The sequence below is a fragment of the Rhododendron vialii genome, chromosome 11a, assembly GCF_030253575.1.
Source record: "Rhododendron vialii isolate Sample 1 chromosome 11a, ASM3025357v1".
In the NCBI taxonomy this organism is placed as follows: domain Eukaryota; kingdom Viridiplantae; phylum Streptophyta; class Magnoliopsida; order Ericales; family Ericaceae; genus Rhododendron; species Rhododendron vialii.
This window is the reverse complement of record NC_080567.1, coordinates 25,327,928-25,391,535: the sequence shown is the minus strand read 5'-3', so window position 1 is coordinate 25,391,535 and position 63,608 is coordinate 25,327,928. Positions and strand designations below refer to the sequence as shown.

Sequence of the window (63,608 nt, the reverse complement as noted above, 5' to 3'; positions counted from 1 at the left end):
GTTTAACTTGAAGTAAAAGGTTAGTAGATTGCTTAAAGGGGAATTAATGACGGTTTACGAACATGTGAAGAACACAATGATATAAAAGATAGCTATTCGATGTAACGTGAAGCACGTATTGTGAATGTTGATATCTTTGAAACCTGAAGCTGAGAATAAAACATGAGAATCAGATGTACGGGGTCTTAAGAACCCGGAATGAGAATCGGATGTACGGGGTCCCGAGAACCCGGAATGAGAATTGGATGTACGGGGTCATGATCACCCGGAATGTAAATTGGGTATACGGGGTCCTAATGCCCGGAATGTCTTTTGATTGATATCATAAGGTGACGATGTGAAAGATTTCTTGCGTGCCCATCAAGGATCCATAGGGAACTTATGAGATACTAAGCGGTTGTAACGTAACCATATGAGGTGGATGCGTGAAGATCGAAAGATGAGTAAAAATGAATTCGAAGGACAAAGATAGGTTAACTGTCAAGAGTGAAGTGTTCGTTTACGTTCTAAATTTCTAATATAGTACTTGTGTCTCATCCATGCTCCCTTTGTTATTCGAAAGTCTATGTTTCATCGACATCTTTCATCTCATTTGCATATAGAGTTTGCGTAGACTTTTCTACTGGGCTAGTGTAGCTCAAGCCTTATATTATTTTCAGGTGCTAACCCGGAACCATAGCTTGCATTGCTTGGCGTGCTTGGAGTGTGGACATTATTTTTGAAAGTTAACCGAAGGAGTTGCCTATTCATCTTTGTAAATTTATTTTGAAAGATGTATTTGTAACTAAAATTGTAATTCTTTTGACTCGAAATATTGTAACCACTAATTCTTTTTCGAACTTCGCTACTTATGATAATCTGGGGCCGTCGAGCCAATGTTGTAATATGTTGGAACATTATGGACTTGGAAGCTTAATTGAGGGAATGGGAACACAGTGATCTTTTGGGTACAGTACGGATATTTGTGAGTATTTTAGTATGAAAATCATTTATAATTATGTTAAAATTCGAGGGCGTGACAACTTGGTATCAAAGCGTCTAGGTTTGAATACTTTGAGACCGTGGGGAGACTTTAGTCTCATGGGTTCAAAATCATAGCAAAATTTTTACATGATATGTGTGCTTGCATTAAGGAGTCAGTACATTGGCATCACATTGCATTTACGATAATGTAGATTGTCAAAGCATGGTTGGCTTGTGTTGGGAAAGTCGGACGTTTAGTCACACGGTGGAGTCGTGGTTGTTATTGTTGATAGTTGTTGTCGTTGATTGTGTTATGTTTTCAATCCTTGTAGCGCGATGCCTCCGAGACGTGAGAATAACCTTGCTAGGGAGATTATAGCGGCACTCGCAGAGTCGAATCTTCTGAACCCAGCACTTAGGGCTAACACGAATGACCGTGCCATGGAAGCAATGAGGGCATTCCATCGTATGAAACCACCAGAGTTTGATGGGGAGAGTAGCGATCCTCTTGTGGCTGACCATTGGCTTGCACAAGTTCGTAAAATCTTTAACGCTCTTAGGATTACTGAAGATGACCTACGAGTGAGCATTGTGGCCATTCAACTTACTGGCGAGGCGAATGAGTGGTGGGAATCGGTTTTAGGAGCAAGAAGAGACGCTAGGAGAATGGCAAGGGCGGTTAATCGAATAAATGAACCTGATGCAGAGAACTTGACTTGGGCTGAGTTTGAAGAACTCTTCGAGAATCAATATTTTCCAGAAACGTATCGCGAGCAACTTAGAGAACAATTTGAGAAACTAGAACAAGGTAATATGACCGTCTCCGAATATGCTACGAAATTTCAGTCTCTGTCCCGTTTTGCTCCGGAATTAGTGGCATCAGAAGAAAGAAAGTGTAGGCGTTTTGAGAAGGGATTACACCCATCCATTAAGTTGTTGGTTGTGAGCCAGCGCATTGGAAGGTTTTCCGAGATTGTTGAATGTGCAAGGAGTGTTGAGAATCCAGTGGGTGCGCAGGGAGAACCAAAAGTGTGGGAAACTAAGCAACCGACCTCTAGTGCAAGTTTACCTTCGAGAAGTTCTGAGAGCCAAGGGAGAAAGCGACAGCGAGAACCACATCAATCATTGCATGTTCAACAGAGTTTGGGGCCGCCTACTTCTTCGGGAAGTCATGGAGCTTTTGTCAAACCGCAAATAGTGTGCCATCGGTGTGGTCAGTTAGGTCACTTTCGTGCTCAGTGTTCACAACAACAGAAGACATGTTTCATTTGCGGTGCACCTGATCATCTTGCGAGAAGATGCCCTCAAAAAGTAGGAGAGCATAGTGGGCCTAGTTCAGTGAGACCAGGGCAGAGTCTAGTTCGACATCACTCCCAATTCCAGTCTACTTCGGGTCAAGGGTCACGCGCTGAGCGAGGAGCGAGTTTTACCATTTCTCAAACTCCAGAGACACCAGATGTGTGGGGTAATTTCTCCTCTCTCGTTTAATCCTTTGCTAGGATTCTTTTAATTTGGGAACATATCATCTTTCCGTGGTTTGCATCTTTTCTTTTACTTGAATTTGAACACCAAGGATTCCTAGACCATTCTTATTTGTTGAGTAACACCTCCAGATAGTATTAGCCGAGACAATGAGTTGGTTGTTTCAGGTTATCGTTTTGTCTGTGATCTCAGTGTCTTACGTGAGGTGAGGTTTGGTCTTGTCTTGAGAAAAGATTGGCTATGCCAGTGATTGCTTGCTATATGTCGAGCGTGTCTTCATCCGAGTTTTTCTTTTCCCGCTCTTCTCTCTATGGTTTAGTTGAACCTTGATTGAAAATTGTATCTGGGCTTGCTATCCATGAAGTCGTTTGTTCATTAGCTTGAATAGATTTTGACATCTGCATCTATTACCACACGATCCTTTCAAGTGCTACTCTGTGCTACACGAATCCTTGTCATGAAGTACCATGTGGTGTACCTACTATTGATTTTGAAGTAACTATTGTTGAAATCTATGAGTACTTCTCGTCTATTATTCTCATTCTACCCCTTATGTTACGATTCATGGTATAAAATCTCGTTAGTCGAATTGAAATTCTATTGCTATGGTTACAAGTTTCTTAGTTTGCAGTAGCTATTCACTTGATCTCTGTTGTTACAGCCCCTATCTATTAAAGCTAAGTTAGTAGTGATGTCTTCAACGACATCGCATCCTTTTGTGTTGTCAAATTCAAATCTTGTTGTGATTGTGGCCTCTCTCGGGCGTTTAAAAAAAAAAAAAAAAAATCTGATATAGTCCTCAGCCTTGGAGGTATATAGTTTGTTCTATACTATTTCGTTCTAGATTATCAAGAGTTATGCACCTTTCGGTATTAGTCTAAGTATGGTTGCGCATCATTCGTTAGTTTTGGCGCTATCTTTTATATTGTGCTTATCATTGGTATCAGGATACTCGTTTGCCAAGGCGTATGTACTAGTTTCCTAGACTCGTGGACTAGTGGGGCAGATGAAGTTTCTTTTCCTAGATTCTTGGGTTTATTATGAGTTGGTGCATTGAGTTTGTGGCCGCTTTAAAGATTTTCCATATTCCATATTATACAAATTCATTGGTGCCATTAGATGCGGACTTGCCATTTTTGCCTACTTTAGCATTACAGTTTGTTGTGACTCCTCAACGTTGAAGTTACGAGATTTGAACTTACTTTTGCTTCATATCGGCTTGCTCATTTAGACTTTATCGATTGGTCTAAATTCCGTCATTGCAGCCTCTGGTCTATTTATTGAAAACTGCTACTCTATTCAAGTTCTTGTGTCTTAACACTCACTTATTGGAGACAAATTTTTTTTTTGGTGACCTATTGGTTGATATTGATTTATAGTTATTGTTCGATTCAAATTCACTTGTTGTAGTTGGTCTCTGTGATGTTCAGATTTGTAGCCTTCGTGGTAGTCCCTCGACTCTGAAAGTATAAAACTCATTCTATATTGCTCAATTTCACTCTGTTAGAAGTTTTGCTTATCCTTGGTATTGGACACATTGTCGATCTTGCATCAGTTCGTTTACTTAGTGAGCTGTCCTGTTGCTATGTGTTTGTCCTCAGTATTGAAATCTATCATTTGCAAGAGATTGTTCACCAACTCATTTGGCTTGTAGAGTAATGAGAAGGTTACGATCGGTTATTTCTATGTTCCTCGGTACGTTGAGTTGGTTGTTTAGCGAATTTAAAGATTTCATGTGTTCCTTGGATTCCGGATGCCTCGTCTCCATTCTTTGAGTCCTTGATCAGTGTTGTCTGAGTCTTGAAGCTCATTGTTTCGTTTGAGATAACCGAAGGATGATGTTGACCGTTGTTGATACCCCTTTGTCATTCGAAGTGGGAGGACGTATTTCGTAAATTATTGCCGCGTTGAGGTTAGTTTCGTTGAGGCAGAAAAAGGAGGAGCTTTTATAGTTTGAAGAATACGTTATGTATCGGATACGGTGCGTGTCTTTCGGATACCCAGGCGACAACCGACGAAATCCAGTTGGAAGAGGCGATTGATCACCGCCCATTCCAGATGGAAGTCTCGGGAAGTCAATTGGACTATCGGGTATTCTTGATGCATTTTAATACATAGGTATTGAAGAAGTATGAAACGAATCCGTTGCATGTGTTAGAGAGGTCCGAAGTTGAGTTAAAAGCCGACGTGTCCTAAGGTGAGAATCCGACACGTATCCTAGATTTGTGTAGCCAAGTTTTGAGAGGCAATACGATACGATTAATATGAGTTTACATGGGGAAAGGGGGACGAAGTTCGAAGGAGATATCCACCTTCGTTTTAGTTGATTGATGTGAGTATGACATAGCACTTTCATGATTATTGAACCGTTGTATATGTAAGTTGTTGTGATTTTGCGTATCAATATGATACTTGGTAGCGTTGGACCTGGTTTGGCAAATTTCGGGACGAAATTTCTTTAAGGAGGGTAGAATGTAGAGACCCGTAAATTTCCTTATTTTAATTTTAATATTTTATAAAGGGATAAGTGATGGTTTAGTGTGGAATTTGTGGTTGCGGGTTAATGTGCAAGAGTATGAAAAATGTGGGTGTTAGTGTAATATAGTGCATGTGTGTATATGTGTGTGTGCCAGGAGAGAAAATTCATTTCTCTCCTCCCTCTCCATCTCTCGGTTCTCTCTCTCCTCTCCCGGCTCTCTTCATCTCTCTCACTCTCTCACCCAAAAACTCGCCTCTAAACTCAAAACCCAAAACTATCAACCTCAACTCCATTTTCTACTTGTGTAATCGGGCTCGTATCGCATTGGATAGAGCTCGGTTCGGTGTATTTAGCTCGGTTGGGATTCCGGAAGCTAGGGCTTGCAGAATCTCTTTGGTTTCGGCTTGGATACTCGAGGTAGGGAATTCTACCTCTCTTTATATGTTTTATGGGTGATTTGGTGCATGAATCGTGCTTGTAATGTCGTGTTTAAGTTTGGATTGAAAATTCGTAGTTGCTGTTAGAATTGTCTGTTTTTCCTAGATTCCTACCGGTAGGCCTGTCCTTTCTACCGGTAGAACGTTGTTACTTTACAAGAAAATCGATTCCCTACCGGTAGGAGCCTTTTCCCTACCGGTAGAACAATTGAGAAATTTCTTCGTAACCAGCTCAAACGTACAGCAGCAGCTCAAAAGCTGCTCAACGTATCGAACTTCTACCGGTAGGAATTCCATACCTACCGGTAGGTCAAGCACAAATTCGAATGTTGACCTTTCTGTTTCCAAGTTCTACCGGTAGGACTTGCTTGCCTACCGGTAGGTTGCGTGAATTGGAGTTTCTACCGGTAGGACTTGTTCACCTACCGGTAGGTCTAGGTTCTACCGAAATGTTGGCCTTTCTGTCTTCAAGTTCTACCGGTAGGACTTGCCTACCTACCGGTAGGAGACTAGGAGTTTGAGCTGCTTTCAGCTGCTTCCTTGAGCTGCTGCAGTATCTTTCAGCTGCTTTCCTATATCCTTCAACTCGCGTGTCGAAGCTTTTCATTGACTCTATTGGGTTCGTTTACGCATCATTTCTAGTGTTTGGAGAATAATACATATTTCATACCTAAAAACATGCCCGATGGACTTGAATGAACTTATTGAGTTAATTATCACGGAAACTAGGATCAACGGATTGACTTTAATGGATTACGAATATAATGTGATATGCTACCGCCTAATTTGAACTGAAAACCGCAGTGAGTAGTTGATGCGTGGGTCATGGGTTTAACTTGAAGTAAAAGGTTAGTAGATTGCTTAAAGGGGAATTAATGACGGTTTACGAACATGTGAAGAACACAATGATATAAAAGATAGCTATTCGATGTAACGTGAAGCACGTATTGTGAATGTTGATATCTTTGAAACCTGAAGCTGAGAATAAAACATGAGAATCAGATGTACGGGGTCTTAAGAACCCGGAATGAGAATCGGATGTACGGGGTCCCGAGAACCCGGAATGAGAATTGGATGTACGGGGTCATGATCACCCGGAATGTAAATTGGGTATACGGGGTCCTAATGCCCGGAATGTCTTTTGATTGATATCATAAGGTGACGATGTGAAAGATTTCTTGCGTGCCCATCAAGGATCCATAGGGAACTTATGAGATACTAAGCGGTTGTAACGTAACCATATGAGGTGGATGCGTGAAGATCGAAAGATGAGTAAAAATGAATTCGAAGGACAAAGATAGGTTAACTGTCAAGAGTGAAGTGTTCGTTTACGTTCTAAATTTCTAATATAGTACTTGTGTCTCATCCATGCTCCCTTTGTTATTCGAAAGTCTATGTTTCATCGACATCTTTCATCTCATTTGCATATAGAGTTTGCGTAGACTTTTCTACTGGGCTAGTGTAGCTCAAGCCTTATATTATTTTCAGGTGCTAACCCGGAACCATAGCTTGCATTGCTTGGCGTGCTTGGAGTGTGGACATTATTTTTGAAAGTTAACCGAAGGAGTTGCCTATTCATCTTTGTAAATTTATTTTGAAAGATGTATTTGTAACTAAAATTGTAATTCTTTTGACTCGAAATATTGTAACCACTAATTCTTTTTCGAACTTCGCTACTTATGATAATCTGGGGCCGTCGAGCCAATGTTGTAATATGTTGGAACATTATGGACTTGGAAGCTTAATTGAGGGAATGGGAACACAGTGATCTTTTGGGTACAGTACGGATATTTGTGAGTATTTTAGTATGAAAATCATTTATAATTATGTTAAAATTCGAGGGCGTGACAATCGTTGTCCAATATTATATGATCTGTATCGTTGAGAGAGTAGTTCAATATGACAGAATCCGGGTCAAGATCGGACCACCGGGCACATATTTTATTGATGACAGTGCTGAAATCATGCCCTGGATTCATCCGAATGGCTGCAAACTTGCCATCATGTTGACACATCATGATTAATTCACTTGCCATGTCAGTCCTACATGGAATACAAATTGTCAGTTAAACCACATTTGTACATAGTGTTAGAATGGAAAAACAGACAAACTCATTTTACGGTAATGTAACCATAAAATGAAATGATAATTTAACCATCTAATCACGATACGATTTGAGTAACTACTTTTTTCTTGTGGTAATTTAGCCATGAATTTTTCATTTCCGGTTGGCCAACCTGAACAATAACAAAAAAAATTGTAAATTTGTGGTCAATTGATCATGTGATATTCCTAAAATCATTATGGTAATTTAACCATGTAACAGATTGATTGTGTAATGTTATTTCTTGTTTTAATGGTAATTTAACCATGTATTTTGAAACAAGAACAATGGGAAATATGATTTTTTGTCGTTCAGTTGGCCAACTTCATCAATGAATAAGGCGTAAAAATGTAAAACCAAGTGAGTCTGCTAAGCCTACACCAAAGATACATGGTGACTTTTAAGCAATATATGGATTGAGCAACCAAACCCGTTTCATGGTAAATGATGCAAACAAGTAACCATGAAAAAACAAAAAACAATGGGGTTTGCTTAGACTACAAAACAAGGCAAATAATACAACAAATTGCCATGAAACTAACACCAAAAACACTACAATTTCATGAACAATGGTCAGGAGCGTACCTTGTTGCAGAAAAGATGATGAAGAAGGATGAGGATGAGTATGAATAAGGACGTGGGAGTTAAATATGGAGTAAAACCGTCATCTACCATTCGAAATTAAAGGAACTGAGAAATTAAAGGGATTTGTGGGAAGTTTGAAAGTTTGAAATTAGGGATCTCTTCCTTCCCCCTATTCAATCTCTAGTTTATTTGAAACAATATTTAGCTGTAACTGAAGGGATTGGAATTCATCCATCCCTCTCTCTCTCTCTCTCTCTCTCTCTCTCTCTCTCTCTTCATCCGTCCCCCCAGTCTCTCTCTCTCTCTCTCTCTCTCTCTCTCTCTCTCTCTCTCTCTCTCTCTCTCTCTCATATGTTTAATATCCTAATATCTATATATCAATATATAAAATAGAATCAATATAATAAAATAGAATAAAGGGTAATAGAGGTAATTGACATATTACAAGGATGAAATCATAAGCATGAAAAAAGGGAAGGATGGATTCTTACATAATATGAAAAAATAGGATGGATATTTAAATATTCCTTCTTTTTGACCCAACAAAAATTAAAAGGAAGCTAAATCTACTAGAGATTTAGGAAACTAATTACTCTAGAATACTTATTTTCCTAATTTGAAGATTTCTAACAAAATATTGAAATCAAATATACTACTTCCTAATCGATATGATATTTTCATTCTGCACCATTCTCCTTGGCTTGAAGAAACTTGTCCTCGAGTTTATATAGTTGGATTCGCCGAATCTTGTCTGCATCAATTTTGTATTTCAAATTGATTTTTCCCAACCGAAACTGTAAACAAGAGTGAGAAATGTGAAGAAATAATTTTCATAAATAAAACAAATCTACCTTCCTTCTGTATTGAAACATAAGGACTCTTGCATGTAGTGTTTTTCATAAACTCCCAAAACGGATCAACAAATCCATTACTCTGGTCAACTTCATCATCTGAGGCCAAAAGGGGGTGTTCCGGTTTCTCCGAAAAGGAAATTTTTGAAAAACAAGGCAATTTCAAGCTAAAAAATTATGTGTTTACGCAAATAATTTTTCTAGTAATATGGATCTTGTTTGATAAATCTCATTAAGATATTTTAAACGGTGCAAAAAAAATTGAAAAAATATTTTTTATTTTCATTATATTTGAGTTTGAAATTACCTTCGTTTGAAAAAAAATACTTTTTTTTAAAAGTGGAACACCACCTAACTCAAGCATGTATCAACATCAGATGCCAACTCTTTTGTCCAAAAACTGCATCACCTGAATAACCCAAACCACCCTGAAAGTACGAGTCTGACTGATGCCATTGCCAACAGTACCCTTAGGTCCATTCTGTCCCAAAAGTTGAACTTTCTAAAAGCACAGATGAAAACTATGCATCCCTCGCATGTGATCAAAATGAAATAATAACCCCCAGTTGTCACATTGAATTACAGACGGATAAAAACAACCCCAACTGTACCAAGACACCATAATTTCCTACTTCATTGTATCAAAAAGAATAAAATATATGTATCAATTTATAAGACAAGTAACTTTCTACTTCGTTTCTAGTCTATTACTCTTTCTTCCCCTTAAAGCTCACTTTCACAGTGATCATAGACAGAACCTTCAATCGCCATCTCAGAAATAAGTAATGTAAGCATCAAATAAATGTCTCTGTCTTCATAACGAGGTATATGGTTTTCTTTAAAAACGAACGTGTGGTTTCTTATCCCAATCCAACTGCATCCAATCACCTTCTTTTCAGTGCTCTCTTTCAAGGCCTTCCTCACTCGAACCATGCTCTCCCATTTCCCCCTCATCTCATAGGCCCGATCAAGTACAAGATAGGGTAGAGATGAATGTGGATCATACTCTATCAACCTCTCCGCTACTCTTTCGGTGAAATTTAAATCTCCATCAGCCCCAATACCTTGAAGAATGGATGCCCAAATTACAGGACTGGGCTCCCGAGGCATTGCCTCTACAATATCCATGGCTTCTTTGAGTTTACCTGCTCGAATCATCATATTCACTACACAATGATAATGCTCGATCATCCCTTGGTACTACTCCATATGCCTTCTCCATTGAGAAAAGGACTCTCATTCCTTCTTCTAAAAAGCCCCCATAGCTGCATGCCAATAGAACCCCAACAAGAGTAATTCGATCCGGCTTTGGACCTATTCTAAGTAGTTCCTGGAAGAGGTCAAGGGTTTCAGCTACTCTCCCATTCGGTGTCAAACCTAAAATAATTGTGTTCCAAGATATCAAATCTTTTTGGATCGATTTCAGCAAAAATATTTATGGAATTGTCAATAAATCCGTATTTGGCATACATTTCTACAAGTGAACTCCCAACCACCGCATCAGATTCCATACCTAATTTGAAAACCAAGGAATGGAGTTGACTCCCCTGCTCTGCTGGAAGAAGAGAAGAAGCAGAGCTCAGAACACTGCTGAGCATGAATTTAGTCGGGCTGAGGTGATCTCTCATTATAAGGACAAAAAGTTGAAAAGCATCCTCTCCAAAACCATGCCTTGCGTAGCTCGGAATCATAGAATTACAAACGGCAGAATCCAGTACAATGGTTTCTTCAAAGAGCTGGATTGAATCCTCCAATCTGTTGCATTTGGAAAATAGGTCAATGGCAGCACTTGATACAATGGTGTTAGAAAGAAAGTAAGAAACCCGAGCTTGATGCAGAAAGTGTTGGGATTATTTCCCCTAAATCAATCCCACCCGCAAACGGAAGCGTAATCAAAAATTAAATACGCAATAAACAAGGCACAACAAGAACAACCAATATACGTGGTTCCCCAAACTCGGGTACGTCCACGGGAGAGAGAAAACAATTTCCACTATCACCAAGGTTTACAAAGGGCTTACAAAGAGATCCAACAATCTCTCAAATACCATATTCAACAACCTACAATCAAAGTGGAAAGATCTTACCCAAAACTCTCCAACACAACTGAAACAGAGGGCACCAACCGGAACAAATCAGCCCACAAAAAGGAACACAAAGGCTGTTGCAAATTGCTTGAACAAAGAGAGGAAAGTCGCTGCCTTGATCTCTTCCTTGGCACCGTCACAACACAAACACACACAGTGCACTCCACGTTTTTCCCTGTTTCACAGTAGCACACACAGCACCAAACCCTTTTCTCTCTTTTTGATCTTTTTCTCTCACACATTCTGGAGCCATCCACCGAAAAAACAAAAAAAACCTTTTTGTTCCCAATAAAAACCTAGTAATATTGGGCTTCCAAAAACAAAACACTTGGGCCAAAATATTGGGCCTATTTTCATGGGCAAAAAATCCAACAATCATCCCCTTCCTCATGAAAAATATGCCCCTCACTCGGAACCTCGCACCCCCTCATCCGGGTGCCTTGCACCCCCTCACTCGGGTGCCTATCCGAAGACATCGGCAACCAAATTGGTTGTAAAAGTGACCCTTTTTCTTGCACTTTTTCCTTCATCAACTCTTTCAAAACTTATCACTTGAAACACTTCTTTTTCGGTGTTGCTTGCCACACATATCGACTCATTTTCTTGCACCTTTACACGCCACACTTGCGCAACTCGACGCTTCTCTTTTCCGCTAGCTTGGTGTCCGAAACTTGTATGCCTCCTCTCAACACGACCTTGAAGCTTGTACAAGTTTCTTACCCTCTTGCCTTGCAACCTTCTCATTCTTGAAAACCTCAAGATCCATTCCTTGACGTAAAGCTACAACCCTTTGCGTCCAACATTCGTAAGGAAATCAAATTTTTCTTCAAACGCGGATGTTACAAAAATTCTTGTTTTCTTTCCAATCGATGGAGTATCGACGGGAAATCGTTTCGTAAGCTTGCTGGAATGTGGGTGTGAAAAGTGGAATTTGGTTCCTTGCCGTATTTCAGGACTTCTTTGGAAATAAACAATGAAGTGGATGAAATATGAAAGAAGATTAACAAAATGGACTTTATTAACCCTCAAAGTAGAAGAACAATCAATCAAGATGATTGAGTGAACAATTACAAGTTAACTTTATTCCTAGAAAATAAAAGATAAAGGCCTGATTGGCGTTGTTTGTGTGTCCGTAAACCGTCTTGCACTTTGATTATAAATAGAGATCCCTTCACTTTTGAATTCAAATCTTCCCTCCAAAGTAGCAGTTGGAACTCCTTCAAATTCTGGCGAAGTAACTTCTTCAACTGCCGATCATGCCCACGTCTGGAAAACTGTTTCGTTAATTGTGGTTAACATCCTCTTTAATCGTGGAATCATGGGACTTAATTCCCTTTGACATCTATCACCTGATCGACGGACCAAAGGAACATAAAAATACGCCACGTGTTGGCCAATTGACAGACAAGACTTTTCATAGTTTCATCATCGATTCAATTCCATCCTAAATAATTAAGGTGAGTCCATCCTATTCTTTTATTTACCCATATTTACCCTTGCCACATGTCGCCCGATCGACGGGTAAAAGGAAATCTCAGTTACGGTACAAACAGTGGAATATGTCGAACTCCAATCAATGTCACAAACCTTCCATCGGCCATACAAAAACGTACCGAACCCATGCCAACAACCTTGTTCACCGTGTTGTTCGCCATCCTAACGGTACTTTTCTCACAAGCCTCATACAAACAAAAATAGTTCCGATTTGAACACATATGGAACGAACATCCGGAATCCATAACCCAACCAAAATGCTTTGTACCTTCGGAAGTCACCGCAAGCAAATCACCATCATTTTCGGTGGAGCTCTCAACCACCGCCGCTTCGGATTTTCCTTTCTCTTGCTCTATCTTGGCTTTGAGCTTTGGGCAAAATTTCATTATATGTCCTTCTTCATTACAAAAGTAGCACTTTCTTTTATCAACACCCCGCGACTCACCACCTCGCGAGGATGAGCACCCCCTTGGCTTAGACCCATTTCGCCTTTCGGTCGTCCGCCCTCTAGCTTGACTACCAGAAGATGCAACCATGGCACGATCCTCTGACATCCTCTCGCTCTCCTTCCTTCGCATCGACTCCTGGGATAGAAGTGTAGCAATAACCTCATCAAGTCCAAGAGTGTCTTTCCCAAACAACAATGTAGTCTGGAGATGCTCATACGATATCGGCAAGGAAACCAACAAAATGATCGCCTTATCTTACTCCTCAATCTTTGCGCCAATGGCTTCCAACTCTGTTATTAGCCGATTGAACTCATCCAAGTGCTCATTAATATTTCCTCCCTCGGACATACTTAACGCATACAATTGCTTCTTTAACGACAACCTATTCGTCAAAGATTTAGACTTGTACCTACTCTCCAACTTTGCCCAAAGTTCCGCCGGATCCGTTTCATTGATAACTTCTCGGAGAGTGCTATTTCCAAGATACAATTGAATGGTGCTATTTGCAAGCTCTCTCATCTCCTCCCATTTATCTTTCTTCATTTCTTCGGGCTTTTCGGATTTCGGCTTGAGTGCTTTCACTAAACCTTCTCTCACCAAAATATTCCTCACCTTTTGTTGCCAAAAAGTAAAATCATTGTGCCCATTGAAAAGCTCAACTGCGATACCCGGTGCTTTTTCCTGCCATAACTTGCGTATTAATTTTTCCCTTAGCCTTAGCTCTGATACCACTTTGTTGGGATTATTTCCCCTAAATCAATCCCACCAGCAAACGGAAGCGTAATCAAAAATTAAATACGCAATAAACAAGGCACAACGAGAACAACCAATACACGTGGTTCCCCAAACTTGGGTACGTCCATGGAAGAGAGAAAACAATTTCCACTATCACCAAGGTTTACAAAGAGATCCAACAATCTCTCAAATACCCTATTCAACAACCTACAATCAAAGTGGAAAGATCTTACCCAAAACTCTCCAACACAACTAAAACAGAGGGCACCAACCGGAACAAATCAGCCCACAAAAAGGAGCACAGAGGCTGTTGCAAATTGATTGAACAAAGAGAGGAAAGTCGCTGCCTTGATCTCTTCCTTAGCACCGTCACAACACAAACACACACAGTGCACTCCACGTTTTTCCCTGTTTCACAGTAGCACACACAGCACCAAACCCTTTTCTCTCTTTTTGATCTTTTTCTCTCACACGTTCTGGAGCCATCCACCGAAAAAACGAAAAAAAAACCTTTTTGTTCCCAATAAAAACCTAGTAATATTGGGCTTCCAAAAACAAAACACTTGGGCCAAAATATTGGGCCTATTTTCATGGGAAAAAAACCAACAGAAAGCAAGTATTTGCTTACCCTTTTTCAAATCTCGCAAGTTGGTACAAACACTAGTCACTATCGATACTGTAAACTTGTCAGGTGAATATCCAATAGATACCATCAAACAGAACTGATGCAACGCCATTTCCCCGTGCCCACATTTCCAACATCCCGAAATCAACAAATTCCAAGACACAACATACACCTCCTCCAATGTTAGAAACACTGCAAAGGCATAATCCACAAGCCCGAGCGTCCCGTACATGTTAATCAAGGAATTCCCAACTACCACATTTGACAACAAATCCACCCCACTTCACATCATGCTACCATGAATCTGCTTGCCATAACAAGCACTCGTCACGCACGATGTCATAATCGAGAATGTGAATTCATTAGGCCTCATACCCTCATTCTGCATCCCCCTAAAAAGTTCCAATGCACTATCAAAAAACCCATTTGAAGCATATCCTGAAATAACCGAGTTCCAACTCACAATATCTCTTTTGGGCAATTTCTCAAACACATTACGTGCACCTTCGAGGTTACCAGAGTCGACATAGACCCTCGAGCAAATGTTCCAAGAAATGGTGTTCTTGTTGGCTATGTCATCAAATGCTTGCAAAGCATCACTAAAGGTTTCGACTTTGGAGTACAGATCGATGCAGCGGTTACCCAGAAAAGTGTGGCGGTTGAAACCGACTTTAATCAACTGGGCATGGGTTGATTTGGAAAAAAATCAAAGATTTCAGTGAGAGGCTGTGGTCTATGAGGTTGGAGTAAAAGGAGAGTGACTTTGTGTGAAGCCCATGAGATTTAATAAGAAAAGGGTACATACAAATGCTATACTACCATCATCACAGATAAGAGCTTTTTGCTGCAAGCTCAAAGCTTTGCGTAAGGCAACTATATATAGCGTATCACCCAAAACGAAAATTCAAGAACTTCTACAATTGCATTGGAGGGGTTACGTGATGTCCAACACCCCTCAACGTCGCACATTATTGGAAAAAAAATTCAATGCCGGGTGGGTATCACGTGGTGTCCGCTCTGCACATTCGAGCAGGCCATTGCGGTTTTAGATGGCTCGAATTTGGAGAGATAAAAAAGAGAGAGAAAGTGTTTGGGTGAGAGGAGAGAGAATATTTCATTTCAAGCCGTCAAAAAGTGTATTAGACAACCCGAATGTACTGAGTAGATACGACGTGGGATATACCCACTTGGCACTGCAAATTTTGGACAACAAGAAACATATATTTCCTTCCTTCGTCCAATTTTAAATGTACCCTATAAGAATTCTTGCATTTACAAACTCTTCAAAAAAAAATTATTTGTTTACACCAAATTAAATGAATACTTTAATTTGGTGTAAAAAATAATATATAGAAATATATTTTTTGGGATTTGAAAAGGATGAATTCTCATTGGAAACATTTAAAGTGAGACGGGGGAGTACAATAGGAAAGGAACATAGTTTGCGGTCAAGAAGTACTAATTTTGCGGCTACTAGAGAGGGCATCATTGACGAACACGCTTTCCTCGTAAAATGGAACTAGGAGCAATTTCTTGCAGCTAAGAACAATTTATCGCGTGCATGAACAATTATTAGCGGCCAACAGAAATTTTCCGCGGCCAGGGAACAAAAGAGCAAACATGAGAAATTTTATCGTGTGCGTGAGAAATTGTTAGCTGCCAACAGCAATTTTTCGCGGCCAGGTTTTAGAATGCGGGGTTTCGTCATAAACTTAAAAAAGTACGCTTATAGTTCAGCATCCACTGTTGTCCTCCCATGGCATTGAGAGACTCGAAAGTCGAAACACAACCACACACTCTCTCTCTCTCTCTCACATGCACTCTCTCTCTCTAGACTCAAAACACAACCTCTCTCTCTCCAATACCATCAAAACCTGGACTTCAACCCCGCAGAATACTCCGAACAAATTTGTTAGTCACAATGCAGAATACTCCGAACAAATTCCGCACTCAACTCATGATGTTCTAAAGAAATGAAAGCCATTAACTCCTCTGTTTCTACGTAGTAGTATTTTTTAACTTTTCGTATCTCTACTGCATTTATAGATTGATTGATAGATTAGTCTCTTGTTCATAAGTCTTTTAAGCCAAACACCTCTTATGATGAGCCCACACAGTGGAGAAATAAAAAAAAAAAAAAAACACTCTAATATGGAAGGGGGGGGGAACACTACTCTGGATGTGGAAGATTTTTTTGCTACTTCAATGAATTATTGGAGTTCTTCATTTCATTTTGTTTAATTAAAGCAGTGAAGCTAGGCAGCTAGCTAGCAGTGGAATAACACTTAGGCCCCGTTTGATAACTTGATAACAGTGATAGATAGATGAGATTCGTAAGGAGATGAGATTAGAATTGAGATTGGTAATGAGAAGAGATTGATAATAAGTATGTTTGTTTGAGATGAGATAAGATGATAGGATTATTAATATCATGTTTGTTTGAGATGAGATTAGATGATGTGATTGATAGAAGAAATTGGTAATGAGAAGAGATTGGAATTGGATAACGAATACCAAGTCCCAAGGGGTATTGCTAATACCCCCTATGGAGCTCACTACTCATCACAACGAAGTAATAATCCTGTTATCAAACAGGAGGTTTGGGAAGCCCTTGGAATTGGTAGTACAATCCTAAGGCATAATCCGGCTATCAGACGGGGCCTTTTAGTGCTCAACTTACACCTCCCCACTATTGTCCCCTTTGCTTAACTATTGCACTTCCTTATGCCCACACTCGAAAGTCAAGTCATTGCATTAAACACAAGTGTTTGGGTAACAGTCATAGTAACCTATGTGGTATGGTACACAAACAGGTCCACCCCTGTGCATCTATAACCTGACAGATATTTTATCCTTGTCATTAAAACAATTTATCACACTTCATGTTTGTTTACACCCATTTTTAGCTAAAATTCAAAAAATCAATTCGTGGTTAGAAGAAGGCCTTGAATGACTGGGCCAATTTGAACGCCATTGATCGAGTTGAGTTTTCAAAGGCCTGGGCCAAATTATGCCTAAGATTTCGTTATCACAAGCCCAAGCCCAAGATTGGCCGAAGACTTGGGTTGACCCACTAGATCTGAGTGTTTTATCCAGGCCTAGGCCAGTTCTTAGAAATAATAAGGCCTTCTAAGTGGACCTAAATCAGTTAAAGCCCAAGTTTTCTTTCCAAACTTGGACTCGCATGGCTTACAAAGAGAAGAGGCCTATGATGCTTCTCAAGTTCAGGCCCAAGTAATAGATGGGCCTACTTCTTAAAGAAAACGTCACCTATGGCCTTCACTTGGTAGGGAAAAGGTCTCAAGCTGCTCACAAGCAGCTCAAATGCCTAGAATGTTCTTGTTGGGCAGATCTAGGTAAGCTGCTTATGGTCTGAGTCTTTACTATCCTTTAGCATGAAGCAAGGCTTGGGACACGTGGCAACCATGCATGGAAACATCCCAAGCAGCTCACAAGCAGCTTAGGCCTGGACAAGCAGCTCAAAGGCCTCTATATAACATCACATAAGCTGCTTACAAGCAGCTCAACCAGGCCTGCGTTTTTGGCCTTGGTGGGCCCAAATATCCCTTTTTTATAAACATCCATGCTCACAAGCAGCTTAAAGGCCTCAAGCTACTCACAAGCAGCTCAAAGGCCTAGAATGTTCTTGTTTGGCAGATCTAAGTAAGTTGCTTATAAGCAGCTCAAGGTCTAAACTGGTGGGACCCCATTCTTCAGCATGATGCAAGGCCAGGGACAGGTGGCGTACATGCAGCCCTTGGAGCTGTTGGTGAATGACTCATGCAGACTTAAGCAAGCTGCACACAAGCAGCTCACTCAGGTCTGGTTAATCTTTTGTTTCTCGATTCTTCTTTCATAAGGAATCAAGATTAGAGGATTTAAGGGCCCACAAGAGATAGAGGACCAATAAAATGGTAGGAAGGCCTGGAGAAGTATTGGTCTTCAGCAGTGGTGGGCCCAGAAGATGTCCAATCAAGCAGTAGCTTGAGTGTTGAAGCAGCTCAAAGGCCTGGATGCTGAAATTCCTTTTGCTCTTTTACAAAGTTTTATGCAGAAAATGAGGATTTTTCAGGCTTTGGCCATTTTCTTGGAGTGAAGAGCACATTTTGGTCAAAGAACAACCCCTCATTGGAGCATTTCGAAGCTGCTCAAGCCTAAGCCTCTGCTAGAAGGCCACATGGCAGCCATGCATGAAGGCCTGTGGAAGCAGCTCAAGGCCTGGAAGCATTGCTTATAAATACCAGAATTGAAGGCCTTGGCAATGGTCCCCGACCATCAAGCCCCCGGCTTATGCACCTACATTTTCATTTCTTTCGAGCATTACTTCAATTATCTTTACTTTCCCGCAAAGTATTTTATCTTTCAGTCCAATCTAGCCCAGCCTAGATTTTATTTCCTTTCATTTCATTATACCTAAACTTCGTTAAACCGTTAATGAATTTCATTTACCTTATCGTTCAGTCCTGTTTTCTTTTTCTTTCCATTTTTTACACCGATTAGGAAATACTAAGTCCTTATCCCAACAAGGCAAACCACAAACCACATACGGCCTCACCCCTTAGGTCGTACGCAATCGCTCAATACGAAGTCAGATCTGAGGCATTCAGGCCACGAATTTGGACTGCAATCCAGTCCTGGCATGAGGCATCCAGGGCTTGATACGAATTTGGACTGCAATCCAGTCCTGGCACGCCCGCATCAGGCCTAGAACTGCACTACTCGCTGTTCCTAAGCCAATTTTTACATTTTCGGAAGAAACAATGTTACCAGTCTTCACTGAAAGCCCCAACTGTACCTTTTTCTCCCTATGCCAAGACTCTGTCGTAAGCATGACTTTAAGAGGGTTTTTTTTCATCACACTCAAAGTGAAAAACGCCTTTTTTAAGATATCGTTTTCAGAGGATACCATTTCAAATTGGGAAATGCTAAAAATGCCTAGAAAGACCAATGTCCCAATATTCTATTCTGCTAGAGGTTGGGCACACGTATCAGTTTTTACAATTACATCGATCTACATGCAATGCGCGAGCCCAAAAAATGGGCTAGTTCCAGGAGGAAGCTCATTCGCAATTAAAAGAAAAATATGCTCGGAAGGAGTTAAATTTGTTTGAGAGAGAGAGAGAGAGAGAGAGAGAGAGAGAGTTACAGCGAAAGGTAATGCATTAGAACAAATCCTTATGCAGTTGAAATGGGAAAAAACAGAAGTGAACATTTGATGATGAAGAATTTGTGGTGGGTAGTGTGTAGATGTCGCGGGGATGTTTCTTTCATGGTGGGGATAGAAATGAGCAAGCAGCTAGGAGTACCTTTCTGAAGTTGGAATTTGTCTTTTTTGGCCTTACGGTTATGGAGTTACGATTAGTATTTTTAAAGCAACTAATGGAATTTGGTTTGGGCAATTTTGGAAGTGGAAAAATCAACACAATGACACAAAAAAATGACATCAAACTTGTGCTCCTCCTTTCTATATTAGAATAGAAAAATAGATATTTGTCGGTAAATGCTGGTGGGATGTCTCGACTCTCAATATAACTCACTACGCAGTGAGAGGGGGAAGGGCAACGGGTCACGTCCCACGTCGAGTCTTCGCATTCGGCAAGGCACTAGCAATACTCTCTTTCCAGTACATATATAGAATCCTGTTATTACAGTGACCTCTAACACTGACAAAGATCGATAAACTTTTGTAGTGGATTTTGGGTTCCTTAGTAATTCTAAGGATAGAACTTTACACCCGAAAAGAACATCGACATTAGCTTAGGAAAGTGGTGGTGGATTTCGCTGATGTTGCAAGCTACTGAACAGTCTTTCATGATGCTCCATTCTTGCCATAATGAGCAACGTAGAAGACTAATGCAGGAAGGGGTAAAGTTGGTCGCGATTTAGAACATGCTTGCCTTCTTTTCACTGCGCAAGAAAGGAATCAAGAATTCATGCAACGTGGAGGTGTGATTGAAGGAAAACAAGGAAAGAAAAAAGACTTTTAATCGTGCTTGGATTAAAGATTTGTCGAGGGAAAAGAAAATGCTATGGATTTGCCTTCACAAATTCAAGGTGCGTTTCACACACAGCCTAAATGAACTGTTATTTTCTCATGGAAATCTATGGCCAAACTCCCAAGTCAAGTCTTTGCCCTCTTGATTTGTGGAACTTACCTATACTGTGGTGCACTGATAAGGATGACGGGAAGAATCGAAGGACAGAGCTGTGACCCAAGTCTTTGCCCTCTTGATTTGTGCCACTTACCAATACTATGGTGCACTGATAACAACTACGGGAAGAATCGAAGACAGAGCTGTGTCCCAAGTCAAGTCTTTGCCCTCTTGATTTGTGCAACTTACCAAGACTTTGGTGCACTGATGACGACAACGGGAAGAATCGAAGGACAAAGCTGTGTGCAAGGGTGGCGTGCCAGAGGCCATGGCAGCAGGTAGCTTTCAGATAACATGACCCATACACGTATTTGATACATAGACTAGTCTACCTTGTGATGGGACGCACAAACGGCAGTTTGATGTGATCTTTTCATTGTGAAGAACTGTAAAATCCTGACTTTTAAAATTCTAGTCACGTGATCCGAATAGGAACTTGACACTCTAATTTAATTCTAATAGTAAGTTAGGCTACGCGAAGTGTATCATAATCCGAATGAATGTGTGAATTTTGGTCTAATTTTGTAAATACTATGGGGCAATGGAGTTACATCTTATACACGGCACGAGTTATGCAACGTTGGAATCTTTCCTTTAAAACCGGACACCGCCATGATAATCCCCATACTTTTATTAGTCTATGTTGAATTTTTGAGATTTTTCGGAGACCAAAATCTGAACGCGTACGGATTGAACTCGCGCTAGCGGAACACGTAATGCGTTGTGTCAATAGGGGAAAGAAACAGGTGTCATACTTTAACCTGTTTCACCTTCCACCGTTCACATATCAGACTAAAGGGAATAAAGCCCTATTATATTATGCAAAGCAGAGGAAGTGATTAGGAACCAAAATAAAAAAAAAAGAATAGAACTTCTGTTCTGTACTAGTCCTCCACTATCACGGACGAGCCGTTCGCCGGAAGACTCCATTGCCGAGCTTCCTTTTCCCTCTCTTCTGGTAATTTCACCTTCCCACTCTGTGAATTTATATTAAAATAGGTATTTCACGTATCTATATTGGAAAGTAGAGTGAAAAATACAAGACACCTAAATCACACATAATACACACACGCCACCACAAATTGGCAGCCCCCGCTGCCAGCTACCCTGTGTTACTTCCTCTCACCTCTCCACTGTATCTCTTTCTCTTCGCACGTTCGCCGCACCCGAACCCTTAATATTTTCACACAAGCAAAACTCCTTTCCGGCAAAGAGTTCGGCTTCGGAACTCGCCACCGTAAATTAGTTTAATTCGATTGTTTACAGGTATTATTTCGATTGTCTTTAACTCCAATTCACGAGATTAATATAGGAATTGATTAGGTTAATTAAAGGATTACACCAATTCTTCGTACACAATTCTTGCCGATCCATCGACCTAATGAGTAAATTTAAATCAGTTGCCAAGTTAAGTTCAACAGACTGTAACAATAGTAATTCGTGATACATTTTGTATAGGTACCTGTGTCTTGGGCTAATTCGAGGCCACGTCAAGTTAGACGCATCCTTTTTGGTGAGTTGCGCATACCTTAGTTACATGTATTTTCTGAATTTTTGGAATGAAATGCCATTGCTTGATTTTACTGGAAAATATGGAATTTGAGAATCTTACTTGGTTGAAATTGATGATGATAAATGGGAAATACATGCGATGGCTTGTTTATAAATCTTATGTGTTAATGGATAAATCTAGACCATGGCAATATGTTTTAAGACTTGAATTTTACTTGTTGCTAGTACATGTTTGTGATAGTGTGCATAATTCATTCGAACGGTGTTCCGAGCGCTAGGGGACGGGCAAAGATACTAGTGGCATGAAGTAATAAGGTAGGAGATGCTGCCAGGCATCACCGGGTATTGATATCATACCACTCTTCAATGGGGTCGCTCCCCAACCGACTGGCAAAAATACCGTTGAATGATATTATCACTCAAAAGTGCAAAAGTTGAAAGAAAAATGAAATGAAAAAGTCCATCTCTTGGACCAAAGAAATGAGCTTGCGGACTAAAATGCATGTACTGTATGTTAAACGAAATATTTGGATTGTTGCTTTGAACTGTTTTATAATATGGGGTATTTTCATGGTCAAACTTGTAACTTTGGTATACGTTTCTCACCCAAGCTTCGGCTTATGAAAACCTTTTCCAATTTTTCAGGTTAAGATAGACATCAAGTTGTGGACTGAATGGGGTGCTAGAACAACCGTGGAGAATTATGTGTAGCCTAATGGTTTGTAACTATTATACTTGTACACTTAGAAGCTCTGGGATTATGTTATTTATTCTACGCTTCCGCATACCTTGCTTATATGGTTTAAAATGACAATGATGTGAGAAATCCCTAAACTAGACTACGAGCAGACCTTCGGCGGCTTAACACCCACTTGGCCGGTCACGACTTCCAAGATAGGTTTTGGGTCATGACAAGAACTTAATATTTCCTAGTACTGCTTAGCCAGTAGCCAACAAGAAATTACCGTTAGGCAAGTCTATATCACAACATAACCTTGAAGAAATGGAAACAATTGTATTTCTCTTTCTGAGTGTTGAAAGCAATTGAACTGAATGCTCATGTTCATTTCCAGTTCAAACAATAAATAAGGGACCTTAACAGTCCCAGGATAATCCGGCAATTGTTTACCTTCTCTATAAATAGTTCTCCATTCACTTAGAAGCCGTTCATTCCCTCAACCCATAACTGCCTTTCATAGCTTCATAGTACCGAACCAAGAATGACACCCTTAGCAGCAAAGACACTACTTCCCAACCTGTTCGTTTCATGCCAAGGTTTTTTTGTCTTTTTCGTCATCCTCTCATCGGTCTTTCCTTTCAATTCCACTGGTCTTTCTTCTCCTGCAACTGGAAAAGATGTTGGAGAAGAAGGAATACAAGCAGCGGCGCTCTTGGCGTGGAAAGCTAACCTTGACAACCAAAGTCAATCCCTCTTGTCCTCATGGGTTGTCGGAAGCAACCACTGCAATTGGATTGGAATTGGTTGTAAAAGGGCTGGCAGAGTCATCACTCATATTGACCTTAATAGTCATGGTTTGAGAGGTACACTATCGAATCTAAATTTCTCATCTCTCCCTCATCTTCTCAGCTTTAATCTTACAAACAACTCACTTTATGGGACCATCCCCTCCAGCATTGGTAGCCTTTCAAGTCTCACCAATCTTAGCTTGTCCGCCAACCATCTTTCCGGCTCAATACCACCTGGAATAGGCCAATTGTCAAATCTCAAGATCTTGGAGCTGAACCAAAATCAAATAGGTGGCCCCATCCCCAAGGAGATAGGATCGCTCATTTCTCTTATTGAGCTCACTTTACATTCAAACAATCTCTCTGGTCCAATTCCTACTTCTATAGGGAACTTGTTGAACTTAACCACTCTTTTCCTTCACCGCAATCGTCTTCCCGGGTCGATCCCCAAAGAAGTAGGGATGCTGAGGTCTCTCATTTATCTCAGACTCGCAATAAACAATCTCACAGGTACAATCCCTGCTTCTATAGGGAACCTAAAATTCCTTGTGTCTTTGGCTGTATTTGATATACTTACTGGATCTATTCCCCCACAATTTGAAAATCTTACACTTTTGGGAGCTTTTTATGCAAGTGGTAACATGTTCACTGGTCATTTACCAGACCTATGCATACGTGGATCACTTCAAAACTTTACAGCCACACATAACAATTTCAATGGACTCATCCCCAAAAGCTTGAAAAATTGTAGCAGCTTATACAGGGTAAGGCTTGAGGGAAACCAACTTTCGGGAAACATATCAGAAGATCTTGGAATATACCCGAATTTGGATTATATTGATTTGAGCGACAACAATTTCTATGGCAAACTCTCTCCAAAATGGGGAAAGTGTAAAAATTTAAAAAGTCTCAAAATGTCCAACAATAATATTTCTGGAGGGATACCCCCTGCATTGGTAGAGGCAACCCAACTTTCTAGACTTGATTTCTCTTCAAATCATTTAGTGGGAGAGATCCCAACGAAATTCGGTAGTTTGGTTTCTTTGTTTGACCTTAAGTTGAATGACAACCAACTATCAGGTAATATTCCTCCAGAACTCGGCCTCCTTCCAAACTTAGTGACTCTAAATTTGGCAACTAACAAATTAAGTGGCTCAATCCCTCGAGAGCTAGGAGATTGTATGCGGCTATTGAACTTGAGTTTGAGCAATAATAGACTTGGGGAAAACATTCCTTTGGAACTAGGTCAACTCCATGGCCTTGAAAGTCTTGATTTGGGTGAGAACTTGTCACGCCCTCGATTTTCAACATAAATAATAAACACTTTTAATAAATAAAGTCCTCGCTGTAATACAAATAATACCCCAAAAGATCTTTTTGTTCACTGTTCTCAAATAAAATTCAAATATTACATTCCAACTCGAAGGCCCTAAATCATCAAAATACCAATATCCTAGGGAAATATTATTACAATTTACAAATACTATCTTTCCAAAAAAAATGCTCTTTCAGATCTTGTGCTATGAAATCCTTCTTGAATACCTTTTTAAAGGTTTGGTCACAAATGCACAACATGTACTCCATGTCAACTTCCTTGAATCGTACCTGAAAATAATAGGGTGAGCTACACTAGCCCAGTAGGGAAATCTATACGCAAGCTATATGAAAATGTGATGAATCATACACCTAGACTGAGTGATGGGACGAGATACCACAAAGAAACGTGAGTTTTCCACCACAAACGAGCATACTACAACCAGGGGATCATAATTTCATAAAGGTGTTCCTAACAGCTCATGCGTCAAACTAGAAGCATAAACCAACTCGAATTATCCTAATTAGACCACAACTTATCTTCAACCGTCACTTGTCCATCGCTACGCAATTACTCCATTTTGCCTCGATCCATACGAATATGTGATGATCATGCACCAACAGTGGTAGGTGAGCAACATTATATATGTACAACGAACCCCAAGACGCTAATAACAATGAGTATATCTATCAGCAGAACAACACAAACATATCATTGGATTTCCTTTTTTTTAACATAATTGATTTATCTTTCATTTCTCAAGTATTAACCACTCCATGCAACAAGAACTAGTTTCCTTGATTTGTACCGAACAAGAGGCTCAGTGAGGAAGAATAGTAATCCAAGATACGGTTCAAAGTCGAAAACGACAAGCCAAACATTAGATTAACAACTTTATCTCCCTTTTCATTTCTCAAGCAACACAGGTCATAAGTCTAGCTCAACCAATCAACAATGCGTGATATGTGATGCAAAGCAATGCACCGGGCAATGTTGGGCCCCGTAACCCCCGCCAAGGTCCCACCAAGAAGGTGAACCGGGCTCCGTCTATATTGACGTGAATTCCGGGCGGTGTTGGGCCCCGTAACCCTCGCCAAGGTCCCACCAATGAGGTGAACCAGGCTCCGTCCATATTGACGTGAATTCCGGGCGGTGTTGGGCCCCGTAACCCTCGCCAAGGTCCCACCAATGAGGTGAACCGGGCTCCGTCCATATTGACGTGAATTCCGGGCGGTGTTGGGCCCCGTAACCCTCGCCAAGGTCCCACCAATGAGGTGAACCGGGCTCCGTCCATATTGACGTGAATTCCGGGCGGTGTTGGGCCCCGTAACCCTCGCCAAGGTCCCACCAATGAGGTGAACCGGGCTCCGTCCATATTGACGTGAATTCCGGGCGGTGTTAGGCCCCGTAACCTTCGTCGACATCCGAAGTTGGATACGACTCCATCCATTGTCCATATGCTATGACATGCCACACCATGATACATACAAAGTTCGATGTCACACGTAGCCGTAACACTCGAATCATAGGTCCATAAACATCCTTCATTATGCACAATCCATCCATAATCAATCTCACACCCATTATCGAGTTAAAACGATTATACAACATCATTAAAAATTGCATACTCAATATTTTTCAATGATTCCAACGCCAAATTATCACCAACTTACTAATCTTTAAAACCCACAAGGACCCATAACCAATAGCATCATTTAACCATAACAAACAATAAAAAGAAAACGCAGCCCGATACCCTGCCCAGATTTTCAGATTTTCGTTCAATCTTCTAAAAGTTACTATAAATCGAGTTCTCAATATTTTTGAGTGATTCCAGTCCCAATAGTTGCGCGATTGAACGAAGCTTAAAAGTCACGAAGGAACCCTTGTCAAATCTGCCCTCAAAGGGTGGTTAAACAGGGGTTTTCCCAGGCTACACGAATCTGTCGCGCAGCATGACAGATTGACACACCTCCACTCAAACGAACATAACTTTCTGTGTACTAAGAGTTTTAAGACGATTCTAGTGGCAAATGAAAGCTGACTTCAAGACCTTCGAATCGATATAAAGTTTGCATGAAACGGACATCGGACGAGGAAGTTATGGCCATTCGAAGTGGGCTGACATCCAGAACACGAGACAGATTGCAGACCAGTTTTCTAAAAATCACCATCAATTCAATTCTCAACGGTTTCGTATGATTCCAGCGGCATTAGAACGGGCTCTAAGTCTACTCTATTTCATACGAAGGAACCAAAATTCAATCATGAGTTTAAGAAGGCGTAAAACCCCAAAAACAAAGACCCTGTTTCTGCAGAATTTCGGAAATGGAACAAACAACCTCAAACAACGAAACAAAGCACGATTTAGGTACATAAACACCGTATAAACGCATAACAAGAGTAAGAAATCCCTACCTCATGGGTTTTGAGCAAAACCCGAACCTTTGACCAAGTCAACCAAGCTCCCACGCGGTCCGATCATGATTTTTCTTGGATATTCGGAAAGCTCATGCGCCGTATAGCAACTTTAATTCTCGGGCCTTGTCCGGAATCACCCCCTAGGTAGATGAAATCGAAGAGAGAAGAGAGGAGGAAGTTTTTCGGAGGAGAGGAGGAGAGAGAGTGCCGAGAGAGTGAGAAAAGAGAAATGGGAGAAAGTAGTCTCCTGGGGAAATTGTAGAAGTGGGGAGCAATCCCCCGCTTCTCGCACCACACTCACACGTGCACCCTTCACACAATTACCCTTATATCCTCCCACGAACACATCACACCGAATATCCGCACTGTCTATCTTGACGGGGCTATACATTAACCAAAAAAAAAAAATATAGCCTAAAAAAAATAATACGGGTCTCTACAGAACTTGTTGTCAGGTAAAATACCCGAGCAGTTTGGAGCACTGCAAAAGTTAGAAACGCTAAATCTCTCCCACAATGAGCACGATGGTTTCTTACCATCTTCTTTAGATAGTATGTTGGCTCTTTCATCAGTTGATATATCTAACAATCAATTGAAGGGCCCTCTTCCTCATATCAGAGCCTTTCAAGATGCTCCATTTGAGACACTCCGAGGTAATAAAGGTTTATGTGGTAATGCAACTGGTTTGAAGGCTTGCCAACTTCATGGGGTTCCTAGAAAGAAGGAAAAGAATTTGGTGTTACTGATCTCTCTTCTGATTTTAGGATTTCTAGTTATTTCCCTCATGGTTCTCGGACTTTTCTTGTCTTTTAGAAAGAAAATCAAGAGCACAATAAATGAGCCAAGCCAAGTAAATAATGGAAATTTGTTTGCAATATGGAGTTATGATGGAAAAATGGTGTACGATAACATCGTTGAAGTGACGGGGAACTTTAGTGTCAAATATTGCATTGGGAAAGGAGGATGTGGCACTATTTATAGAGCTGCCATGCCAAATGGTCAATTAGTTGCCGTGAAGAAACTTCACACATTATCTAATGGTGACTCATTTAACCAAAAAGGCTTTACGAGTGAGATCAATACATTAACAGAGATAAGGCACCTCAACATCGTAAAGCTTTATGGATTTTGTTCACATCCAAGACACTCGTTTTTGGTTTATGAGTTCTTGGGCAAACGTACTGGCCTTGAAAAAAGAAGCGGAAAATTTAGATTGGAACAAAAGAGTGGATGTTGTTAAGGGTTTGGCAGATGCTCTATCTTATATGCACCATGATTGTTCGCCTCCAATCATCCATCGCGACATATCGAGCAAGAATGTTTTGTTTGATTCACAGTACGTGGCTCACATCTCTGATTTCGGGACGGCCAGATTTATGAAGCCAGACTCTTCCAATTGGACTTCATTTGTAGGAACCTTCGGATATGCTGGTCCTGGTATATTTCTATATTGCACTTCTTTTTTCTCCATTTTATAAATTTCTAAGTCATTCTTAAAATGTTTACAACTCCTTTCCGGCTAGCAAAAAAAAAAATCCTCCTTCATGAAGGGTATAACTATTAGCGAATTTATCGTAGAGTTGAACAAACTAGCTAGAAGTTTGAATATAGGAGAAGGTTCCACTCACACCACATTTCACACAATTCTTGACACTACATCTCAATCCTCTCTCTCTCTCTCTCTCTCTCTCTCTCTCTCTCTCTCTCTCTTTTATTTTAAATTTTATAATGTTTATAACTTTTGTAGTACATGTATATTTTTTACAAAATTTATATTTTGAAACTTACTTGTGAGTGTAACCCTCTCCCTTGAATATATGCGTAAATGCGAAACTTAATTAGCCAATGCCTGAAATGTGGCATGAGCATGGTTCTCCTTTCTCCCGTCCCATCATACCCTTTTGGCAATCATTTATTTCTTTCTCTTGGACTTTTTTTTTTTTTTTTTGGCACAGAACTAGCATATACAATGGAAGTGAATGAGAAGTGCGACGTTTATAGTTTTGGGGTGCTAACACTGGAAGTGATTATGGGGAAGCATCCGGGCGATCTCATCTCATCTCTATCATCATCATCATCTGCGTTGTCATCAACTAATGGACAGGCGATTTTGTTGAAGGACGTGTTGGATCAATGCCTCCCGCATCCTAAAGATCAAGTGGCAGAACAGGTAGTGGTTGCTGCGAAATTAGCATTTGCGTGCTTGAATGCTAGTCCAGTGTCTCGACCAACCATGCGACAAGTTGCTAGGAAGCTGTCAAGTCCGAGGCAATCTTTGCAAATTGAGTTCCACCTGATTACATTAGGAGATCTTCTTGGTACCAAGTGCTTCACTTCTTGAGTTTCCTTGGACTTCAGCTCTTGTTGATATTTTTAAACGCCGGTTTTTATTTTTATTTGTATTTTGACGACTTTTCAATTTCACCCTTGTTTAGTGTGCTTTCTACAATCTGTTGTGCTTTGTTGATGTGGAATATCAAGATATGATGTAAAATAGACTTTCATTCAATAAAGGGTAAATTTCACTGATCTCCCCTGAGATTTCTGAAGAAAAAGGAGACCTCCCTTTTAGTTTCTGAAAATGCACTGATCTCATATAAGAAAAAGGAGACCTCCCAAACTACTTTCATATCCTCCTCTTTAGTTATATGCCAATAATTACTTAAGAAAGAAACGAAGGGTGAATGAACAAAAAGAGTTATCGGTAATTTTTGGTTAGTTTGAAGATAGAAAAGGGGGTGAATGTACATGCCTCTTCCTTGCAGACTCTTTTTGAAAAAACCAAACTTACACCTAGACCTTTTGCTTCTCTTGTTAAGGATGAAAGAATCCTTTACCAATCCAAAGTTTGTAAGAAGGTGAAAATGATCCGTTGTACGCTCACAAAGATGGTCTTCGATGTCTTTGAGCTACTGGAATCCAACCACCATTTCCTCCCCTTGAAACACCGCAATGGTTCCACCGTAGACCTGGATCTCTATCAAGTGTGCCTTCTTCTTCTTCAAACCCTTCATTTTCGTAATCTGCGATGTCCCACAATCACAATGAGCATACTGTAAACCAAGTGTCTCAAGAAATGCTAGAGTGAAAGGCTTCCTGTAAGCACAAAAATACAGAGCAAATGAAGTAATATCACACAGATGTTGAAGCACGACATCAGAATGTACATCAAAACTTAACCAGAAGGTTTAAAATTCGACAAGGAAATAGGATATGGGGCTCTTAACATTGCATGATTGCATCCAATTCAGTTTCTCTATGTTTTTTCTTGGAAATAAGTTGGTTGCAGCCTACTCTAAATAGGGAACCATATTTCCTACGGGCAACACTGTGTTTGTCAAAGTGACTTGTTAGTTTGTCTTGTTTTTATTCAAAAAAAAATTGCATTTGTTAGTTTTACGTCAAACTTTTATGGATTATTGATTCTTCTCGGCGAGAGGAATCAGAAAAGTTCTGAATAAAAATATAAATAAGTCAAAAAGTCTCAAATACAAAACATTTTAAATAAAGAAAAACCAATAAGTCGCTTTCACTTATTGGTCCAAAACCACTTGCCTTCATCACACACTCAACTTGTGTTCCACTCGAGTTTTCTTTACCCTTACCAAAAGCTTCGAACAAATTTCCCGTCTACACACAGCCTAAAACAACTGCTATTTTCGTATGGAATGGTGGGAGTAGTACAACGCTAGTGACTTTGCTGGGTGCAATGGTGGGGTGCCATGACATCCCGGCCGTAGCTTTCAGATTACCTTACAGCCACATCACATGTAAATTTCATCCAAGAACTTGTCTCTCTCTAGTGATGGGACCCACAAACGACATTTTGATTTAGTTTTTTTTTTTTTTTTGAGATAGATGTGAGTGTTTTCAAAAATTAGAGCAACTTCGTAAAAATACAACAGCCCTTACACTATAGAAAGCTAAATTTAATCTGTAGCTAGCCAATTAGAAATCCCCTGTCGGTCAAGCTGTAGGGTTCTTAGCGTGACTTGTAGCGGGAGAAGCCGACTCCATAGCCACGTCTGTGTATGATTATGTCACGACCCAAAACCGACCCTAGAAGTCGTGACCGGCCAAGCGGGTGTTAAGCCGCCAAAGGCCTGCTCATATTCTAGTTTAGGGATTTCTAACATCGGCATCAGTTTAAACAATAGAATTCAAGTATGCGGAAACGTAGAATAAATAAGATAATCCAGAGCTTCTAAGTGTACAAGTATAATAGTTACAAACCATTAGACAATACACGATTCTCCACGGTTATTCTAACACTTTCTTCAGCCACAACTTGCTATCTACCTTAACCTGAAAAATTGGAAAAAAGTTTTCATAAGCCGAAGCTCGGGTGAGAAACGTATACCAAAGTTACAAGTTTGACCATGGAAATACCTCACTTAGTAAAACAATTCAAGAGCAAAGCAACATTTCAAATATTCCCATCAAATTCTCCGGTACATGCATTTTTGTCCGTAAGCTTATTTCTTCGGTCCAAGAGATGGACCCTTATTATTTCATTTCTCTTTCCACTTTTGCACTTTTAAGCGATAATAGCATTCAACGGTATTTTTGCCAGTCGGTTGGGGAGCGACCCCATTGAAGAGTGGTAAGATATCATTACCCGGTGATGCCTGGCTGCGTCTCCTACGTTATTACTTCACGCCATTAGTATCTTTACCCGTCCCCTAGCGCTCGGGACACCGTTCGAATGAATCATATTATCACAAGCATGTACTAGCAACCAGTAAAATTCAAGTTTCCAAAACATATTGCCATGGTCTAATTTAACTTAAACTCAAAAGATTTATAAATCAACCATTGCATGCATTAACATCAATTAAACTAAATAAGAAGTTCAAATTCCATATTTTCCAGCAAAATCAAGCAATGGCATCCCATACCAAAATTTCAGAAAATACATGTAACTAAGGTATGCGCAACTCACCAAAAAGTAGCGTTTGACTTAGCACACGACAATTCATCCCACACAACTTGCACCTAAACACATAATATACTGGTATTAGCTAAGAATCCAACTCCAAAATTAATTAGGTTAGTGCTTAGATACCAAGGTGTTTCAATTTATTATTCTTATTGCTTCATGAATTTTAATTAAAGTCCATCAACAACAGTCAAGTACTTTAAATTAGTTTAGTAATTAGGCGATTTACAAACTAGTACATAAATTAGTTTAGTAATTAGGCGATTTACAAACTAGTACATAAATATGTCTACTGTTTCTTCCCTTTTTATACAAACACACATCCGTCTTATTCACGCACTCACGGCACATCACAGCAGCCTAACTTTTCCTTTACGGTTACCTTAAATCAAAACCGGATTGCAGCAGTGAGTCCCGAGTTTGAACTCTTTGCTGAGAAGAATAGCTTTGGTGTTTAAGTTCTTATTAAGTGGGTCGGGTACGAATGAGTGCTAATTATTAAAATATACACCATATATATATATATATATATATATATATATATATATATATATATATATATTTAAGATTACCTACTGAAATTAAAATATTGAAGCTAAAGGAGAAGTATACCAAGAAGGAGCGAGAGAAAAGTCTGGCAATGAAATTCTCCCGCGAGCGGTGGTGTCGGGGTTACGGTGTGAAAGCTACAGGTATCTCTCCTTCTTTGTTTTGTTCTATGAAATTAATTAATCCTAACTAGGAATATATATAACGGTGGGTTGAAGGATGAAATAAGAGAATAATTACACCTGTTATTTCCCTCGCACAAAATCGCAACACGTAGTGTCCCGCATCCGATCATCACAAATTCTGTCCGAATGCGTTCAGATTTCGGTTTTTGAAAAATCTTAGAAATTCAACATAGATTAATAAAAATATGTGGATTATCATGGCAGTGTCCGATTATAAAGGAAAGATTTCAATATCGCGTAATTCATAAAGTGTATCAAATGTAACCCAGTTGTCCCATAGTATTTACAAAATTAAATCAGAATTCACACATTCATTCGAATAACGATACACTTCGCATAGCCTAACTTACTATTAGAATTAAATTAGAGTGTCGAGTTCCTATTCAAAACACGTGACTAGAATTTTAAAAGTCAGGATTTTACAGATTACATAACCAAGAAGAAGCGGTTCAGTTTGTGTCTCCCCAAGTGCTGAAAGCTATTGAATTGAAGTCTCGCATACATTTCCAATTCAAAAAAAAAGGACCACGACCGTCTCTACGTCTGCGGTAACGTAAACAGTAGTGGTTGCAGGACCCTGGAAGTGTCAAGTCTGTGGGTGGCATGTAGTTGGAAATTGCTCTATCACTTAAGTTTCACAAATCTAAGGCAAGAGTCCAAGCGGGCTGTTAGCGACAATCACATTGTTAGAATATGCTTCGACGGTTTTGGTGTCGCAATTTTCTACTTGATAAAAGTAAAACAAGAACAACAGTAAAAACAAAAAAAAAACAAAAAAAGAAGAAGCAAGGCCACATATATACCCGTAGAAAGATCAGAAGTGGCCCATCAAAAAATGAAAGACCGGGCACTTCAACGAATTGCTGTCCTAATTTTCTTTAGGACCCAAACAATTATCCACACGAAGAATTTTTCAGTCCTGGGTGAATACCACGTCGTGCCCGTTCGGCACATCCGGACCGTCTATTGTGGTTTTGGACAGCTCGGATTTGGAGAGAGAAAAAATGAGAGAGAGAGAGAGAGAGAGAGAGAGAGAGAGAGAGAGAGAGTGGTGGGGTGAGAGGAGGGTTTCAATCTGAACCGTCTAAAAGTGCATTGGACAGCCCGGATATGCCGAGCGGGTGCCATGTGGGATATACCCACCCGGCACAGAAAAATTTCTCGACACGAAGAATTGCATCAAGTTTGAAAAAGGCCCCGACTTTCTTAATGTGTAACATTATTGAGAAAGCAAAATTAATTTCCAGAGAACACAATACAGGACCCCAAGTGATAAGATGATCGATGTCATGGATATTAAAAAAGATCTGAAAATCGAAATACAGAGATACAACACAGGGAGAAACACAGAGGGGCATGTACCCGACTCGATCAAATAACTCCGTAAACAATCCCGGAAAAATAACTAGTGAAGTTGGTTGCTTACTTCTTCCCCCAGTGGTGACCAGGGTTCAAGTTTCAAGGGGGTGGGGCTTTGGGGGCCAAGGCTATAAATAGCCTCTAGACCCCCCTATGATAACCGAACACCCCACTAACCCCCGCTAACTATACAGCATGGCCAAAAACCAGACTGGTATAGACTCCGAATAGGAGAGACCCCAAGTGATTGAAAGGTTCAGAATTCAAGCATCAATACTGTTGAAGATCCCAGTTCTTCCCAACTGCATGCCGTGTAGTAGGAGTTGACAGTGTTGTGGAAACACGTTCTTGACTAAGACGTTCTTTCTTGCACAAAGGTGTTTTCCTTTTTTTGGAATGACAACTTTCAATGCGGGACTTGTGAATTGAGAGTATTGGATCCCGTTGTGGACTTACGGAAGACCCACTAACGCGTAAAATTGGAAGGGACAGGAATGCGTAAAATTGGATGTGACGAGGAACAGGATGGATCAGGACTAGACAGGGAGCCTCCGTTGGAGGGGCACCAACTCTTCTCATGCCCTTCCTTTGCGGATTATAGCTATCGTATCCTTCTGATTATCGATTCTTCTGCGAGGAGGCCACGTTGCTTTTTGCTACGAAAACTAAAGCACCGGGTATTTGAGTAGTTACAAGCTCTTCAAATGAGTAGTTCCATTGGGTATTGTTCTGTTCCTGTTAGATTACTTTCTTAATTAAGATACAGTGGCTTCTGGCGTTGTACATTCGTGCGACATAAGAATGACTACTTCCAGACATTTTCTTCCAATGTACATTTAAAGTTGCTTCTTTTTAATTTTGATCATGCTGACCTTAAATAAAACCACAGCCCGATCGAATAGCAAAGTTGTGTATTAGTTTGTTTTCCACTGGGAAAAAGTATAAAGCCTAAACTCGCTTCCAATGTCTTGGACGGGAAGCATCTGTTTTTTACTATTACCATCACTTTTTTTCCCCCTTTGTCTAAGAAAGTGAGACCGATGAGTGGTTATTTTGCTCTGTGTTGGAATTAAGCTAAGAGCTTTTCAAGAGGCTCGATTTTGGGCATAATGAGCAATGTAAAAGACTGAAGAAAGCAAATCGTGATTTAGACTATTACTGTCTCCTTTCATTTAAGTGAGGCAATAGAGAATGAAGAACTTGTGCAATATGGAGAGCCATGAGGGAAGACAAATATAGGTACAATTAAGGCTGTGATTTCAAATGAAAGTCGTATGCGCGCCCACTCTTGAAAGTCAAGTGTCTGTGTAATACAGATAACCTATGGATGGTAACTAGACAGGTCTACAAGACTTGACCACCCTAAATAAATTAGGAAACACTCATAACAAGGAAACTTAGACTACTTAGAAAACACAAATAATGGTCTAGACAAAACAGGAAACAGAATAATAAAACCAAAAACTATGGTAACATGTTAAACGATTTTCACTCAAAGCCTCAACTGCATCAAATCTCTCCCAAGTCGAGACTCTGTCGCCACAGTTTTTGCATTACACTCCGAGTGAAAAAAAGGTCTTTTTACGATAGGAGTAACATTTTTAAGGATTTCATTTTCAGAAGATGTCATAATTTCAGATAGGGAAATGCTAAAAGTGCTTAGACATTTCCGTGCTCTGGTCAATTCTATCTCTGTCAGTTAACGCTAGTGGAATGTCTCAGTACAAATGATGCAGATTGGATTTTAGGAAAATAGTATTTTATTAGTATTTTATTTTACGGCTTTTAGTTTTAGTATTTTGATAGGAATTTTATAATTTAGGAGTGTTAACATAGAATTATTTAGTTTCTTAATTTAGGTTAATTCAGTTTTTTATTTTATGTTTTCTTGTTTTACAAGAAGTAGGGTTGCTTCCTAATATTTTTATTCCTTTTTAATTCTAGGGTAGCTACTACTATATAATAAGATTGTAGCCATTAGGGCAAGGGAGTTGTTTTTTGATGAATATTAATGAAAATTGAGATTATTTCTCATTATTGTGTGTTCGTAGAGGGAGCACTCTAGTTCATACTTATTCGTGATTGTCCTTGTTGCATGTTCTTTTATTTCGACACGCCTCCCTGCTTCAGTTGGTATCAGAGCCTGCGCTCGATTCCGGATCATGGTGCGACAAGGATTCCGTTATGGTCGTTATGCTGTTGTTGAAGATGTGTATGAACGAAGTAAAGCTGCACAAGAAGCATGAATGGAGGCGCAGTTCCAACAACTTGAGCAGCGTGTGATGGATGCGATTGGCGTTCTAACCGATCAGGTGGCTGCCATGGCTGTTGGGGGGAACCCACCTCGCCGTCATCCTGTTCAACCTCGGTTTCCGAAAGAGGACTAGGTGTCGGATGATATTTCTATCACCAAACCTTTGGCTGGTAACCATTAGTTGAGGGTGAGGACAAAAGTGGATGAAGCTACCATCGAGTGGCCATTCACATCAAATATTATTCTAGATCCAGTAGTGGATTGGAATAAGCCACCAATTTTTGACGAAAAACCAATGGAGAAAATTCCAAAAAAAGAAAATCAGAAAATATTACAAAAAGAAGAAGTTACAAAGTTGGCGTTGTTGGAAACTGAATTTATTGATCCGTTTTGGGAGTTTATTGAATACACTACATGCAAGTGTCCTTGTGTTTCAATCCGGGAGGAAGGTAGATTTGTTTTATTGATGGAAATTATTTTCTCACAATTTTCAGATTGTAGTTTACAGTTTGGGTTGGAAAAAATAAATTTGAAGTACAAGATTGATGCAGATAAGTTTTGGCGAATTCAACTATATAAACTCGAGGACGAGTTTCTTCAAGCCGGGGAGGATGATGCAGATTGGATTTTAGGAAAATATTATTTTATTAGTATTTTATTTTACGGCTTTAGTTTTAGTATTTTGATAGGAATCTTATAATTTAGGAGTGTTAACATAGAATTATTTGGTTTCTTAATTTAGGTTAATTCAATTTCTTATTTTATGTTTTCTTGTTTTACAAGAAGTAGGGTTGCTTCCTAATATTTTTATTCTTTTTTAATTCTAGGGTGGCTGCTATTGTATAATAAGATTGTAACCATTAGGGCAAGGGAGTTGTTTTTTGATGAATATTAATGAAAATTGAGATTATTTCTCATTATTGTGTGTTCGTAGACTTCTAGTTCATACTTATTCGTGATTGTCCTTGTTGCACGTTCTTCTATTTCGACACACCTCCCTGCATCAACAAACTAGGCCAGGGGGAGGGGGAATGGCAACAAGCTAGCTTTGTGTCCCAATTCAAGTCTTCGGATTAGACACTGACTGCTCAATTTTCCCTCCCCCTGGCAACAAGCTTCGTGTCTCAAGTCAAGTCTTTGGATTAGACGCTGAGTGCTCAATTTTCCCTCCCCCTGGCAACAAGCTTTGTGTCTCAAGTCTCGTCGTTGGATTAGACATTAAGTGCTCAATTTTTCCTCCCCCTGGCAACAAGCTTCGTGTCCCAATTCAAGTCTTCGGATTAGACACTGAGTGCTCAATTTTCCCTCCCCTGGGCAACAAGCTTTGTGTCTCAATTCTCGTCTTCGGATTAGACACTAAGTGCTCAATTTTCCCTCCCCTGGCAACAAGCTTCATGTCCCAAGTCAAGTCTTCGGATTAGGCACTGAGTGCTCATTTTTCCCTCCCCCAGGCAACAAGCTTTGTGTCTCAAGTCTCGTCTTCGGTCCCTCATGGCTCTCCATATTGTAAAAGTTCTTCATTCTCTATTGCCTCACTTAAATGAAAAGAGACAGTAATAGTCTAAATCACGACTTGCTTTCTTCAGTTTTTAGTCTTTCACGTGGAATATCTAAATATCCATCCTATTTTTTCATGCTATGTAAGAATCCATCCCTCCTTTTTTCATGCTTATGTTTTCATTCTTGCAATATATAAATTACCTTTATTACCCTTTATTATTTTTTGTAATATAGATATTGATATTAAACAAAACATATATGGGATGGGGGGGGGGGGGGGGGGGGGGGGGTGTGTGTGTCTATATTGATATTAAACAAAACATATATGTGGGGGGGGGGGGGGGGGGGGGGGGGGGGGGGGGGGGAGAGGATGACTTCCACGTTTGAATTACAATTCCTAAATTTACGGCTCAATCTTCTTTCAAAATTAAGATACAACAGGGTGGCTCAATCTTCTTTCAAACTTTCCATAATCTCACTGATTGCTCAGTTACGGTTTTGCACTGTATTTAAGTCCCATGTCTCTTCCATCTACTTCCTTGTCCTTCTTCATCCTCTTCCCTGTCCTTCATCCTCTTTTCCGCAACAGGTACACTCATGGCCATTGTCCAATTAATTGCAGTTATTTTGGTGTTAATTTCATGGTAGTAACCTATGGATGGTGACCAGACAGGTCTACAAGATTTGACCACCATAAACCCTAAATAAATTAGGAAACACTCGTAACAAGGAAATTTAGACTACTTAGAAAACACAAATAATGGCCTAGACAAAACAGGACACAGAATAACAAAAAGGGGAACACTACAATACATACCCCCTATTTGAGTGTGTATCATACGAACCACCAAAATGTTATGATTTATAGAGAAAATATTACAAATGGTATTGCTAAAATGGTCTTGCTATTGTCAGCTCACTTGGTGGACGATAAGCATACTAGAAGACAAAGAAAACACGTATTTCTGTGTATTTTTTACACCTTTTAATGCACAATTCACACAGTTACTATTATCATCCCATTAGGCTGATTTTAGAATTTTTCTTGTTAAAAAGTTATGATTTTAGTATAAAAGTTACGAATGCACCAAAATGTTATTAATCATAATGAAAATGTTATGAATCATATTGTTGAAAAGTTATGAGTTTTAGAACAAAAGTTACGAAACACACTAAAATATTATGAATAAACCATACAATAAGTGCATATGGTACATATTTTTAAGAGATTTATATTGTAGACTTTCCCTAATAAAAAACCCAAAACTATGGTAACATGTTAACACGATTTTCACTCAAAGCCCCAACTGCACCAAATCTCTCCCAAGTCGAGACTCTGTCGCAACAGTTTTTGCATTACACTCCGAGTGAAAAAAATATATCTTTTTACAATAGGAGTATCATTTTTAAGGATTTCATTTTCAGAAGATATCATGATTTCAGATAGGGAAATGCTAAAATACTAGTGCTTAGACATTTCAGTGCTCTAGTCAATTCTATCTCTGTCAGTTAACGCTAGTGGGATGTCTCAGTACAAACCAGGCCAGGGGGAGGGCGAATGGGAACAAGCTTCGTGTCCCAAGTCAAGTCTTTGGATTAAACACTGAGTGCTCAATTTTCCCTCCACCTGCTTCGTGTCTGAAGTCAAGTCTTCCAATTAGACACTGAGGCCCGTTCCGGTACTCAAAAAAAGCCATTATTTTTTTAAAATGCAATTTCAAGTTCGAAAATGAGAAGCTTATTGAAATCTAAAAATATGCACTATGGATCTTGTTTGAAAGATCTCATTGAGATCTTTTATACGATGTAAAAAAAATTGAAAAATTATTTTTCATTTACATTATTTTTGAATTTGAAAATATGAAATAAGCTGCTTATTTTTTAAGAAGATTTTTGGAACGGGGCCTGAGTGCTCAATTTTCCCTCCCCCGGGCAACAAGCTTTGTGTCAAGTCTCATCTTCAGATTAGACACTGAGTGCTCAATTTTCCCTCCCCCTGGCAACAAGCTTCGTGTCCCAAGTTAAGTCTTCGGATTAGACAGAGTGCTCAATTTTCCCTCCCCCGGGCAACAAGATTTGTGTCTCAAGTCTCGTCTTCAGATTAGACACTGGGCGCTCAATTTTCCCTCCCCCTAGCAACAAGCTTCGTGTCCCAAGTCTCGTCTTCAGATTAGACATTGAGTGCTCAATTCCCTCCGGGCAACAAGCTTCGTGTCCCAAGTCTGTCTTCGGATTAGACACTGGGTGCTCAATTTTCCCTCCCCCTGGCAACAAGCTTCGTGTCCCAAGTCTCGTCTTCGGATTGGACACTGAGTGCTCAATTTTCCCTCCCCCTGTCAACAAGCTTCGTGTCCCGAGTCAAGTCTTCGGATTAGACACTGAGTGCTCAATTTTCCCTCCCCTTGGCAATAAGTCTGAGGCTCTGTTTGTTTGGACGTGAAATATTTTACCCATTTTTTGTTGTTTGGCTATAAAAAGAAGGGAGAAAATATTTTCAAGGTAAAACATTTTACACCAACGGGATGAAATGGCCGTAAGTCATTTTTGCATTTCACCCCTGATGGTCCGACATTTCCCAAAATCACGTATTTCATTCCCTTCTCTCAAATCACATTAGATTCAAAACGAGAGAGGAGGAAGGGAGAGAGAAAGAGTTTACTTGATTAAAATATTTCAGAAATCTGCCATTATTTTGGAAAATATTTTTCATGTGCCGATCAAACACCGGAAAATAAAAGTTTAAAGTTTATTTTCTGAAAAATATTTTACATGAAAAACATTTTACATCGAAACAAGTGGAGCCTCATGAGTGCTCAATTTTGACTCCTTCCCCTTTAAACAATGGAAACAAAATGGAAAATAATTTGTAGCTACATTTGTTGGCACGTACAAGAAGTTGTCAACTGAATTTGATGGTCAGTTAATAATACGGAATTCATACACCGTAACCATGCATACAAGAGGAACCCCCCCAAAAAAAAGGAGCTATGAGAATGTTCAAACTAACCAAGAAATCCGTTTTGTGTGATTGGATGGCACATTATCTTTAGATTCATGTGAGTGGTTAAGCATGTTATAAACTTTCGAAACATCCCGTGTGTCCCTTAAATTATTCTTTCAGAAAATTCATCAAAGTTATTTTGAAACGCATAATTGTTTATATTTGGTTCTTGAAATAGGCATGCAGTAAACACTTGGCTATTGCTCTGAAATGTTCTTTTGCTCAAACTTCATAGATATAATTGGGAACATTTATTTTGGGAAGTCCAGGAAAATTAATCCTCCAGGTGTGGGTGACTCTGACCACTATGAACGAGACCTGGATGAGGTCGGGACCCTAATGCTCAACAAGTCAACAACTGACTTTCACCGGATTGTTCCGAGGAAAAAGCTCCACAAACTGTCTACTCGTGGTGACTCTAAGTTTCAATAATGGATCCAATTTTGAGTTATTTGTTACACTAGCACTCGGTATATTTGGTATTGGGTATCGTGTTGTAACCACCATTGAGATTCATTTTTTGTTGAATGGTTCGTTGGACTTTATTATTTCTTTTTACACAACGTGTTCCAGAAATTGTTTCAATACTGTAAATTATTGTGATTCCTATTTTATTAACTTAATCTCCGATACCTACTTTGCCATTCACTGAGTTTTAATCTGACAAATTTATTCCAACATTTTCATTCAGGTGAGTTGGGGGGTTAGGCCTCTACAGTACCTATCTTGGGAATTATTGTGTTGACCTCCATATAACACACTTATCATCAAATTTTTTGAATATTTGAAACATCAACTTTTATCCTTCAAAATGTACTTTTTATACATAAAAACAATAATGAGGGATTGTGTGCAAATAAGGCTTTGACTTATGAATTGCTTTTCGGAATATTTGATCTACAGTCCAAATAAGGCTTTGACTTATGTAGCATCTACAGAGACACGCGACGCAACTCCTACACTTAAACTTTAGGAAAATTAATGAAAAGACACATTTGGTGACACATTTTAAATAGTATTTGCGTGTTCTAGTATATGAGTAAAAAAAACAAAAAATAAGGCCTAATCGTTAATTTGTAACACCCTATATAGCTAAAATCTTATTTATCCTGACGTCATTCAAAATAGTAGGGGTATTGATCAACAAAAAGATTTCACTATTTGTGACGACCCGAAGTTTTTACATTGCCTTAAACAAATACATCTCCAATAATTACAAGTCCTCAAGAATAAATATACATGGTGGGCCTAAAAACCTCCAAATTAAATGATACATATTTCTAAAGCTAAATCTTTCGAATACTCCAACTCGGGTCCCCACTTACTTGCTCTGCACCTGAAAAATATAAAACACCCGGGTAATATATGCAATACGAGGGTAATAAACATGGCTATCATCAATAAGAATAAGCTCAATAAACGAGGATAACAAATCAAGTAGGATCACTCTGATTGTTTTCATTTATAGCCTCATACCCGGCTCATCTCGGTAATATGCCAAGCACCACCCAGGTCAAACTCCGTATTGGGCACATTGGCCCCATAAACAATCTGGACTCCCCATAGGGCAGTCCATCGTACATCTTTCATAACTCTGTGACCCGGTGGGCTTAAACATGTACCAATCTGATCCCTAGCTTTCAACCAAATATTGTCCATGTCACAATACAAGAAGTGACAATAACTGAATCAATGAGCTGAGACATCAAATGAGTACAAATATGAGAGAATCAAATAACACTCTTTGCAAAGAGATTTAGCTAGGAATGTATTGCACACTACCCGGTACCTTAAATCGCGTTCGCGGTCGTAGGATGCATAAGTATTGCCACCGTGAATTATATATTCAGAACTTCACTGTGATCAAACTCCATCGCACCATTCTATCCTAAGAGCACTCCAAATGATCAAAACCTTTTCTATTTTTTCTTCATCTCTGAGAACCCACTGCTCTCTTACACTTCTCTCACCAATTAGGTGAATATATTTACTAGCATCTCTTCTCAGCTCTCTCGGTGGAGCAACAACATCAAAGAGTAGAAAGTTATCTTGGCTTTTATTGGCTTGGACTCATGAAGCATGGGGTCTTATACTAAGCATGATGTGTCAATGGTGGATATTAGGTGTCAAAATGAAGGCCAAGGCAATTTACTTAGTCACCTCCTCTCCAGCCACACGTCCAAAACATGGTAATGTGGGACCATCTCTTGTTTTCTTTTCTTTTTTCTTTTTTTACGGCAAAAAGGACAATAAATTCCTAATTCAAAAATTAACGGATATTACACTATTTATGTGTGTCTTTATCATAGGACTTCCCAAAGTTTACATTGGAGGCTACTATTTGAGATAACGCCCCTGACTTGTTTTTGCAAGTGGCCGGAGAGTGGCCGGACAACTTTTTAGAGTGTTCTTGTAGTGTCCAAGAGGAGAATGTCGAAAAAAATTCGACATTTGGGATTTGAGTGTAGGACACACATCGGAGAGTGTCGGTATCCAACAACCAGTACTCCAGGGCAGAACTACCCTTTGCCTAACTTGGGCTATAGTCCAGTGCTTGATGATTTCCTAATCTTAAATTAATAGGTTGCCCCAAGCATAGGACGGAAACCGACACAGTACAATATCCAGTAAGTTTGGAATCAAATCCACAGAGACAGTGATGTGTGCTGACTAAAAACTCGGGTTGTTATTAATTTAACGGGCTCTTAGGTAGCCACCCCTTGACAATTGATTGAGATTAACTAAAACCTAGGAAAATATTTATTCTTTTTAAATAATTAAAAGGAGGTACGGTCGTAGGGTTCATAGTTCTTGTAACCAGTCCGGATTAACCTGCTTCATTCAGTGTTCTAAAAAACATTTAACTTTAGATTGAAAAAATACCCCGCAAGATGCGAAACCCTATGGTCACCGTTTATCCATGCGCAGCGGAGAATGAGTTTTGGACCTCCATTCCCCCGTTCACATGGGCTCCGATAATGCTCGGGTTCATCTACAGGAAGTATTTTTTCAAAATCATTTTTTTCTTTGTTTGAAAATAGGAGCAGTGCCCGAATTGACCACGGCTTGCTAATCACCTCGCAACCCTACCTATATGACTACTCACTAATTATTGTGCAAGAAACGAAAGAAATCTTAATTTGAAACATACTTCTATTACTTGATACGGAAAATAAACAAGAGATTCAAGCCAAACAAAAACAAACAAACAACTTTTATTAAGAATAAAAATTAAAACGAGTTACCTCAGTGCAAGTAATTAAACAAAGTTTCAAATAACTTGAAAGGAAAAAAAACTCAAAAGAAAACTCTCGGAACAAAAGTGGCTGCCGTTCTTCGTTGTGCGTGCGAATCCATGAAGATATTACAACGCCTTGTTCTCTGTAGCTCTCGGTAGCCCGTCCCCGTTGCCCAAAGATAGTGATGCCTTTTATATCAGTTGCCGATTGCCCCCATAAAGAAAACCTATTTTCTTTTCTTTTTATTCACTCCCAGCCGACTCCAATATTTCCCATCTTGGCCCACCATTTAGTTCCCATCTTGGCCCACCATTTAGTCAAAACAATTATGAATCACTGGGCCCATCTAATAAACAAGTCCAATTCTTCATTTTTCACTGGAACAATCCTCCGCCAAATTGACTTTCGAATCATTACTCCGATTGCAGTCCAGACCTTCCACTTGATTGAATTCAAACTGCTCAACGTCGAACACCGTTTAATATTTCAACTTTTCATATTTTTGTATCAAACTCTCTAAATACCTACAACACAACAATTAAGTATAAATTCCGAGTAACAATACTAAAAAGACTTAGCAAAGATAAATTAGAGGGCGCTTATATAAACATTTACGCGTCTATCACCCAGGTCTATTTCAAAACACACACAAAAAAAATATATAATTTATATGTAAAAATTCAATCTAAATAACTTTAGCCCAACCCATCATCCCATTCAGCCCATCCCGCCAATCAAAATTCAGCCTAGTCCCACCCACAATCCAGATGATTTCAGTCGGCAATGCGACGGCAAGCCTTCTAATCCATAAGTATTCTCTTATTATGTAGAGCATTAGTTGGTGTGCTTAGATTTGTACTTATGTTATTATAAATACGACACTGGTTAGTGTGCTTAGATTTTTATTGATTTAGTTGATGCAGAGCACTAAAGGGTGTGCTTAAATTTTTACTGATTTAGTTTATGCAGAGTACTGGTTGACATGTTTAAATTGGTTTAAAATATTTGTTCATACAATCTTACTCTTTTTGAGATTTGTTGAGGTCCAAGGGTTTTTACGGGAGCTTTTTTCATTCATATTCTACATGTTAAAGGCACCACTACATTAATTCTTAAGAAATAAATATTTGATGTCCTCACTCGTCACAATTTGGACATTCACAATATGCGAGGTCAAGGGTATTAGTAGTATATGCGGTGTATGGAATGGATTACAAGCACTACAACAAATTACACCATTCCAGACTAACGTTTTAGTCGCCAAAGGGTTTTCCCGACTAATAAATAATTTAGTCGGCAAATTAGTCAGAGAATGACAGTTGGCAAATGTAATTGCTGACTAAATAAGGTTTAGTCGGCTAATGCATGGTTTTAGCGACTAAAAAACTTGGTCGGGGTTTCTATTTTAGTCGGCAAAAGTTAACTTTTGCCGACTAAATATTTAGTCAGCAATAATAATTAACTTTTTTCGACTAAATATTTAGTTGGCAATAATAATTATTGTGACGTCAAATGTCATTACAAAAAAGTCAGGGGACCAAAGTGGAAAAATTACATTTCCATTTCTGAACTATAATGCCCTTCCCAATTCATTTGGCGGAATATGGCACTTCCAAGTCTTGAACTTGAGACCTCTGCCTTCAGCACACGCGCAACTAACCACTCTACCACTGTTGTACTTTGTATACTTTTTCAGTAATAAAAATATTTATACTATTTAGTTTTGTTTGTTTTACCTTTATTTTTAAAATTTACTTTATTTTTTTCTTTGATAAGCTTTTAAATTTACTTTTTTTTATCTTTTCTTTAAATTTACTTTCTTAAAAATAAAAAAAACTCATTACTGCAGTCCATAATCTTTTTTAGAATTTACACACACTAAAATAGAATTATTTCAATCACACATTCACAGACAGAACCTATTTCTTCAATGCACAAATTAGAACATTATCACCCAAGCCCCACTTTGAGGTCTTTTTTTCCCCGGTTAAAACCATCTTATCTTTTGTTTTTTATTAAATATGATTTAAACGATAATTCTTACCGAGATTATAGTTGATTGTTTTTTATTAGACAAATGATTGCATGAAAATACTATTTATTCTTATGAGTTCATGTCTCGATCTTTCTATAAAGGGGTTTTCTAAACCTAATCGAGCCGCAAATTTACGAAAATGAATTATTCACCGAGTGTAGCAAAATGAACAGTCTCGATCGTAATATTTTTCTTGTGGTCGCGTGGCTTCTGTAACAATGAGTGCAACATAAGACTTAGTTGACTATCATCAAGTAAATAAAAAAAAGCATAGATTGTAAACATAACTGCCGAATAATTTTTTGTAATACTCGATCTGAACCGTTAGGATTTCACGTCTTACCAATTATAGCATCGTCGCCAAAATCAAAGACCATTCGATATCAGCGACCACATAATCAAAAACATATTTAATGCGTTCGGAGACGTTTAAGTGTTATAGTGCAATAAAAGAGCCCCGCCTGAGGCCTTATTTGGCAATCCAAATCATCTTCTTTTTTTTTGTAATACAAATTAGATCATTCGTACCAAGAATGAAGTTAACTCTATTTGGATAGACATTTGATCAGACAATAAAATTCTTTTTAATTAACAATTTGTGTGCCGATAAACAACTTTCCTTAACCCAATCGAGCAAAAAATTTACGGAAATCTTATGATTAAGAAGGAAAAAAAATTGAACGGTTTCGATCGGGAAGGTTTCATCGTGTGATCGATGTCGTCGGAACAAATATTGATTTTCTTGAAATTTTGTTTAAAAGAGAGGAAAAATTGATATTCCCCAACCAAATGTAATTTTAGTCGGCAAATATTAATATTTCCTACTAAATTATTTAAATTATTTAGTTGAAAAATGTTTTTCATTTATTAATTTTTTAAATTTGCAAAAAAATAGATATTTGCCGACTAAATGTAATTTTAGTCGGCAAATATTAATATTCCCTACTAAATTATTTAGTCGGAAATTTTTTTTCATTCATTAATTTTTTAAATTTAGGAAAAAAATAGATATTCGCCGACTAAATGTATTTTAGTCGGCAAATATTAATATTCCCTACTAAATTATTTAGTCGGGCAATTTTTTTCGTTCTTTAATTTTTTAAATTTAGGAAAAAATTGATATTCGCCGACTAAATATAATGTTAGTCGGCAAATATTAATATTCTCTACTAAATGGTTTAGTCGGGAAATGTTCTTCATTTATTGGTTTTTAAATTCGGGGAAAAATTTGATATTCGCTGACCAAATTTATTTACTAGTCGGCAAACATTATTATTTCCCGACTAAAAATAATTTTAGTCGGCAATTGTTCAATAATTGTCGAACAACAAAAACGCCCTTGTACGCAATATCAAACAAAAACGGACGAATATGCATGCAAGTGTGACAAAACGGAAGGAGATAAGCATATCAATTTACACTATTCAAGGCTTATCATAATACAGTCAGTCTCAAATGAGGGGGTCCTCATTTTAGTTAAAATGCGGACCTCCTCATTTCTCCCATTTTTCGATTGAATTTTGATGATCCGAGCCGCTCAATGTATTCAGAACGTGATTTTAAGGGTACCAATGAGAAATCGGCAAAAAAAATGACCGGAAAGGGCTTCATCTGAGCAATTTTTGTTTGAACTGTTCGATAAAAAATAAACAAAAACTGTTCGGATGAAGCCCTTCCCGGTCATTTTTTTTGCTGATTTCTCGCGAGTACCCTTAAAATCACGTTCTAAACATATTGAGCGACTCGGATCATTGAAATTCGATTGGAAAAGGGAGGTCCACATTTTATTAAAATGAGATGGTCCTTACGGGAGACGGACTGTATCATAATGTTAGGCTATCAAGCATGGATATATATACTGATGATATGGGATACAGGTACGGAGATACGACGAAGTCTAAAAATGAGACACGACGAAGTCTAAAAATAAGAGATGGGTACAATTTTTACCTTTAATTTTAAGGATGGATACTGCAAGTGCCCCAATTTTGAGTATGAAAATTTTCTCATATTTTAGCGTTCTTTGTTGCAATGTTTTTCTTAAAGTTGTTGTTGACGACAATTTCTGACGATGCCATGGGCGGTTAGGATATATTAATTAGATTAAATAATTTTACAGAAACAAATAATGTTCTGTAACACAAAATCACCAAAATGGTGAGAAAAACCATTATATTTTCCTTATGCAAAAGACTGTATAGAAGTTTACTAGGTTACTCTTAATTGTGAAAATTTAAGTTCATGAGACACGTATAACATAATAAAGATATTCAAATCAATTATTTCCTCACACTACCGCTTTTCCCTCTAAGAAACAATCGCCAACGAAGACTGCAGGCGACCCTTCGCTGCAATGAACAAGGAAGCCTGGCGACCCGCACGACCACGGCGAAAGCTGGAAAACCACTTCAGAACACCAAAATGCAGCCCAAAGCAAGCAAACTTATTATCCCACCACCTTTTACCCACCAAATCTGGGAAAACCAGATTGGTACAGACACCGGACAGGGGAGACCCCAAGTGATTGAAAGGTTCAGAATTCAAGCATCAATATTGTTGAAGATCCCAGTTGTTCCCAACTGCCGTGTTGTAGGAGTTGACAGAGTTGTGGAAACACGTTCTTGAGTAAGACCTTCTTTCTTGCACAAAGGTGTTTTCCTTTTTTTGGAATGACAACTTTCAATGCGGGACTTGTGAATTGAGTGTATTGGATCCCATTGTGGACTTACGGAAGACCCACTAATGCGTAAAATTGGAAGGGACAGGAATGCATAAAACTGGATGGGACGAGGAACAGGATGGATCAGGACTAGACAGGGAAGACAAATATAGGTACAATTAAGGCTGTGATTTCAAATGAAAGTCGTACGCGCGCCCACTCTTGAAAGTCAAGTCTTTGCATCAAACGCAAGTGTTTGTGTAATACAAATAACCTATGGATGGTAACCAGACAGGTCTACAAGACCTGACCACCATAAACCCTAAATAAATTAGGAAACACTCGTAACAAGGAAACTTAGACTACTTAGAAAACACAAACAATGGCTTAGACAAAACAGGACACAGAATAACAGAAAGGGAAATACTACAATACACACCTTTAATTTGGGTGTGTATCATATGCACCCCCAAAATGTTATGATTTATAGAGAAAACGTTACAAATGGTATTGCTAAAGCGGTCTTGCTATTGTTAGCCCACTGGACTGACGATAAGCACACTAGAAGACCAAGAAAACACGTATTTTTGGGTATTTTTTTACACTTTTTAATACACATTTACACACTTACTATTGTCAACCCATTGGGCTAATTTTAGAATTTCCCTTGTTTAAAAAGTTACGATTTTAGTATAAAAGTTACGAATGCACCAAAATGTTATGAATCATAATGAAAATGTTATGAATCGTATTGTTGAAAAGTTATGAGTTCTAGAACAAAAGTTACGAAACACGCTAAAATATTATGACTGAACCATATAATAGATGCATATGATACACATTTTTAAGGGATTTATATTGTAGACTTTCCCTAATAAAAAACCAAAAACTATGGTAACATGTTAACGCGATTTTCACTCAAAGCCCCAACTGCACCAAATCTCTCCCAAGTCGAGACTCTGTCGCAACAGTATTTGCATTACACTCCGAGTGAAAAATATATATATATATCTTTTTACAATAGGTGTAACATTTTTAAGGATTTCATTTTCAGAAGATATCACGATTTCAGATAGGGAAATGCTAAAAGTGCTTAGACATTTCAGTGCTCTAGTCAATTCTATCTCTGTCAGATAACGCTAGTGGGATGTCTCAGTACAAATCAGGCCGGGGGGGGGGGGGGGGGGGGGGGGGTTGGGAATGGCAACAAACTTCGTGCCCATATAAATACTTCTCCATTCACTTAGAAGCTCTTCATTCCCAAAACCCACAACTTCCATTCATAGCTTCTTAGTACCGAACCAAGAATGACAGTCTTACCAGCAAATACACTTCCCAACCTGTTCGTTACATCCCAATGTCTTTTTGTCTTCTTCATCGTCCTCGCTTTTGTCTCTCCTTTTGATTCCACTGCTTTTTCTTCTTCTTCGCTTAAGAAAGAAGTTGGAGAAGAAGGATTGGAAGCAGCGGCTCTCTTGGCATGGAAAGCTAGCCTTGACAACCAAAGTCAATCTCTCCTGTCCTCATGGGTTGTCAGAAGCAACCACTGCAATTGGATTGGAATTGGTTGCAAAAAGGCTGGCAGAGTCATCACTCATATTGACCTTGAGAGTTATGGCTTAAGAGGTACACTTACGAATCTAAATTTCTCATCCCTCCCTCATCTTCTCAGCTTTAATCTTACAAACAACTCGGTTTATGGAACCATCCCCTCCCCCATTGGTAGCCTTTGGAGACTCACCCATCTGAGCTTGTCCGCCAACCGTCTCTCTGGCTCAATCCCTGCTTCTATAGGGAATTTGGTCAACTTAACCATACTGTACCTTTTCCAAAATCATCTGTCCGGGTCAATTCCTGAAGAAGTTGGGATGCTAAGGTCCCTCACTGATCTCGGACTCAGTGCAAACAATCTCACGGGTTCAATCCCTGCTTCTCTAGGGAATCTTGAATTCCTTGAGTCTTTGGATTTGTGCGGTAACCAACTTACTGGATCTATTCCCCCACACTTGAACAATCTAACAGTTTTGAGAGTTTATAGTGTGGATGATAACATGTTCACAGGTCATTTACCAGAAAACCTATGCTTGAGTGGATCACTTAAAATTTTAACGGCCTCATACAACAATTTCATCGGGCTCATGCCCAAAAGCTTGAAAAATTGTAGTAGCTTGCATAGGGTGAGGCTTGAGGGGAATCAATTTTCTGGAAACATATCGGAAAATTTTGGAGTATACCCAAACTTGGATTATATTGATTTGAGCGACAACAATTTCTATGGAGAGCTCTCTCAAAAATGGGGAAAATACCATAGGTTAACAAGTCTCAAAATGTCGAACAACAATATTTCTGGAGGGTTACCACCTGATTTGGTTTTGGCAACTCAACTATCTCGAATTGATCTCTCTTCAAATCATCTAGTTGGAGAGATCCCAAAGAAATTTGGAAGTTTGGTTTCATTGTTCTATCTTAAGTTGAGTAATAACCAACTATCAGGTTACATTCCTGTAGCACTGGGTCACCTTGGCAACTTAGAGACTCTAAATTTTGCAGCAAATAAACTAACTGGCTCAATCCCTCGAGAGTTAGGGGACTGCATGAAGCTATTAAACTTGAGTTTGAGCAATAATAGACTTGGGGAAAACATTCCTTTGGAACTAGGTCAACTCCATAGCCTTCAAAGTCTTGATTTGAGTGATAACTTGTTATTAGGTAAAATACCAGAGCAAATTGGAGCACTGCAAATGTTAGAAACGCTAAATCTCTCCCACAATGAGCTCTCCGGTTTGATACCATCTTCTTTTGATAACATATTAGCTCTTTCATCAGTGGATATATCCAACAATCTACTGGAGGGCCCTCTTCCTCATATCAGAGCCATTCAAGAGGCTCCATTTGAGTCACTCCGAGGTAATAAAGGTTTATGTGGTAATGCTACTGGTTTGAAGGCCTGCCAACTTCATGGGGTTCCTAGAAAGAAGGAAAAGAAAGTGGCATTACTAATTGTACTTCCTATTTTGGGGTTTCTACTTCTTTCTGTCACAGTTCTCGGATTTTTCTTATCTATTTGTAAGAAAATGAAGAGCACAACAAACGAGCCAATACAAGTAAATTCTCCAAATTTGTTTTCAATATGGAGTTATGATGGAAAAATGGTGTACGAAAACATCATTGAAGCAACTGAGAACTTCAATGCCAAATATTGCGTTGGGGAAGGAGGATGTGGTACTGTTTATAGAGCTGCCCTGCCAAATGGTCAAATAGTTGCTGTGAAGAAACTTCACTCATCATCTAATGGTGACTCGGTTAATCAAAAGAGCTTTACGAGTGAGATCAGTACATTAACAGCGATAAAGCACCATAACATCATAAAGCTTCACGGGTTCTGTTCACATCTAAGACACTCATTTTTGGTCTACGAGTTCTTGCAAGGTGGGAGCTTGCAAAAGGTACTGGCCTTGAAGGAGGAATTAGTAGAGCTGGATTGGAACAAAAGAGTGGATGTTGTTAAAGGTTTGGCAAATGCTATGTCTTATATGCACCACGATTGTTCGCCACCAATCATCCATCGAGACATATCAAGCAAAAATGTTTTGTTTGATTCTGAATATGTCCCTCACATCTCTGATTTTGGGGCTGCTAGATTTATAAAATCTGACTCGGCGAATTGGACTTCATTTGCAGGAACCTTTGGATATGCCGCTCCAGGTACTCATGTCTCTTGCAAGTTTTTCTTGTTCCTTTTCTTTTTTATCTCAAGTCACACTTTTACAAGGTAGCTTTATTTTAGCTTTTAACAATCAAGAATATAGCAAGGTTTTATTTAAGCGCTTATATATTGCACTAAATCATAGATTGAATTTATATATGCGTACTGTTTAAAGGCTAGAAGTCTAATGGATAATGAACACTTTTTTAAAGTATATATCTAATTTGATAACTGGAATTGGTATGACACTTTTTTTTCTGATTTATCCGACTCTCTCATACTTTAGCTAGTCTTTGTGGCTAATGATTACTCATTGTTCCATTATAGATCATGCAGAGACGGATCCAGAAATGTAGCCTAATGAGGACACCTTATTAATTATATACAATGGTGACAATTTATTTATTCTAGTCAACCACAATAAGATCGTACAAAATTAAGGCATGCACAATAGTTTATAATGCATCCATTCAATTAAAATATCTAATATTGTGTACAAAATCTCATACAAAAATTTTTGAGTATGTTTTACATGAACATCGACAAGTTTTAGAATGATCCAAATAGTTTTATTAATAACTTTATTTTAAGATATTTCCCCCAAACAGTAAAATACAAAAGAGAATCAAGAAAGAATAGCTTCAAATAGATAAATAATTCATAAACCAACAAGTACAAATGCAACATATGGTGAAATTGAAGCACAAAATTAACTCTATATGACTATATGTATATTTTCAAAATATATGCAAGTGGGCATATTTATGTAGTTGGACACTTTTATAATTATTCTAATATATACAAAAATGTAACAACATTATTATAGTTTCAACTGGGAGAACGTGCTCCATACAAATCCGTCCCCGAGAGTATGTATGATTTCTTATTCCCAATCAGGTTTGTATGTTGTAAAGCTTTGGCAATGGCATTCATGTGGCTTCTGTTATTTTCTCCTTCATGAACTCTTAAAAAAACTGGAAGCGAATGTACGCGTAAATTTGCAAACTTAACCATTGCCTAATAGGTAGCCTGAGCATGCTTCTCCCCTTCCTCCCTGACTTTCAAAGGCTTAAAGCGAAAATTAAAAATGAGGCCTTTTTGTTGGACTATTATAAGAGGTAAAAAAGTAAGAGGAGCCCCTGAAATTCAAAAAAAATTGGAGGCCTTAAGCAACCGCAACATAAGCTTTAACTTAGGGCCGGCTTTGCCTCTAATCAAACCCTTTTATTGTTCAATTATTTTCTTAGCTCATCTCTTTTTTTGTTTTGTTCGTGGTAGAACTCGCATATACAATGGAAGTGAACGAGAAGTGCGACGTTTACAGTTTTGGGGTGCTGACACTAGAAGTGATTATGGGCGAGCATCCCGGTGATCTCATCTCGTCTCTATCGTCATCTTCGTCGTCATCAAAAACTGGACATGGAATTTTATTCAAGGATGTGTTGGACCAGCGCCTGCCGCCTCCTACAAATCAAGTGGCAGAACAAGTAGTGGTTGCTGCAAAAGTAGCATTTGCATGTTTGAATGCTAGACCGCTTTCTCGGCCAACCATGCAGCAAGTTGCTAGGACGATGTCAAATCCAAGGCCATCTCTGCAAAATCAGTTACACATGATTACAGTAGGAGAACTCGTTGGTGCCAACTGCTTCACTTCTTGAGTTTCCTTGGACTTTGACTCTTACGGGTTTTTGCTATGACTGCAATTTCACTTTTCTTTTGTATGCTTTCTGCGATCTTTTTTGCTTTGTATATTGAATAAACATGATATGATGTAAAATAGACTCTGTTCGTTGAAAAAGTAATTGTCATGGAGATGAAAAGAAATACAACTTCGATGTGGTTCAAGAATCAACTATTGCGGTCAAATAGCCAATTATTTTGGGGAGAAGATTTAAATGAAATGAAATGAAGGGTGATTTTATTTCCCAGTATATACGGTAAGATTAATATACCGAAGAAATGCAATGTTAGAGTTTGAAATCAAAACGTCCGTTAGCATCCGCTTAACCCCAAAATAACCTTCCATTTCCTATCTGACTTTCTGTTAGAGGAAAATCTAGTTTCCTAATCAGTTGCCTAATTGATTGATTGAGGATCCGTGATTGTAGTATAGGAATATTGTATATTTATTCTTTCTTAGTTTATCTTCCTTCCTAGTTTAGCTTCTTTGTATATAAAGGGGTTTGTATCTTTGTAAAGAATTCATTCAGAAATAAACCAATATTCTCTCAATATTTTGTTCTCTTAAATTCAACATGGTATCAAAGCTAGGGTTCTATACCTAGCTATTTTTTCTTTTCACACCTTGGTTATTTTTTCTCCATCAATCCCTTTTTAACTTTCTGCAACAACCATTAAATCACCACTTTCGTATCATCCAATTATTTTATCAACAATTGATTGAACAATCGGTTCGATTCAAAACTGGATACAGTTTTTGATTTTTCTGAAGCCTTTCATCTTCTATACCAATCAACCATGGGAGACAACTCCTATGAAGGGCCTGACCTGTCAAGCCATTATTATTTTCATCACTCAAACACTTCGGCCACCAAGCTTTTCTCAGTTGCAACGGCTGTGCGATTTCATAAAGGCTTCAATCCAAACAACAAGTTCTCTGGTAACTCGTCCTTTTCATCTTCTACTTCCAATATTGAAGGATTATTTTGTAGATATTGCAAAAAGGATACACATACTATTGAAAGTTGCTATAAGTTGCATGGATTTCCAGTCGGACACCCACGGCATGATCCCAACTTTAAACAAAATATGATCCCAAGTTTAAACCACCAAGCAACCGTTCGGGACAACAAAATCAGCAATATGGTGCTCGATCCAATCCTACTGCTACACATGCCGCATCTCACACTACTGTGGCAATTGCGCCACGCTTAACCAAGGGTAATAATGATATTTATACAAATGTCACAGGTTTGTATAATCATCCCTCTATTAATTCTACCTCCTCAAATTGTTGGATTTTAGATAGTGGTGCTACGAACCATATTGCTTCTGATTCTTCTTTATTTTCTCACTCTCATCTACCCCACGCACCTTGTGTTAATTTACCCAATGGCTCTGCCGTACCTATTAACTCTACTGGCACACTCCTCTTCAACAAAGATGTTGTTTTAAAAGATGTTCTTCATGTGCCTTCCTTTCGATTAAATCTGTTGTCTGCCAGTAAAGTTACCCAATCCTTAAACTGTTGTGTGATCTTATTCCCAGATTTCTGTGTTTTGCAGGACTTGGCTATGGGGAAGATGATTGGATGGGGTAAGCAAAGTGGCGGCCTCTATTACATGTCACCAGATCATACCTCGCCAACTGCTTGCCATACTACCCATCCCGATTCTACTTGGCACCATCGCCTTGGCCACCCATCACCTACCTGTCTACATATCATCTCTAAGTCCAATTCTTCGATTTCTGTATCTTTTGACAATTTTTGTAATGTTTGTCTTTTGGCCAAACAAACTAGATTACCATTTCTGACAAGTTCTATTTCTTCTACCTTGCCTTTTCAATTAATCCATTGTGATATTCGGGGTCCACATAGACATCAAACACATTCTGGTGCTCGTTATTTTTTAACCATTGTGGATGATTTTACTCGTTGTACATGGTTATTTCTTATGTCTCATAAATTTGATGCTTCTTTTTTACTTAAATCATTTTTTACCTTCATTTACAACCAATTTAACGCACACATTAAAATCTTTCGGAGTGACAATGGTAGTGAATTTCTTTCTCTCCAATCATTTTTTATAACCAAAGGTGTTGAATTTCAGACCTCTTGCGTCTCCACTCCACAACAAAATGGAGTTGTGGAACGTAAGCATGGTCATATATTGCAAGTTGCTCGTGCTCTCCTTGTCCAATCTAATGTGTCCATTGATAAGTGTCAAAATATACATATTTTGGCCCTCCAATTTACATTTATTAGTCTTTTATATTTGTTAACTGATTTTTATTATGTGTTTTTATGTTTATAGGTTGCTCGAGCCCGTTGTCCAAGATTTTGGATAAAAAGAAGATTTTAAAGAAGTTTGGGATCGAAGTGCGAAGTGCATTGAAATTTTGGATGGTTAATTTAATATTAGACAAAGTCAAAGGGGCTTTGTGTAATTAAGGTATTCAATCCCTATATATACAATTTGACCTACCGGTGAAGAGGTCGTCAGCAGCTTTTGGGAGAAAAAAAAGAAAAGCACGGACGAAACGAAGAACAGGGCTGCGGCAATATTGTTTAGTATTCTTTCTTCCTTTTAAGTTTTTGATGTCTTGTTCAATTACTCGTACTCCGGTAACTAGTTTTAATTTCTATTTTTAATAAAAGTTTTTCGTTGGTTCTTGTTTAACTTAGATTTTCTGTTTATTTTTCATCTCGCACAATAGCAGCATGTTTCAAGTTAGGGTTTCTTTTATTTTATGCGCAATGATTAGTGAGTAGTCGTTCAGGTAGGGTCGCAGGGTGATTAGCACGCTGTGACTAGTTTGGGCACTGCTTCTATTTTCAAACAATGAAAAAGATGATTTTAGATTGGAAAAAAATACTTCCCGCGGACGAACCCAGGCATTGTCGGAGCCCATGTAAACGAGGGAATGGGGGTCCAAAACTCATTCTCCGCTGCGCATGGGTATACGGCGACCATAGGGTCTCATATCTTGCGGGGTATCTTTTTCAATCTAAAATTAAATGTTTTTAAGAACTCCAAACAGAGCAGGTTAATCCTGATTAGTTACAAGTGCTATCAACCCTACGATTTTACCTCCTTTTAAATTTTCTAAAAAAGGCACATTCAATTTTCTTGTTTTAGTTAATCTCTCAATCAAACCAGAAAAGGGTGGCTACCTAAGAGCCCGTTAAATTAGTTTAACCCGAGTTTTTAGTCAGCACACATCACCGTCTCTGTGGATTCGACTCTGGACTTACCGGATATTGTGCTACGTCGGTCTCCGCCCTACGCTTGGGGCAACCCGTTATTTTAGGACTAGGAATCGGTCAAGCACCCATTCGTTTTTGGGGTGAGTGTGTTACCACCGCAGTTTATTTAATCAATCGATTGCCTACTCGACTCCATTCTTCCCTTACACCTTTTGAGCGGTTGTATGGTCATCCACCCACTTATGACCACCTTCGTGTTTTTGGAAGTTTATGTTATGCTACTATTGTCAAACTTGTTTCTAAGTTTGCTCCTCATGCTAGGCGTTGCGTTTTTTTGGGCTATCCTACAAGCCAAAAAGGTTACAAATTGTTAGATTTAGATTTCCATAATATTTTTGTTAATAGGGATGTTCATTTTCATGAGCATATTTTTCCCTATAAAGGGACGTCTTCTCCTGAATTTCACCCCATTCCTACACCTGCACCCGACCTCAACTACACCACACCTTTACCCAATTCTACTACCCCACTTACCCACGATATACCAACTGATTACTCAACCAATTCAACTATCGATCAGTCTACCCCAATTACTCCACCCAACCCCACCGATTCACCAACCGATTCTTCAACCGATCAGTCTACCCACATTCCACCACCAATCCCTCAACCGATTCCTCTACCAGACCCACTACCTTCCATTACTACTTCCACATCACCTAATGCTCCTCATCACTCGACCCGACCTCGCGCCCGACCTGCGTGGCATGCCGACTATCAAATGTCTTTTGCCCATACTGCTTCCCCACAATCATCTATTCCGTCGCCATGTCCAACCCGAGGTACAAGGCACCCTCTTTCTAACTCTCTCTCTTATTCACGTATTTCTCCTGCCCATTATTCTTTTCTTGCTTCTATTTCTGGTCTTCGTGAGCCCACTAACTATGATCAGGCAACTCTTGACCCGAAATGGAGGGATGCTATGCAAGCTGAACTTGATGCCCTTGCTCGCAATAATACTTGGTCTCTTGTTCCTCTACCTGCTAGTCACAAACCCATTGGCTGCAAATGGGTCTACAAAATCAAATACAATTCTGACGGATCTATTGAAGGTTATAAGGCCCGCCTCGTTGCTAAAGGTTACACTCAAATTGAAGGAGTTGATTATTTGGAAACTTTCTCTTCCACTGCCAAATTGACCACTGTGCGCTGTCTTTTAGCGGTGGCTGCTTCCCGCAATTGGATCCTCCATCAGATGGATGTTCACGACGCCTTTTTGCAAGGTGATCTTGATGAGGTTGTCTATATGGACTTTCCCTCTGGTCTTCGCCAACAGGGGGAGACTATGGTATGTCGGCTCAATAAATCATTCTATGGTTTGAAGCAAGCTTCTCGTAACTGGTTTGCCAAATTTTCTTGTGCTATTCAAAAGGCAGGTTTTACTCAATCAAAGGCCGATTACTCTCTATTTACCAACTCTGAGAGCAACACATTTACGGCAGTACTTATTTATGTGGACGACATTATTGTCACCGGCAATAATGAACAGGCAATCAAGTCTCTCAAAGACTTTCTCTTACAAAAATTTCACATCAAAGATCTTGGCAATGTCAAATATTTTCTTGGCATTGAAGTCTCTCGGTCCAAAAAGGGAATTTTCATTTCTCAACGAAAATATGCATTGGATATTCTGAACGATGTGTGATTATTAAGATCTCATCCTAATTCTTTTCCAATGGAGGCGTATTTGAAACTGAATCCCGACGATGTCGATCCATTACATGATCCAACCAAATACAGAAGATTGGTTGGGAGATTGATTTACCTAACAATAACAAGGCCAGACTTAGTATACTCTGTGCAAATCCTAAGTCAATTTATGCAGAATCCTCGAAAACCACATTGGGAAACTGCTCTAAGAGTTTTGCATTTCATTAAAGGGAATCCTGGTCAAGGATTATTCTTTCCTTCATTCAATGATCCTACGTTAAAGGCTTATTGTGATTCAGATTGGGCGGGTTGTGAGACAACTCGACGTTCAATTTTAGGATTCTGCGTATTTCTGGGAAATTCTTTGCTTTCTTGGAAGTCAAAGAAACAAACCAATGTGGCTCGTTCTTCCGCTGAAGCCGAATATCGAGGCATGGCTGCAACATGTTTGGAAATTACATGGATACGACATATTTTGGAAGATCTTAAGTTCCACAAAGCAAGCCAGCATCCTTATTTTGTGACAACCAGGTAGCTCTCCACATTGCAAAAAATTCCATTTTTCTCGAACGCACGAAACATATAGAGATTGATTGCCACGTTGTTCGGGAAAAATTGCAAGCTGGAGTAATTACACCATCCTATGTTCAGTCAAGATCTCAACTTGCAGACATCTTCACCAAACCTTTGGGAAATGAACAATTTCAATATTTAAGTGGCAAGTTGGGACTTCATGATATTCACTCTCCAACTTGAGGGGGAGTGTTAGAGGAAAATCTGGTTTCCTAATCAGTTGCCTAATTGATTGATTGAGAATCCGTGATTGTAGTATAGGAATATTGTATATTTATTCTTTCCTAGGTTATCTTCTTTCCTAGTTTAACTTCTTTGTATATAAAGGGATTTGTATCTTTGTAAAGAATTCATTCAGAAATAAACCAATATTCTCTCAATATTTTGTTCTCCTAAATTCAACACTTTCACCCAGGCACTAAGATCCCTTCCAATTAGATGAGTCACTCTTTATGACTTTTGCGGTGCCGCAATCATAGATGTGAGCTACATACGTCGAATCGATCAAAACGTTCTTGCTTGACAAGTCTCGAAGAATGATTGGAGGAAAATGGTTGCAGTGCATGTAAAGACAACATTTGCCACACCTTCAACAACATTCATTCACTTGATCCAATACAACTCTACTGCTTCTTCCTGTTGGAGATTTTTCAAAATAAAAAAGATTGCGGGAGGTTATTTGTGAAAATGTGTGACACCTTTTTACATGGGGTATGACTTTATGTGAATAGTTATAACACCTATTAACTTAGGGTGTGATTATTAGAATGAGGTGTGATTGTTAGGAAGAGATGTGAATCATGGGGGTGCCTCCAAGAGGCATGATCCTTCCTAATTAATTGTTATCATGAAAGGGTGTCTACTAAAAGGCATGATCCTTTCTATTGATTAATTGTCTTCAAAAGACATACCCTTTCTAATGTGTGTTTACTAAAGACACAACCTTTCACATAAGGGTGCCTATAAGTCTATAAATAGGTCATTGGTTAAGTCATTTGACACACCAAAAAATATTCAGAACCCTCCCTCTCTCTTACTCGTTGTTTTCTATACTGTTGTTCCGTTATTCTACAAAAATGGAATTAACAGTCCTTGGTTTAATTGATTCTCTTAGGCTCGGTATTCTGTTTGTCCTTCGTTTGTGCGGACACAGGCAGAAGATCATTGATCGGGCTTCGTTTTATCCTCAGAACAGATTCGCCGTAACCCGGTGCACACCAATTGGTAGGGGCAAATACTGTTTTCGGAAAGCGACGTCATAACGTGACTCGAAGCGGTTTCCATCAGATTGTTCAAGTTGTAGAAGGCTCTAGATTTGAAAGTTCCAGTTTTTGCACCAACACTTCCTCCAAGCCGAGTATATGTCCCAAGCTTTCTCCATTCAATACAAGTGCCTCGCATGTGAACAAAATCCATAAAGCTTTAATATTTTCAGGTTGTAACTTTGTTAACATACCGATCTCACTAGCAAATCCTAAAAGATTAGCCAAGTCTCCATCCGATGATGCATGAAGTTTCTTCACAGCAACTACGTGACCATTATGTAGGGCAACTCTATAGACAGTACCTTATTCCCCCTCCCCAACACAGTGTTTGACACCGATGTTTCTAGTTGCTTCAATGATGTTTTCATACACAATTTTCCGTAATAGCTTCATATTGCAAACAAGTTATCACTGTTAATTGGAATTGGCTCACTCCCTGTGCTCACCAGTTTCTTACAAAAAGCTACACACACAAGAACAAAAAAACTGAAAAAAACCACTGAAATAAAAAGCTGAGTTACAGTAGTTTCAATTAATTTCTAATTTAATTCGAAAAGTAAAGACAAGTTGGATTTTGATTTGAATTTAATTAAACTAAAATTAAACTAGAAAGAAGATTAAACGAGTTGTAAACTGATTAGAGAAGGGACTAGGGTTTCCGATTCAGTCTCCCTCTGTAACGCAATTGTTTCAAAACCTAGGGTTCATATTCAACATTCAACCAGATCACCGTAGGGTAGCAATTCCTATCGATAATCCCCAAAAATATAATCAAGATTCGTACTCCGTATAGGCTATCTCAACACGGCATGGATCATCTCATTGGATTTAACCACGGCACGATCCGTCTCACGTCGTATAATCTATCTCAAAGCCTATCTCGAAACATTCAAAATCATTGCATGACTATGCTTGAAACCATGGATATAAACACATTTGAATATCAGAAAAAATATAAACTCTCATAAAAAGTTATGAATCGACCAAGTCATACAATCAAATCGAATATAAAACCATAGAAATCAAACAACTACGTACGCTATTTGGAGAGACCTCCTCATTGCCCTAGTCGAATAGTTTAGCCACTCATGGAGTGAGAACAAATAATCATGCAATAACAGAACTCTATTGACAACTTAAAAGCTTTCGAATAAATAACAAAGAAATAAAACCCAAGCTCCTGTTGTCGCTGGTTCAGCCGTGATTCGCAAACGTGGATGAAGCACCGTAGCTCCTTGCCCGTGCGTGAACCCAGTCTTCTTATCGCCGCCCCATTCTTCTGTTATGCGTGGGAGAAAAAGATAATCCAATGGCAGCCCCCGTTCTCTCTGTTTTTTCGTCAGAAAAAGATCTCCTGATGGTCACCACAGTTCTCTTGTTTCTGCTGTGGGAAAATATGATGTCCCTCAAACCCTTTCTTTTTCTTCTTTATATAGTGCTCCACTGAAGTCATAATGAGCCGAGATTTTGGCTTCCTGCCATTCATTCCAAATTCTAATTAGTGGGCCCACTTCACAATTCACCAATTTCCAGCCAATCATGATTGGGTCACAATGGGTTTTGACCCAAATAAGACCAGTCCATGCCATATAGTCATTGCCGCTTCGAGCTTTAATTAATTTGATGACCGGCTTTATTTTGACACGAAATAAAATTCAATTTTGCGCTTTAGCTCCAAATGTTATTCATCGGCGCAAAGAGTCTTGAAACATAATTAACAAGTGTCAAACTCCAAGTAGCGCGCTAAATGGACATAAAAAGCCTAAGTTAGGGGGCGTAAATAGACGTATTTACGCACCTATCACATCCCCCAACTTACACTTTGCTAGTCCCTAGCAAAGAAAGGAAAAACAAATAAAAGAAAGCAACTAACTAAGGGATAGATCTTTTAAACCCCCGGGTGGTCCCGGTAGGACGAGTGAAGTCTCGTGAGGGTTTTCAGTAGTGATCACTTACAAAACACCACGGATCCTTTCACTTAGAACCCAAAAATTGGTAATGCAACTCATCGATACACCAACACCAAGAATATAACATATGCAATAATAGTTCTAGACGCTATCAAAACATAGAAATAAATCATGGTACCCAAACTTAGCGTGTGTGAGCCAAGACCTCGACTACAAGTGAACCACAACCGAGCACCCTCTCCGGACCGAGCTTCGACTTCAATTCTCACCGTGTCATCCACTCAACAACAGAAAACACTCGAAGCAGGGTGTATGTAATAAACTCTCAAAGTGTACGGATGGAAGTTATGCAATAAAGAACCAAAGTATCCCGCACACTTAGACACGAAAAGAAAGCTTTTTAAAGTGGACACAAGACCTCATGAATGGAATGCCAAGTATTAAAGACTATATCTATCCATCGATCACAACCCATTGCCCCTAAGATCAAGTAGGGCTTTTATTCGGTAATATCGTTGGGTAAAGAAAAGTGCTTCAAATGTTAGGATAAATCATATAATCAGCTGATAGTTGAAGTTATGAAGAATTTGTTAATATCTTCTTGATTGACTATGATGAACTTTTGATGAATTTGGTAGGAGGGTTCTGCCAAATGCTCTTAGTATTAGTTTGGACAT

General features: G+C 39.0%; 3 protein-coding genes, 1 long non-coding RNA gene and 2 pseudogenes across 5 annotated transcripts; 4 read left to right on the top strand and 2 right to left on the bottom strand.

Annotated features, from left to right (window-relative positions):
- Window positions 1–9,389: 9,389 nt before the first annotated feature.
- On the bottom strand, window positions 9,390–15,229 carry LOC131306518 (pentatricopeptide repeat-containing protein At1g43980, mitochondrial-like; annotated as a pseudogene).
- Window positions 15,230–23,046: 7,817 nt separating this feature from the next.
- Window positions 23,047–24,712, top strand: LOC131307053 (probable leucine-rich repeat receptor-like protein kinase At1g35710; the record flags this gene model as incomplete). The annotated part of the gene is made up of 1 exon (XM_058333470.1): window positions 23,047–24,712. A coding segment is annotated over exon 1 (1,536 nt), but the record flags the coding sequence as incomplete, so codon positions are not given.
- A 12-nt stretch (window positions 24,713–24,724) lies between these two features.
- On the bottom strand, window positions 24,725–27,407 carry LOC131306520 (uncharacterized). The gene is made up of 2 exons (XR_009193927.1): window positions 27,157–27,407; window positions 24,725–25,028 (listed from the first exon to the last, which is right to left on the bottom strand). It is a non-coding gene; the product is annotated as an uncharacterized LOC131306520 (long non-coding RNA).
- A 198-nt stretch (window positions 27,408–27,605) lies between these two features.
- LOC131306513 (MDIS1-interacting receptor like kinase 2-like) lies at window positions 27,606–29,606 on the top strand (annotated as a pseudogene).
- Window positions 29,607–50,115: 20,509 nt separating this feature from the next.
- On the top strand, window positions 50,116–54,326 carry LOC131306506 (MDIS1-interacting receptor like kinase 2-like). 2 transcript variants are annotated; one of them, XM_058332786.1, is made up of 3 exons: window positions 50,116–52,389; window positions 52,561–52,584; window positions 53,864–54,326. In XM_058332786.1, exons 1-3 carry the CDS (start codon window positions 50,187–50,189, stop codon window positions 54,241–54,243), a joined length of 2,607 nt encoding a protein of 868 aa, XP_058188769.1. In that variant the 5' UTR covers window positions 50,116–50,186; the 3' UTR covers window positions 54,244–54,326. The 2 variants fall into 2 exon arrangements, with proteins under 2 accessions (XP_058188769.1, XP_058188768.1); XM_058332785.1 differs by having other exon boundaries at window positions 50,116–52,584.
- Window positions 54,327–59,208: 4,882 nt separating this feature from the next.
- LOC131307051 (uncharacterized mitochondrial protein AtMg00810-like) lies at window positions 59,209–59,718 on the top strand. The gene has a single exon (XM_058333469.1). It carries the CDS (start codon window positions 59,209–59,211, stop codon window positions 59,716–59,718), a length of 510 nt encoding a protein of 169 aa, XP_058189452.1.
- The last annotated feature ends 3,890 nt before the right edge of the window (window positions 59,719–63,608 follow it).

Excerpts from the sequence above, each read along its gene's own strand:
- LOC131306506 (XM_058332785.1), top strand. The coding sequence starts at position 50,187 with ATGACAGTCTTACCAGCAAATACACTTCCCAACCTGTTCGTTACATCC. Across the intron at positions 52,585-53,863 it reads CTTTGGATATGCCGCTCCAG|AACTCGCATATACAATGGAA; the intron begins GTACTCATGTCT and ends TGTTCGTGGTAG.
- LOC131307051 (XM_058333469.1), top strand. The coding sequence starts at position 59,209 with ATGGAGGCGTATTTGAAACTGAATCCCGACGATGTCGATCCATTACAT.